Genomic DNA, 72,089 nt, shown 5'->3' with positions numbered 1-72,089 from the left:
GTTAGGGTGTGACAAAGTGGTATCAGAGCAGGTTTGTCCTAGGGGTTGTCTGCAAAGTCGTATCCGGTAGAGTCATGTTTATGGTGTGAAGCGCGCCACATTTATAAACAGGAGGCTACGGGGCATCTAGGGATTGTTGACCTTCTTTCTGTCATAGATCGTGCCATAGAGCCAAGTCATAGGAAAATGAAATTCCTTATATAAGCATTACATACGATGGAAGGAGGTAAGTAATGATATGGGAAGTTATGAAAGTGAGCCTTGATATATTTGATCTGTTACCTGAAATTGGCAGTTCTGGATGGCTAGAATGTGATATATAGCAGTATGTTCTGTGAGGCATTGTTGATATTTGTTGTGTACAGATTTTGAAAGGAAAGAATGGTATAAGAGGAACTAGGTCTATTGAAGGATTCAAAGAAAGTTGACAAGCAGTTTTGCTGTAGATTATTATGTAAGGACTGTGAGTGGAAATCCGAACAGACTAATACCTGAGTACTTGTAAGTAATGGCGATGAAGGTATGTTCCCCACCATCGGGAATCTAGAAATCTGGGATAAAAGGTAACCATACTCATAGGCGAAAGATGAACATGGAAGATCGAAAAGGGTAAAATAGTAATTATAAAAAGGAAGGACGTGTTACGAGAATTTCTCGGAATCTGTAAGACCTTGACTCGCTCCAAATCATGTAATAAAGGTCATGCGAGGAAGTGGACGCCATTATATTAGTATTAAGGCACCGGATTCCATCAAAGTTTCGAGGTTAAGCGTGCTAAGGTGGGAGAAATTTCAGGATGGGTGACCCCCTGGGATGTGTGCAAGAAATTCTATATATTCTGACATAAGTGGCAAATGAGAAGTTTAAATAGCCTAAGAGAAACTAGAGTATAAGGGATGGTTGCAGACCATAAGGGGTCGCGTAGGACGAGGCAGACTAGACGGGTGAAGAGACAGAAAGTGCGTCACAGCTCTGGAATTAGGATAGGCTTGAATAGCGTTGGGAAGTATTTTGTGGACTAGTTGATAACAATTATATATATAAATGCATACGACACCCCACATGCGAATGTATTGGCGGGCACGTGATGTGTGCCCCAACGACTGGTGCTGCGGTATGGAAGGTATTAACAATGTGAGGGTACCGAAGTTTGAGTGACAGCAAAAATAAATGGTGCAAGTGTTATAAAATAAGCTGATGCTATTTTCTCTACGGGTTAAGAATGAAAAAATCTAATACAACGATATTTGAAAAAGAAAGAAAGTGAGTAAATGGAAGGCAAAGAGACCAAAATGTCGTAAAAAGGTGAGAGGTAAGAAACCTCAGTGAGTGAAGCTCCCGAGAGAAACTACCGATAAAGCACGAGACGATTTGGATAAAAATATTCCAGGATAGGTACGTGAAAAGAATAAAGTGTGGTAATATAGAACAAAAGAGGAATGTGTAGGGTTCGAGAACCAATTCCAATAAGTAGGGCTAAAGAAATAGTTACCACGACGAGGAATGTGAAGTAAGAGAAAGAATGATAAAGCCTTGTGACGATGTTAGGAGATTTAGGCCCTTGAGAGATATGTAAAGAGATAAGCGTAGGATAAGATTAATGCGGCTGCCTCGAACATGGAAGAGCTTTCCAAAAGGAGAAAATTGTTCAAAGAAGAAGGAACCCAAGGAAGAATAAGGATGAAAGTAGGAAAAGTATACTAACGGGTTAGTCGAAGGAAGAAGAGAACGTTCGGGAGTAAAACAATAGGAACCCGATTACGTATGGAGAAAAGAATAAGGATGATGGGGTGACATTGTTGACTAGGAAATCAATGGTATGGAATGGAAATTCATGTGAGGTCTGAAAGATTTGATCTTAGAGAAAATGGAATGAAATATAAAGAATGTGCATGGAAGACCGCTCGGATCATAGTGCCATAAGTATAGACAAAGGATTCGATTAGCGACGATAGGGAGAGTATAAACTGCAAGGACTCGATGCTAAGAGCAAAATTATTGGGACGCTCGAAAATACGGACGCACAGCTGCAACGCGAACGCGTAGTAAGAAGAATCACGAGTATGTGAATTATATGGGTGAAAGGATTAGTAGCGGACGAAAGAGTATGGAAATGTGGACAAAATGATGATATAGACAGAAAGTAAAAGAAAAACTTATGATAAGAATGTTATATCCCGCATTTTGTACATTTGGATAATTCAAGATAATCGCAGGAAGTTAAGGACAAGGTTATATTTGATTCTTGTTTAGCACACAAGTTGCTTAAGAAAATATTGATGTGGAAATATTGAGGAAGGCTAAGGGCAAAATTGGAAATTAGGAAAATAGTTTTCATGAATTACAAAAATTTGTCATGAAATAAAAAGGGTAACTCATTATTATTTTATCACCTCCATTCAAGAACATTCAAGAAAAAAAAACTTGAGAGCAAAGAGATGGGCCTTTCGGCCAAGAAAGAAAAAGAAGAGAAATTTTTGAATCCTTCAATCTTGATCCAAAAAAATAAATTCTTCTAGTATTCCTACTAATTCAAAGGTCCTCTTTAACATGGTATAATCATTGGAGCAAGAAAAACATCTATTCTTGCAAGGAGAAACTTTAGCCAAGAAGGAAGATAAGTGGAAAAAGGTAAGATTCAATCTTCTTTTATATGTTATGGATGGTTGTGCATGTTGTAGTATGTAGAAATGAATGAAATTCATGAAAATATGGAAGTTGTGTGGTGGCCGTGTATATGTAGTATGTGGCCGTGTATGTGTGTGTGTGTAAGAATAATGACTCAATTATTTTATTTAGTGTTTTGGTTGTTGTTGTAATGGAATCTATGATGGAAATGAAAGTTTGATGATTCTAGTTGAAGTTGTAAGTGTTGGAGAGTTGTTCTAGAAGCTAATGTGATTTTAATGTCACTTTTTGTAGTTATGGAAGGTAATGTTGTTAATGTGTGAATTGTTTGTATAATTCATGAATTTGAAAGGAGAAAATGTGTTGTTGTTGTTATTGCATTTGGGAAGTTTCGGGTGGACTGGCATATTGGTTTGATTATTTTGAATATAGTACGGATTGTTTGAAGTATGCTTGAATATTGTTTGAATGGTTTCGGATTAATACTTGAATGTGTGAGCAAATATGAATTGAATATAAATGAGACGTCGTTGAAGTTTGTAGGAAGAAGTTGCTAATGTTAGTATGCGTTTTGAATCGATTGTGGATATTGCTAGAATAATCGTTGGTATTGTTGTTGATAATTTGGCCGAGTTAAATTCTCGGATTTGTTGTTGATGATATAGTCGAGTTGGATTCTCGGGGATGGTAGTGTTTACAGGGGAAATGCTGCCGAAATTTCTGTAGATAAAGCGTTAGTTAAAGATGAGATTCTTGGATATCTATAGCTAATGTTCGTTATTCACTAACATTGTTATAGATTTTGGAAAGGCCATGACCTAAGTTAGATTAGCTAAGGAAGCGGGCAAGGTATGTAAGGCTTACCTTTCTTTCTTTTGGCATGATCTTTATGAAAAGAACAAATGACGTATATGTATGATTGCAAAGAAATTCCTATTCTTAGAGCCACTAGGATGGTTGATATCCTTGATTTCCATAAGCTGTTTCATATGATTTTGATGCGTATCTATGTTGTCCGAAGATCTACTTGATATGTTTCCGATTGGCATTCAAGAGATAAGTGATACGGCTAATGTCTTGGTTTTCAAATGATAGCACGTCTGACTATTTCGTTAAGTCTTTGATACATTTTAATAACTACATATGATTCCAAAAGCTATATTTGATTTGATCCATACGATATCCGAAAGGTACTTGATATGATTATTGCTTCGATTCTCCAAAAATGGCTTCTGAAATGTTCGTAGAAGGTTCTGTACTTCAAACGCTCATAACTTTCTCATACTAAGTCGGATTGACCCGAAACTTGTTTTTGAGCCTTCATATGTCGGTAAGTATACTTATCTATCGAGTCTTGATTTATGTGCATATAGTTTCTCACGACTCTGTTCGTGCAAGCCTCAATATGTCTATTCACCGAGTCCCGGGCCGGGTATGTTATCGTACGCACTCCACTGCATTTTTCACCGAGTCCCTCAATAGAGGGTCGGGCACGGTACATGCATATGATGATTAGATGAGATGATGACATGTTATGGTGGCCAGGAGGGCGTATGATGATTTGATTCACCGACTCCCTCACTAGAGGGCCGGGTACGGTATGTATATATGTATATGCATGATGATATGATGGCATACTGATATGATGATTTGACTTCACTTACCGAGTCCCTCACTAGAGGGCTTGGTACGGTATATATATGATATAAAATGTTGACATGCATGACTTTGTTCACCGAGTCGTTCACTAGAGGGCCGGGTACGGTATATGTATACATGTATTCATGATGACATAATGATATGATTTCATTCATCGAGTCCCATAATGGGCCGGGTACCGTATGCAATATGAAAATGTTTGATTCTGATCCGTACTACACAGGTACAGTGGTTTCCTTATTATGATACTTGACTGTTATGTCCCGTGTTTTCGTATAATTGGAAATCGAGAAATAATTACGACTTGGGTGTTAGAAGGACATAATTTGATTTTAGTAAATGTGACTATGTTGGTTATGGAATCATTAATGTCAAAACCTCGGGGAAGGCCGAGGATAAATTTGGGATTTCGGAAATTAGTTTCGGGAATTACAAAACGGGACTTTTCAAGAATTGGGCCAAAGAAATTATAACTCAAATGTAGCCCAACAATTGAAGGGGGCCGGCCATAGCAAGTGGCCCAAGCCCACTTTTAAAGGGTCATGTGCTATGCACATGACCCCTAAATGGATATATATGTGATATACTTAAGAATTATCAAGAAAACTAGAACAAAATCAAGAACACCAACAAGAAAGGGCTTTCGGCCGTAGCTAGGAAAAAAAAGAGAAAGAAAATTCCCAAGTTCTATTGTTGATCCAAAAATCCTAATTTTTGCATATTTGTGAAGTACTCAAGGCCCTCTTCAACGGGGTATAATTAGTTTGGCGCAAGAATGACGTTTACGACAAGTCGGCTTTTCAAAGAAAAGGTAAGAATTTTGCCCCTTTAATGTTATAGAATTGATGTGAATATGTTAAGGATTGAGACTAGACGAGAATCCCGTAACTTGGATGTAAATAGAAAGCCGTGGGTGTGTGTGTATAGTGTGTATTGGCCGTGAGCCATAGGGAGGAAAAATGATGTGAATTGATCTTGTTTAAGTTGGTATAATGCGTTGTTGTGACCCTTACGTCGTAAATGATTGATTGATGAAGGAAATTGGCTTTGGAAAATGATTTTGGATATTATCGGAAAGTGTATACCTTTGGTATAATTGTGTATATCATTGTATATTTAGGGTGCTAAATACTTTAAATATGAGTTATAGTTGATGTTAATGAATTCGGAATGAAACGACGCAAGTTAGAACCTTCGTTATAAGTTTTGATGTACTTGAAGGAATTAGGGAAAGTAATGAATTTTGGACGATTTTGTATATAGTTTGGAATATGTTTGGGATGTGTTTGAATAATCGCGAATGAGTAAATGAATATAATGATGTGGATATAGATTTGGAGTTTTGGAAGTTTGAATGAAAAGTTGCCAACTTAGGTAATAAGGTAGGACTTTGAAGGTAGAGTGGTTTGATTGTGATTTGTGTTGTTTGTTGATGTGTGGGCTGCTGTTGTTGTTGTATTTTGAGCCGAGCTAAGTCTCGGGGATGTTAGATTTATAGGGGAAGTGCTGCCGAAATTTCGGTAGGCAAAAATTAAGTTAATGGCATTTTTCAGCCTAAGAATCTCAATTGGTAACTTTGACCATTTGCAGATTTTAGACAGAACGGGACTTGACTTTTGGGAGAGCATACGACGTCTGTAAGGTATGTAAAGCTTCCCACTCCTTCGTTTGGCATATCTTAGTGTGTTAGACGAATATGAGAACTTCCGGAGCATTTCTGCTCCTCGAAACCCGATCCACAGAAAAGTTACTATTCATTCAATTCGATTGAAGCCTAAGGGCTCTATTTTGGCTAGAATGCCACCACTCGTCCGAAACCTATCGAAGTGTGGTCGGGTAACCTAGAAACGACCATGTATGACCTTTGGCATATAAATGTTCGTAAAGTTAAGTTCGCCACCTCACTTTGACTCGAGGTGGGCCCGCTACCCTGAAACGCCCTATTTGTCTTATTGGGCTATCTTTGTGAATAAAGTTGGATACGATACTTTCGATTTTGAAACTCCCTCCTATGAGATGTATTTTGAATATTATGATACGCTAAGTTACGTTTTGAGCTATACGTACTATTTGGAAATGTTTTGTGAAATGAAACCTTATATCGACTAAGTATTCGACTATTTTGTATTATGAAATGACTTATGGGATTACTCTGCTTTGAAAGACTATTTTGAAGTATGATTTGCATTTGTTTGCTCACGACTCCGCTCGTGCCTTATTATGACTTCGTTCACCGGTTCCCGGGCCGGTTTTGATTCGTGCGCCTTATGATAATTCGGCCGTATGCTGTGTTACGGTTCCCGAGGCTTCGCCATAGGGCCGGGTTCCGTTTGGAGTTATGCTGTGATATGGCTCGTGATGCGATACGCTCACCTATGATTATGTTTGTGTTCGGGGATGTACGGAGATTTGAAACCTTCTGGTGTTATGCTTTGTGTGGCGCCAGCGTCGGAGTGGCGACCACGTTCCTAAGCGTTTGTATGATTTCAATTGCATTATGTATACGTATATGATTTCGCTACAGATTTTGACATACCCAATTGTACTCCACTTTGACATTTGATTTGCTTTCGGTTTTGATCCATATTTCTGTACTCCGTGCTTTACATACTCAGTACATATTTCGTACTGACCCCCTCTCTTCGAGGGCTGCGTTTTATGCCTGCAGGTGCAGATATCGGTGATCCTCCGCAGTAGGCTTCACTTCTTGCTATTCCGGAGTACTCCTATTTGATCCGGAGTCCCCTTTTGGTACAGACTCTTTTTGCTTTGTATATATTCGGTATATTTGACTATTTGGGTACGGCGGGGCCCTGTCTCGCCATATGTCTTTGTTTTGAGTTCGTAGAGGCCTGTAGTCATATATGTGGGGCGAGGGTCTTGTATATGTTGGTCTGATTTTGTTTTCTGGTCTTAAAGCGGTCCGTTTGTCATGATGGCCCCAAATGGCCCCTATGCTTATATTTGCACTTTTGACCGGCGATGTCTATTCCGCCGCTTAGTTTGTATTTGATATGATATTTTGATTTGGCACGACCGCTTAAGACATATTTGATATAAATTATTTTCGATATGATTTCGAAAAATTATGAAATAAGTTTGGATTTGAAAATGAATGTGTGATTCGGTCTGGGTACCCAAGTAGGGTGCTAGTCGCGGGCCACGGGGCTGGGTCGTGACATTGACTCCCGGAATCTCTATTTCAGTTATGATCTTTCCAGTTGTATTTCATGTCTTACATATTTCGTACTGACCCCCACTTCTTCGGGAGCTGCGTTTCATGCCCGCAGGTACATACGTTTGTGTGAGTGACCCGACAACTTAGGCTATCTGTTCTACTGCCTTGGAGTGCTCCCTCGTTCTGGAGCCCACATATGCCCTTAATATCTGTAATAATTAATATATGTTGGATATGGATAAGTCGTTGATATGCTGATTTTGTAAGTAAGTGTGTATGGGTGTCCAGCTCGGGCACTAGTCACGGCCCACGGGGTTGGGTCGTGACAAAAGTGGTATCAGAGCGGTTTTTCCTCGAAATGTCTACAGGCCGTGTCTAGTAGAGTCTTGTTTATCGGTGTGTCGTGCACCACATCTATAAACAGGAGGCTACAGGACATTTAAGATGTTACTTTTTATTCGCTCTTAGATCGTGCGATAGAGATGTATTTATTAGGATGGTTCCCTTCCAACGAATTGTTGTGTTTACAGCGAGGCTCCAAAAAGAGCGATAGCGTCAGTATTTTGGGAAATTGTTTCTGATCCTCTTCCTGCAGGTGATTGTAGATTGACGAAAGATGAAGAGGACAGCTTCAGATAGTGGGGGTGCTAAGAAAGCCCCTAGGATATCTCCAGGACCGAGTAAGAGGAGCCTCAGTTATTCGATTGAGACTGATCCTTCGGAGGACCCAGCAACAATTCGTCCAGAGTTTTTGACCCCCAGGGAAGAGGACCCTGCAGAGGGCAGTTACGATACAGATCCCTCGGAGGATCCGGCGATGATTCCTCCAGAGTTTCATACCCGTAGGGAGGAGGATAGTTATGATACAGATCCATCAGAGTATTCTTCTAGGACACCGGAGGAGGATATTTCTGGGGCCATGCCGGTTGCTCCTGTGGTGGGGCACTACGTTATACAGGCCTCCCAGGTGAGTGTTACGGACTACTCCAGTCCCTTATCCTGGCCGTCAGTAAACCATGAATTGCCTGGTTATTTATACTCCTTCGATTCAGATGCGAGCAATGATGGAAGTCAGACGAGCGGATGGCAGACTGACGATGATGAGGTGCATACTTCACATGGTAGCTCCCCAGATCAGACCCGAGACCGATTGGCTACAGGTATATGAGTTCTCTTTGTAATTTTCTATGTATGTGTAACTTCTGTAGAGTATCATTTGATGACGGCGAATGGAAATTAAAAGGGCCGATGACCTAGTGGTTATAAGCAACGATGACTGAGATGTCTCCGTCACCTGTGGGAATCTAGAAACCCCGGATGAAAAGTTAATCATAAGTACAGATGGAAGTGAATGTTGAGGATTTAAAAGGGCAACACGGTAATTGTATAGTCAGAAAAGTAAAAGAATTCTCTCTAGATCGGGGTGGGACCCGCTATGAGAACCTTTGAAAGTTGTTAAGACCCCGACTTGCCTTAGATTACGTGATAAAGGTCGTGCGGGGTGGTGGATGCAATTATACCAGCATTAACGCATCGAAATGCATTAAAGTTTCGAGGTTAAGCGTGCTAGGGCAAGAGAAATTTTGGATGGGTGACCCCCTGGGAAGTGTACCAAAATTTCCACAAATGTAGATATAAGAGACAAATGTGAAATTTGGGTAACCTAAAGGAAATTAGAATATGCGGAGCGATTAGAAACCTTAAAGAGGTCACGTAGGCTAAAGCAGACCAGATTGGTGAAGAGAAGAACGCACAACGCAGCTCTGGAATCAGAGTAAGTTTGAATAGCGTCTGGGAATATTTTGTAAGCGACATGGTAGTAAACATATATGTATGTCTATGACATCTCATTTATGACTGTCTCGATCGATAGGTGAAACCTAGCAACCAGTGTTGCGACGTATGGAAGACATTAACTGAACGGAATCCAAGAGACAAGTGAAGGGTATGGTACAGAGGTTCTGAAATAGACTGATACTGATGTCACTACAAGTAGGATTGGAAAACTCTAATACAACGATAGTTGGAAAAGAAAGAGAGTGAGTAAATGGAAGGTAAGAAGATTAAAATGTCGGGAAAAGTGAAAGGTAAGAAATATGATTGAGCAAAACCTCCAGAAGAGCCGACGAGCAAAGCATGGAACTATTCACGCAGAAATTTAGGGGACAGGTCTGTAAAAGGACTAGAATGTGATAGTGTAGGACAAAAAGGGAAACAAAATCGTGGAAGATTAACGGTGGAAATAGGACAAGTATATGGGAGTACGGAGGATATTTTAATAAATTGGTGATAGTCGACTGACCACTTATCAAAGGAAGGATAATTCCACAGCCATGTTGGTATAGTTGATTTGAACATAGAGAAGCCTTTCTGGAGGGTGACTTAAGAATGGAACAGATTCGCGCGAATAAAAGTAATATCTTACGAACCTCAGAGCAGATGCTACAAACGATAAGAGAAAGGAGCTACTCCCTACGAAGGATTACAGATACCGATAGCTTGATTGAAGGAAAAGGAGAGTGGTTAGGAAGAAAGTGATTGGAAACGGATATGCATCAAGAGGTTAATGACATTGTTAGACATAAAGGACTGAGGTATGTAAGAATGGAAAGAAAAGCAAGTGTTGGGAATGGAAGCCCTTATAAGTATTCTGATTAAATACGAGAACGTAGTTAGCAAGGGGATAGACAGGACAGACTCCGCATTGAAAGAACTACAATTGAAAGAAAGTCGCGGAAAGCAATGGTTATCTCAAGAGCATAGGCGTATATGGACCCTCTAATAAAAGGGGGGGGGGGGGGGGGTGGGGGGAGAACATACTAGATTTGAGACGAATTATGATGATCTGAGTTCCAGAAGAGGGTAATAAAGAGAGTAAAAGAGGCCAAACGATGCCTCGGATAACAACTGATATAATAAAGTAACAACGGTTGGTAGTTGATAACTTCTTGAAGAAAGGAAGCACGTTGCTCACATGAATAGGAGATAAAAGAGGCCACCAGATATTAGAAAATAGTTCATGGACCATTAGTCATACTAAACATGAAGGTATGCACAATGGGATCGTAAGAATACTTAACATGAAGTTATGCCTAATTATAAGGAGTGCACGTTGGAGAGCCAATAAGGAATGACGACTGATGGAACGATCACCAATCCAAGGAAGTTATAGACAGCTATATTTGATTTGATCCATACGATATCTTAAAGGTACTTGATTTGATTATTGCTTCGATTCTCCAAAAATGGCTTCTGAAATGTTCGTAGAAGGTTCTGTACTTCAAATGCTCATAACTTTCTCATACTAAGTCGGATTTACCCGAAACTTGTTTCTGAGCCTTCAGATGTCAGTAAGTATACTTATCTATCGAGTCTTGATTTATGTGCATATTGTTTCTCACGACTCGGTTCGTGACAGCCTCAATATGTCTCTTCACCGAGTCCCGGGCCGGGTATGTTATCGTGCGCACTCCACTACATTGTTCACCGAGTCCCTCAATAGAGGGCCGGGTACGGTACATGCATATGATGATGTGATGAGATTATGACATGTTATGGTGGCCAGGAGGGCATATTATGATTTGATTCACCGAGTCCCTCACTAGAGGGCCGGGTACGGTATGTATATATGTATATGCATGATGATATGATGGCATACTGATATGATGATATGACTTCACTTACCGAGTCCCTCACTAGAGGGTCGGGTACGGTATATATATGATATACAATGTTGACATGCATGACTTTGTTCACCGAGTCCCTTACTAGAGGGCCTGGTACGGTATATGTATACATGTATTCATGATGACATAATGATATGATTTAATTCACCGAGTCCCATAATGGGCCGGGTATGGTATGCAATATGAAAATGTTTGATTCTGATCCGTACTACTCAGGTAGAGTGGTTTCCTTATTATGATACTTGACTCCCGGAATCTCTATTTCAGTTATGATCTTTCCAGTTTTATTTCATGCCTTACATACTCAGTACATATTTCGTACTGACCCCCTCTTCTTCGGGGGCTGCGTTTCATGCCCGCAGGTACATACGTTTGTGTGAGTGACCCGACAGCTTAGGCTATCTGTTCTGCTGCCTTGGAGTGCTCCCTCGTTCTGGAGCCCATATTTTGGTACAAACTCTTCCATTATATATATGTATGTGTATATTCGGGGATACGGCGGGGCCCTGTCCCGTCATATGATGTTGTTGTGTTTGTTAGAGGCTTGTAGACATATATGTGGGTCATGGGTCGTTATTGTTCGGTTATATCAGGAAAATACATGGAAGGAGAACACCAAAGGCATACGAATATTTATAGCATGATAAGCGAGACTGCAATACTGTAGATCAAATGAGAGCAAGGAACAGTCTGTGGCCATATTGGATCGCCAGATAAAAGGTTACGTACCAACACGTGATTCCTATTAAGGTATTATAACGAAACAGTGACAGAGAAGAGATGACCTGGAAAGGACAAGGATAATGAATTGGCGCAATGGATTGGAAAACCCATGACACGAAATAAGGACTCATGTAAAGACCGAGGAGTTCGACTATAAAAAAAAATAAGGTGAAAGATAAGTAATGGGCAGGAAGAAAAAGGACAACTATGAAAAGGACCCTCCCGAGGTATTATGACACCCCATGAGGACAGTTGAACATTCGAGGATGAATGTTCTAAAGGGGGGAGGATGTTATAGCCCGTATTTTGTACGTTAGGATATTTCGAGATAGTCGTGGGAAGTTAAGGGTAAGACCATTTTCAAAAATTATTTTGATGTACAAGTTGTTATGAATATTATTTATGAATATTATTAGTATGGAAATATTTAGAAAGGCTAAGGGCAAAAAGGGAAATTCGCAAAGTGGCTCATGGAATAAAAAAGTTGTGGAAGGCTAGGGGCAATATGGGAATTTCACCAACAATTCAAGAAAATTCTTGAATAGTCCAACTTGGCCATGTGGCCGTCCAAGTCAAGGTGGGCTTGGCCCACATGGATAAATTATATGTATGTATATATATGACATATTAGTCATATTTCCCCACAAAAACTCTAGAACTTTGGAGAGAAGGAAAAAAATAAGAAGAAGAAGAAAGAAAGAGCAATGCATTCGGCGATGGCTCCTAAAATTGAGCCATGGAAAATTGATGAAGAAAAATTATTTTCTTCTAGTATTCCAACTAATTTGAAGGTCCTTATTAACATGAAGGAGATGTTGGAGCAATTAAATCATTCATTTGTGCAATACATGCCCCTAGCCGAGTGAAGGGACAAAGGGAAAAATGTATGTGTTCAACCATCTCTTACATGTTTTATGGATGATTTGTGAATATTGTAGAAGGTAGAAATGGATGAAATTCATGAAACATGAGTATGGTGGTTGTGGCCGAATAGATACTAGGGTTGTGTAGATATGATGAGTTGATTTTATTTAGTATTTTGATTGTTATAGTTGTGGATTCCATGATGTAAAATGAGAATTTAATGGTTTGAAATGAAGTTGTAATCGTTTGTGGATTATGGAAGAAGTTAATGTGATATTAGTATGGTTTCTTATGATTATAAGATGAATGATATTGCTAAAGTATAGATTGTTGATGTAGTTTATGAATTTGGAAGAAAGGAAATGTGTTGTTAGTGTTCTTGTGGAATTTGGAAGGTTTCGGGTGGAGTAGTATGTTAATTGGGTTGTTTGAATATTGTGTGAATTGTTTAAAGTGTTTTTGAATCATGTTAGAATGATTTCGGATAAATACTTGAATGTGGGATCGTTGGTGTTAGCTTAAGTATATGTGATTGAGTTGAATAAAAATGGAATGCCGTCGGATTGTGTAGAAAGAATTGTTAATGTTAGAATGTATTTTGAAACAATTGTTGAAGTTGGAGATATGATTGTTGGTATTATTGTTGATAATTTGGCCGAGTTGAATTCTCGGGTTTGTTGTGTTAAATTGGCCGAGCTAGATTCTCGGGGATGTCGTATTTACAAGGGAGATGCTACCGAAATTTCGGTAGAATATAAGTGAATTCATTTGAAAGACTAAGACAAGTATATGTCGTTGAATCTAATGATTATGTCAATTCTCTTGAATGTAGATTAGCAAGTTTGGACAAATAAGCGTAGCTAATAGGACGTGGAGCAGGTATGTAAGGCTTACCCCTTCTTTCTTTTGGCATGTCCTAGAGCTAAGTAAGGTATGACATGACACGCCCCTCGGGGTAACTCTACTCTTTGATTCCGAGTTTGGTTATGATGCCTATTCTCTTTTGTCATGAGCATGTTTCGTAGGGTTGAGTCTATTGTATGATTACTAAATGAATAAGCTACTTCACATGGTTTTGATATGTATCTGTGATTCCGAGACTCTGTTCGATATGTTTCCGAGGTTGTCTATGATTCTGATTCACTTCAGATATAAGTATGTCTGATATGATCGAGCTTAATATATGATTGGATAACGAGATAAGCATAAAGAATTATGTTTTTAAAAGAGTTCTGTAAGTTTTAATGTCCCTAACTTTCGTAAAAGATCTCGAATTTGCTTTGAAATGTCGTAAAAGTTCTGTGGTAAAAATGTTTGTAACTTTCACGTACATATGGTTCTAAAAGCTCTATCTGGTTTGATCTATAACGACATCCGAAAGGTACTTGATATGATTGTTGCCTCGATTTTCCAAAAATAGCTTCTGAAATGCTCGTAGAAGGTTCTGTACTTCAAACGCTTATAACTTTCTTATACAAAGTCGGATTGACTCGAAACTGGTTTCTGAGCCTTCATGTGTCGGTAAGTGTACTGTTGCACCTCGGGAAATATCCCGTTGGTATGCAAGAAAACACACTAGTGATGTGTGCGAGGAGTGCGAGTGTATAATGTTTCATGAGCAATGTGCGTATATGGACGAGAATGATTAGAATGAAAAGTCGAGAAATGTGAAAAGTTGAAAGTTGGCAAAACTGCCCAGTGGTCGTAAAGTGCAAAATACGGACCGTAAAATGGAATACGGTCCGTAAACTGGCAGTCGTAAATTTCCATGCAAGGTTTCAACTTTCTGCCCAGTTGAGAAGTGGTAAAATACGACCTGGTGGACGGTCGGACCGTAAAGTGATTTACGGCCCGTAAATCATGGTCGTAAATCACCATGCATGCAGCCAAAGTTTCTGGTTCTGTTTAAGATTAAAGACGACCACAAGAGACGGTCCGTAAACTGGAATATGGACGGTAAGCCTCCATGGACGACCACTGTACACCTCAGCACAGAATTTCAATTCATTAAATATGAGGACCAAGACTTGTTTTATTTCATTTCTACGTTACACCACTTCTCTCTAGAATCATCTCTCTACATTTATTTCATAAGTTTTCAAGGATTATAAGTCACCAACAACATAAACAAGTGAAGCAAGTGTAAGCAAGCCATTAAATACCATTCAAGTCAAGAAATGCAAATGAAGAAAAACTAGGGTTTTGCTCAAAGTGGAGTATTATTAACCAAAGCTTGTTCCTACAACTTCTAAGGTAAGATTCATGATTTTTGCATGATGTTTAAGGTATTGAAGAGTTGAAATACATGGATTGTAGAAAATATGGTCAAGTAGGTCATGAATGATGAATAGTGGCATTTTGAGGAATAGTTTGAATTGAATCATGAATGTTGTTGTGTTGTGATATGAATGCATTATAAATGGTACTAAGATCATGAACTAGACACTTTAGACGAATGGACGAAGTTGGATGTTATGACCATGAATATGGGTGAATTAGAGGCAAATTAAGGAATCTAAATAATGTGGATAACGTGAACGACTAATGGCCATTGTTATGATATTAATGAAGGTATAAACGCTAGCATTGGAAGGAAGCGTGCAAGTGTAGAATAGTCCGACGAAAAGGTATGTAAGGCTAACCCTTTTTTTCTTAAGGCATGGTTCGTCGGCCAAACTCTTGAACCCTCTATATGAGTATGTTGTATTCTAACGATTAACACTCCGAGCTCATAAGCTCACGATCCTCGATACGTGCTACGAATGTACTACGCACCCCATTTGACGAGTAAGCATAAGATAGAGATGTAGCGAAAACGATGATGTTAGTGATGACGATGATAATAATAATGATGCTAAAGGTGCCTACGGGCTATTATATTCACATGTGCCTATGAAGGGCTATAATGACACCCCGAGCTTATAATGCCGGATATAATATATGTATATGGATGTATAAATATATGTATGTATATGATTACGTAACATGCGCACACATCTGCAGATTGTACGAATAACCCTGAAGCCATGGTAGGGCCAGGTAGAAATAACATTGAGCCTTGGTTGGCCAAGTATGTAAGAAACACCGAAACTTATGGTCGGGTACGCTACGTATGTATATAAGTGTATGGCTATGTATATAATATGAATATGAATGTGAAAAGACTATGTATATGAATGTGAATAGGGGCATGTATACGAATACGAGTACTATTATGAAATACGCATGAGAAATGGAAAGTTCCTATGAAAGGCAGGTAAGTGCCATGATGATGATATTATTGTCTTCCCTCATGCCACTTCATATATTGTCTATGATGCTTCTATATTGATGTTGATCATGCTTTACATACTCAGTACATTCTTCGTACTGACGTCCTTTTGTTTGTGGACGCTGCGTCATGCCCGCAGGTGCACAGGGAGACAGACTTGATCCATAGCTGCTTATTCAGAGATTACATAGCGGAGCTCAATTTCCTTCGAAGCCATAGCCTTTGGGTACTTATTCTTTTGTGTATATAATTATGGTCATAGCGGGGTCCTGTCCCGCTCATGTGATATGTTATACTCTTCCTAGAGGCTCGTAGTCATGTGTATATGGTTAGACATGTCCGGCCTTGTCGGCCTATGTTTTGTGTATCATTTTGTCGGACACGTTGGCCCATGTATATTAATGTGGCATAGATGCCTATGGTGATATAAATGTACTGTTGTCCAATTGGGACTCGTTGACAAATGAATGGAAATGTATGTATAATTATGTGGCTCACGTAGATGTAAGTATAAGAGTAAGCTAAGAGGGTGCTCGGGTAGGCTAGCACTGGGTGCTCGTCACGGCCCCGAGTCGGGTCGTGACAAAAGTGGTATCAGAGCAGTTCAGTCCTAGGGTGTGTCTACGAGTCGTGTCTAGTAGAGTCTTGGTTATGGGTGTGTTGCGCGCCACAGTTATAAACAAGAAGCTGCTGACAGTTTAGGAATAAATGACCTTCTTTCTTCATAAGAATCTTGCGATAGAGCTATGATGTAGGAAATTATTGCTCCTAAATCGTGTGTTGTGTATTTCAGAGATGCCTAAAAAGGGAAAGGCTACGGCAGCCCAAAAGGGCAAGACGGTGGCAGAGAAGCAGGCTAAGAAAGCACCGCCACCGGTAGTAGAGGAAAGTGAGTCCCAGAGTGCGGCTCAATCTCAGTCCTCCCAGACAGTGCCTATTACTGAGGAGCGTGAGAGAGCCTTAGCCTCAGCTCCAGCACTTCCAGCTCCTCCACCAGATGCTTCGGGCCAAGATGTGAAAGAGGCCATTAATTTGTTGACCCAGTTGGTTGCGGCCTAGGCTCAGAGGCAAAGTTCAGGGTATGGTGATAAGGCTGTTAGTGCAAGGGCCCGTGATTTCATTACTTTGAACCCCCCAGAATTCTTTGGGTCAAAGCCGGAGGAGGATCCCCAGGACTTTATTGATGGTATGCTAAGGACGCTCCGGTTGATACATGCTTCAGACACCGAGTCGGTAGAGCTAGCGTCATATAGATTGAGAGATGTCTCAATCCAGTGGTATACGGTGTGGATGGCTTCACGGGGGGCCAATGCACCTCCCCAGGTATGGCAAGAGTTTGTTGATGCTTTTCTCCGTCACTATATGCCTCCAGAAGTTCGGCGAGCAAGGGCCGATAAATTCTTAAATTTGAGGCAAGGTAGTATGAGTGCCCTAAAGTATAGCCTCCGCTTTAACTCCTTGGCTAGGTATGCTTCAGCCATGGTGGCAGATATGGGCGACAGGGTACACCGATTCGTAAAGGACGGTATGGATATTGCACGCATTCAGGCACATGCTCAGAACTTAGAAGAAATCCTACAACAGCGGAGGAGTGAGCGTGAGCAAAATCGGGGACATAGCAAGAGAGCTAGATCTTCGGGTCCGACAAGCGAGTTTAGAGGCGGACACAGGCAGCAGTTCCCTAGACATTCAGGCTATTCTATGACCAGTGCATCTCCTCGGTTTCCAGGCCAGAGCCTCGATAGATCTGCTCGTTCAGGGCCGAGTCCCAGTTATTCAGGACCTCAGTTCAGAGATAATTCAGGCCAGTCAAGGCCATCTGTACCACGATGTTCCCAGTGTGGGAAGTTGCATTGGGGTCGATGCCGATTGGGCTCAGATGGTTGCTATTCATGTGGTCAACCAGGCCATATCATGCGTGATTGCCCCTCAGTACAGGGTAGAGGTAGAACCCAGCCATCAGGGTCGGCAGCCGGATCATCAGCATCTGTACGACCTATAGGGCCAGGGTCATATGCGCCAGTCGGCCATGGTAGAGGTAGAGGCAGAGCTCCCAGTACTAGCGGTCCTCAGCACCGTATTTATGCTTTGGCTGGACGCCAAGATCTTAAGTCTTCTCCTGACGTGGTCACAGGTATACTATCGGTATTCTCTCATGATGTATATTCTTTGATTGATCTGGGCTCCACATTATCATATGTTACTCCATATGTTGCGGGTCGATTTATAATTGAGCCGGAGTCTATCAAACCTTTTGAGGTGTCTACACCCGTGGGTGAATCGGTAATAGCTAGCCGAGTATATAGGAATTGTGTGATTGTGATTTGTGATCGTCGTACTATGATTGATTAGCATGAGCTAGAAATGGTAGATTTTGATGTCATTATGGGCATGGATTGGTTGGCTTCTTGTTATGCCAACGTTGATTGCCGGATGATGGTGGTTCGTTTCCAGTTTCCGGGAGAACCAGTGTTAGAATGGAAAGGAAATACGGCATCACCAAAAGGTAGGTTTATTTCCAATCTAAAGGCAAGGAAAATGATCACAAAAGGGTGCATTTATCATCTAGTGCGAGTTCAAGATGTAGAAGCTGAATCGCCGACTCTTCAATAAGTTCCCGTAGTGAACGAATTTCCGGATGTGTTCCCGGAAGAGCTTCCAGGACTTCCTCCCGAACGGGAGATTGATATTTCCATTGATGTGTTGCCAGGAACCACACCTATATCTATTCCCCCATATAGAATGGCACCCGCAGAATTGAAGGAGTTGAAAGAGCAATTGAAGGAATTGCTTGATAAAGGCTTCATTAGGCCTAGTTCATCCCCGTGGGGAGCACCCGTATTGTTCGTCCGAAAGAAGGATGGCTCCTTGAGAATGTGCATTGATTATCGGCAATTGAATAAAGTGATGATTGAAAACAAGTATCCTCTTCCAAGGATGGATGATTTATTTGATCAATTGCAAGGTGCCAAATGGTTTTCAAAGATTGATTTGAGGTCCAGGTACCACCAAGTAAGAGTTAGGGAGAAAGATATCCCTAAGACAGCTTTCAGAACAAGATATGTCCATTTCGAGTTCCGAGTAATGTCGTTAGGGTTAACTAATGCACCGGCAGCGTTTATGGGCTTAATGAATAATGTATTCAGACCTTTTCTGGATCTATTCATGATTGTATTCATCGACGATATCCTGGTGTATTCTAGATCCGAGACAGATCTTGCGGAGCATCTGCGTATAGTCCTTGGAGTTCTGCGAGCTCGAGAGTTGTTTGCAAAATTCTCCAAGTGTGAGTTTTGGTTGAACTCAGTATCATTTCTGGGCCATATTGTTGCAGCTGATGGTATTCGGGTGGATAGCCAAAAGATTGAGGTCGTGAAGACTTGGCCAAGGCCCACGACTCCTACGGAGGTTCCTAGCTTTTTGGGCTTAGCAGGTTATTACAGAAGATTTGTTGAGGGTTTCTCTTCTATTTCTGCACCGCTCACAAAGTTGACTCAGAAGTCAGCTAAGTTTCAATGGACAGATGCCTGCGAGCGTAGCTTCCAAGAGTTGAAAGATAGATTGACTTCTGCCCCAGTCTTGACACTTCCAGAGGGATTGGAAGGGTATGTTGTTTATTGCGATGCTTCAGGCGTCGGGCTAGGTTGTGTGCTGATGCAACACGGTAAGGTGATTGCATACGCTTCTAGGCAATTGCGGAAACATGAACAGAATTACCCGACCCATGATTTAGAATTAGCCGCAGTGGTCCATGCATTAAAGATATGGCGACATTATTTATATGGTGTCCATGTGGATGTTTATACAGATCATAAGAGCCTTCAGTATATCTTCATGCAGAAAGAGTTGAATTTGCGGCAACGACGATGGTTGGAGTTGCTAAAGGATTACGATGTAGATATCTTGTATCACCCCAGAAAGGCTAACGTTGTGGCTGACGCTCTTAGCCGCAGATTCATGGGAAGACTAAGTGATGTACGACCAGAAAAGAAAGAGATGGCCCGTGAGCTTCAACAGTTAGCGAGCCTAGGAGTCCGAGTAGTGGACTCAGGTAGCAGCGGAGCTACTATTCAGAATTCAGCAGTTTCATCGCTAGTAGCGGAAGTAAAAGAGCGACAGTATGAGGATCCCATGCTAATGCAGTATAGAGATTCACTCCCTCAGAAGTAGGGGTCATCATTTGATATTTTGGGAGACGGAGTTCTCCGATGTCAAGGCAGGTTATGTGTTCCCGATGTGGTAGGTCTACGTCAACAAATATTTAGGGAAGCTCATTGTTCCCGTTACTCCGTACACCCCGGAGCGACGAAAATGTATCATGATCTTAAGTCTATATACTGGTGGAATGGAATGAAGAAAGATATAGCGGAATTCGTAGCTTAGTGTCCTAATTGCCAACAAGTGAAGATTGAACACCAAAAGCCGGGTGGATTATTGCAAGCTATAGAAATCCCAACTTGGAAGTGGGAAGTGATTAATATGGATTTCATTACAGGGTTACCCCGTTCTCAACGTAAGTATGATTCCATATGGGTGATTGTGGATAGACTCACAAAGTCAGCTCATTTCTTACCGGTCAGGACGACCTATGTGGCAGAAGATTATGCGAAGCTTTATCTTAAAGAGATAGTGAGACTCCATGGTGTTCCAGTATCTATTATCTCCGATAGAGGGACCCAGTTTACAACTAAGTTTTGGAGATCGTTCCAAGAGGGTCTAGGGACCCAAGTGCGCCTAAGCACGGCATTTCACCCACAGACCGATGGGCAAGCTCAACGTACTATTCAGACTCTCGAGGATATGTTACGAGCATGTATGATAGACCTTAGAGGAAATTTGGATGACCATTTGCCACTCATTGAGTTTGCTTACAATAACAGTTATCATTCTAGCATTCAAATGGCACTGTATGAGGCTTTATATGGGCGAAAGTGCAGATCCCCGATTGGGTGGTTTGAAACTGGAGAGGCCAAGGTAATAGGGCCAGATTTGGTCCAGCAAGCTATAGATAAAGTCAAGCTCATACAAGATCGGTTGTTAGCGGCTCAAAGTCGCCAGAAGTCCTATGCGGATAATCGTCGAAGGGACTTAGAGTTCCAAGTTAAGGATTGGGTATTCTTGAAAGTGTCGCCAATGAAAGGCGTTATGAGATTTGGCAAAAAGGGGAAGCTCAGTCCCCGGTATATTGGACCATATGAGATTGTGCGCAAAATAGGCAAAGTGGCCTATGAGTTAGATCTACCTCCGGAATTGGAGTCAGTCCATCCAGTATTTCATGTCTCGATGCTTCGAAAATGTGTTGGAGATCCTACTAGGATCGTCCCAGTCAATGATGTGCAAGTGACATAGAAATTGACTTATGAAGAGGTACCCATTGCAATATTAGATAGGCAAGTACGGAGGCTTAGGAACAAGGTGGTGGCCTCAATTAAAGTTCTGTGGAGGAATAACAATCGAGAGGAGATGACATGGGAATCAGAAGAAAGTATGCGATCTAAATACCCACATTTATTTCAGCCCGTGGAAGAAGCCCAAGATGAGACGTCAAGATCATAAGCTATGTATATTCCTTTTATGCTTTTGGGTCATGTGTGGCCAAAAATTTTTATGTTGGTACGTTGTGGCCCTGTGTGGCATCGCTATTATGGGTTGTTGTGGCAGGATGGTAGCGCCATATTATAAGGGGACCTCTCGCGAAATTTTTGTAGAATTCCCCCGAGACTTGAACATTCGAGGACGAATGTTCCTAAGGGGGGAAGAATGTTGCACCTCGGGAAATTTCCCGTTGGTACGCAAGAAAACGAACTAGTGATGTGTACGAGGAGTGCGAGTGTATAATGTTTCATGAGCAATGTGCGTATATGGATGAGAATGATTAGAATGAAAAGTCGAGAAATGTGAAAAGTTGAAAGTTGGCAAAACGGCCCGTAAACCATGGTCGTAAATCACCATGCATGCAGCCAAAGTTTCTGGTTCTGCTTAAGGTTGAAGATGACCACGAGAGATGGTCCGTAAACTGGAATACGAACCGTAAACCTCCATGGACGACCACTGTACACCTCAGCACAGAATTTCGATTCATTAAATATGAGGACCACGACTTGTTTTATTTCATTTCTACGTTACACCACTTCTCTCTAGAATCATCTCTCTACATTTATTTCATAAGTTTTCAAGGATTATAAGTCTCCAACAACATAAACAAGTGAAGCAAGTGTAAGCAAGCCATTAAATACCATTCAAGTCAAGAAATGCAAATGAAGAAAAACTAGGGTTTTGCTCAAAGGGGAGTATTATTAACCAAAGCTTGTTCCTACAACTTCTAAGGTAAGATTCATGATTTTTGCAAGATGTTTAAGGTATTGAAGAGTTGAAATACATGGATTGTAGAAAATATGGTCAAGTAGGTCATGAATGATGAATAGTGGCATTTTGAGGAATAGTTTGAATTGAATCATGAATGTTGTTGTGTTGTGATATGAATGCATTATATATGGTACTAAGATCATGAACTAGACACTTTAGACGAATGGACGAAGTTGGATGTTATCACCATGAATATGGGTGAATTAGAGGCAAATTAAGGAATCTAAATAATGTGGATAACGTGAACGACTAATGGCCATTGTTATGATATTAATGAAGGTATAGACGCTAGCATTGGAAGGAAGCGTGCAAGTGTAGAATAGTCCGACGAAAAGGTATGTAAGGCTAACCCTTTTTTTCATAAGGCATGGTTCCTCGGCCAAACTCTTGAACCCTCTATATGAGTATGTTGTATTCAAACGATTAACACTCCGAGCTCATAAGCTCACGATCCTCGATACGTGCTACGAATGTACTACACACCCCATTTGACGAGTAAGCATAAGATAGAGATGTAGCGAAAACGATGATGTTAGTGATGACGATGATAATAATAATGATGCTAAAGGTGCCTACGGGCTATTATATTCACATGTGCCTATGAAGGGCTATAATGACACCCCGAGCTTATAATGCCGGGTAGAATATATGTATATGGATGTATATATATATATGTATGTATATGATTACATAACGCGCGCACACATCTGCAGATGGTACGGATAACCCTGAAGCCTTGGTAGGGCCAGGTAGAAATAACATTGAGCCTTGGTTGGCCAAGTATGTATGAAACACCGAACCTTATGGTCGGGTACGCTATGTATGTATATAAGTGTATGGCTATGTATATAATATGAATATGAATGTGAAAAGACTATGTATATGAATGCGAATAGGGGCATGTATACGAATACGAGTACTATTATGAAATATGCATGAGAAATGGAAAGTTCCTATGAAAGGCCGGTAAGTGCCATGATGATGATATTATTGTCTTCCCTCCTATGCCACTTCATATATTGTCTATGATGCTTCTATAGTGATGTTGATCATGCTTTACATACTCAGTACATTCTTCGTACTGATGTCCTTTTGTTTGTGGACGCTGCGTCATGCCCGCAGGTGCACAGGGAGACAGACTTGATCCATAGCTGCTTATTCAGAGATTACATAGCGGAGCTCCATTTCCTTCGGAGCCATAGACTTTGGGTACTTATTCTTTTGTGTATATAATTATGGGCATAGCGGGGTCCTGTCCCGCTCATGTGATGTGTTATACTCTTCCTAGAGGCTCGTAGTCATGTGTATATGGTTAGACATGTCCGGCCTTGTCGGCCTATGTTTTGTGTATCATTTTGTCGGCCACGTTGGCCCATGTACATTGATGTGGCATAAATGCCTATGGTGATATAAATGTACTGTTGTCCAATTGGGACTCGTTGACGAATGAATGGAAATGTATGTATAATTATGTGGCTCACCTAGATGTAAGTATAAGAGTAAGCTAAGAGGGTGCTCGGGTGGGCTAGCACCGGGTGCTCCTCGCGGCCCCGAGTCGGGTCGTGACATGTACGTATCTATCGAGTCTTGATTTATGTGCATATGGTTTCGCACTACTCTGATCGTGCAAGTCTTAGTATGTCCTTCACTGCGTCCCGGGCCAAGGTATGTTCTCGTGCATACTTCTCTGCATTGTTCACCCTGTCCCTCTCACTTGTGGGCCGGGGCATGTTATATATGATATGATGATATTATGATATGATGACGGGGTGGTGGCCAGGATGGCACATGATTTCATTCACCGCGTCCCGCAAAAGAGGGTCGGGGCACGTTACATGCATATATGATACATGACATTGGCATACATGACTTCATTTACCGCGTCCCTCAATGGAGGGATGGGGCATGTTATATGTAAATGTGATACATGATGATGACATACATGATTTCATTCACCGCGTCCCTCAATGGAGGGTCGGTGCACGTTATATGTGTACATGATATATGGTGATGACATGCATGAACTTACTCACCGCGTCCCTCACTATAGGGCCGGGGCACGTTATATGACATATGATATACGATGATGGCATACATGATTTTCATTTATGATTTATGATGACATATCTGATTTTCTTTTGAGAAGGCAAGTACTGTGATGTTTTACAAGTTTATACTTGATTCTGGTAAATCTCTGTTGCAGCTATGATTCTCTTTTACTGTGATCCTTGCCTTACATGCTCAGTACATATTCCGTACTGACCCCCTTTCTTCGGGGGCTGCGTTTCATACCGCGCAGGTACACCCAGATGAGCTGAAGCTATTATAGAAGATGTTCCAGCGGAGTTGGCAAGCTCCACTTGTTCCTGGAGTGCTGCCGAGTCAGAGTATGTGTGCTATGATGTCTGATTAATGTTAGAGACTTTGCAAACAGCGTCGTGGGTATTGGTTGTCAGTTCTGTAAGCGGCTCCATCAGCCGATGTGTCATTTTGGGTTATGATATAAGTTCTACATGATTACAGATTTTGTTTGATTTGAGAACAAAGAAAAAGGATATTTCCGAAGGTTTTACTATGTATTTTATTGTAATTGATTTAAGAGTTCAAATATATTATGTGCGTAATAAGAGTTGGAGGGTTCGCTCGGCCCTAGGTAAGGGTCGGGTGCCCATCACACCCTAGTAAGGTTAGGGTGTGACAACACGCAGCTGATCATGCAAACAAGTGAAGACACAAGTTGGAGTTACACAAACAGAAGGCTCATGATAACAAATTCATAGGATTGTTGTAATCCTGGTTGGATGACTAAGGTTATCCTTGTTAGTGTGTGGTATTAACAGGAATGTTCATCCTACAAACAGGATTTATTTAGTTACCTAGTCCAGTTACACACATTCCACATGACTGATTGTGTAAACTTGATTATTAGGACAGCATAAGGTCAACATAAAGACAGCATAAGGACTGCATAAGGACAGTAACTAGGAGGAACTTCATACTACACTGCTTCTTGAAGGATCTTCAGTGAGATTTGATACCATAGCACCTGGTGAGAGCTTGAGGTGACTGATAATGGCATCAATCCACAGAAGGAGTATTCTTGTTTGCAGTTTTTCGTTGTTACACTTGGCTGCTCAAACAAGGACTAGGTTTTTCTTTCATTTCCTAGGATAGAGTAGTATAGATTTTCTTTTTTCCTTCATTTCTTTCCATTATATTTCTCTTTTTTCTGTAAATACTATTATTCATTTTAATAAATTCCATCAGCATCAGGCTGATTGGCTTTGATTAAAAAAAAAACACAATAGTGCTACGGAACGTGTAGCTTGATCCATACATATTTTATATTGCTGCGGAACGTGCAGCCCGATCCATACCTATATATCCCGCGTCCGTGGGACGATATCATAGTATACCAACTTGTAAGGTGGTTGTACGTATATAATGCCTCACCTTTCCCCATATCCCCTATATATATATATATATATATATATATATATATAATATAAGTAGCATGCATGAGAGCCCAAATAAAAGTTGTCACTTTATCGGAGTGACATAAGGTCTGTAACATTCGATTCTTATTATGGAATAATCATCATCGCTTTATCTCACCTATAAGAAACAATTATTATAATGTGAGATCAACAACAATGAATGAAATCAAAGAAATCATGAAATAAGCTCCATAGTCGCATAATGGCATCAATGCATAAGCTTTGGAATTTCGAGAAATAGAATTATCTTCATCATCATCATCATAAAGATACCTCATCTTTAGCATCATAAAATCCTTGAGAATTATGAACTTCTAGCATTTTGCACATAGGGATGTTATGGAAAACATATATGATCATAAGAAAAGAATCATGCCTTCGGAAAGAAGGGGATTAGCCTTAACATACCTTTCAGTCTCCTTAGCGATTCAACGTTTATCCTCCCGAGTTGTAAATCTACATTCGAGAGAATTCATACTATCGTTAGACTTATTATCGTATACTTGTACTAGACTTTCAAATAAAACCACTCCATATCCTGCTGAAAATCAGGCAGCATCTCCCATGTTTATAAGCCTAGCCTGAAATCACAATCCAACAACCAGCAACAACAATAACAATACCGACATCAACAACAACATTATCAATACCAATATGCTCTATAAAACATCTCTCACAATGTTTTCCAAATTTCTCAACTAACCAACTCATTGTACGACTATTTAATAACTTCATCTCCGTAAATAAACCTAAATCAATATCAATAAAGGAATATTCATACCTTAATTCCACTAGAACCACACTATCTTCACTTTCCACGTTGAGTTCAAGCAAAGACTCGCCGCAGTACGATTTTATAACCGCAACTATACGCTGTCCGAACCTAAATCCGGGGATTATACTTGATGTTGTGTGGAAGTTGGAGAAAATTTCTAGAAGTTTTTTGATGATTTTCAGGGGTGGTTTGAAGGAAATAAGAGGGTAAACCCCTTTTTATAACATTCCACGGTCGGGTTGCACTGATCTAAAAATTGCTCAGCGCGTTCGCGCCTGGCGCGTTTGTGCTGAGTTTGCTGCCCTCCTTCTGCGCGTTCGCGTCTGCAGACCAAATTTCTGTCCTTTCAGCACGACTTGTAACGTCCATATCTCGTTACTCCGATGCCGTATCGATGAGCGGTTTGTTGCGTTGGAAACTTAACTTTGTGAAATTCACTTCAGGCTTTTACTTTGTTTCAAAACTCCTCATATACTAAAATATATTTTTCCTCCAAATTGGACCAAAGTTGCTCTTCATATTTTCTCTAACATTCCAACAAACTCAATTTTTGTAATTCACCTGCTCTCCAATCCTCCCCAGCTTATTGTATGAGATAGACCTTCATAGTCGTAAGATAAACGCATACAAATATATATCCTTGAAGGCAACTCCAGAGCCCATACTTAAAACAACCAACACTTGTAAATTTAAACATACAAACTACGGGATGTATCAATTAGTCAGAATAGATTCTTGTTAGACTAAGAAAGACGGATGACTCAATTTAATCTAGCAGACTTGAATCAAGAAGTTTCAACGAGATTAAAAGACAAAAGAATGAAGTAATTGGTACGAAAAGAATTGCGGACTCACGAACTAGTTAACAACCAAGTAAGGAAAAATTACTAGTTGTTAAGTAGTTAAAAGAATCAAAGAAATCAAGTTAGGAAGTAGAAAAACCATGTTGAAGACTTAGAAAAATTTGGTGTTGTGCATTGAGCTCTCGTCACGGTTCAAACGCGGACCAAACACCACTCTAGATTTGGTCTGCACACTGTTGATGTGGCACGCATATGATGTGGCGTGCCGGTGTGGCTTTTTTCTCCATTTGTTTTCCAATTTTTTTATCCTTGAATTTGGGCTTGATTTTTCTGATTTGGTGACTTATCTTGGGCCCACACAACCTAGTATTTTCCATTTTTTGCCCACCTAACATTTTTCTTCAACTTTGACCTACAAATTTTTTATCACACAAGCTTTTGGGTCATCTTACTCACATGAAGATATGAATGTCTTCATGAACTCCAAGAACATTAAAAAATCTAACCACCCTTAATTCACCTCGAAATCACACCAAAATCTAGATCTGGGGTCTCTTTGTTGTAGAGAACAAAACCCAATACCTTTTAACCTTCAATTTCCACCTAATCAACAAGACCCATCAACTTGTTCTTCAATTTTTCAAAGCTTCTAATTTCAAAAATGATAGATCCTTCAAATCATTGCCAAATACCTCCAAATTTTTTATTTCTACCCTCCTTTACTAGGAGAACACAACCCAATAGCATTCAATCTCCAATTTACCCCTCTTCTACAAGACCCACTTTGAGTTCTTAGACCTTCAAACCCTTTTAATAGTGAATGTCTCAAAAGCTACTCAAATGACTCGAAATTGAAGATTTAGACTCAGGAAACACTAGCAAACTCTAATCTAATAATAGAATCAGCCAAACAACAAGAAATTTTTGGGGTTCGTGAATTTTTTTTCATTTTTTTGTGGAATCCAAATCCAAGACTAGATTTGTGGAAAAAAAACAAATCTATTCCAAGCTCTGATACAAATTGATATTAGAACAGAATAGAAAAGACAAGAAACTAACAAAGGAAATGGAAGATAACTAGATTGACACAAGAGAAAACACAAACTGGCAACCAAAGTCCTATATTAACTAAGTCCTCTAAAATGTATAATCTAAAGCACCAAACTCTTTGGATGACCAAGAGGGATTCGAACAACCTAATAACCAACCCTCTCAACAAAATAATCAATCCAAGGATTAGCAAGCACTCTACTCTCAAAAGAGTTTAACAATGTCAGTACTCAAAATAGTCTAAATCTTCCAACTGAAATATACTCCTATTTGATACTAGAAATATAAAGAAGACAACTAAGTTGTTACACTTCTACTCTTAATGATGTAAGGGCCTTGTTTGGATGTCTTCTTTGGCAATGGAACTTGAAACTGCAAATTTTCAAGTAATAGCCACATTCCATGCATGGCCATCTTCAACACTCTTCTCCAAATCGTCCTTCCATGCTATGATGAATACTTGGAATCCCCGGGAAGGCTCTAGAGTGTATTCAAGTATGTCCCTCCTCATGAACAATGCTTTCATAGCTTGAAGTTCCCTTGCTTGGCTCTTTGTAAAAGGCCTTGATGCCACTCGGATTGTATCAACTAAAACCATCATGCTGACGTGACCTCTTCTCACTAGATCCTCCCAAGGAACGAGCCTTGGCAGACACAACACTTACGGTATGATCAACGAGTGCCTGGAAAGAAGAACCTACGGCTACAAGTTGGAAACAAGCAATATGGAGTGGAAGCACAAGTCAAAAAATAAATCTACGAACCCTCTCTACCTCTGTGGGAATCAACTGGGTCACATACCTAGCAAAAAAGAGAAATTTGGCCACATACTCTGATACGAACATTCCTATCTACTGTAAATGGGAAAACTCCTCTCTGTACTCGTCCCTAAAAGTACGCGGTACGTACTGCTCTAAGAAGGCCTGATGGAACTGGGTGCAAGTGAGTGGAGGTGTATCAATGGGTCTGCCCACAATATAATACCTCCACCAAGTTTTCGTATCACCGTAAAACTGAATAAGGACACGTAATCCACGTCGTGAGACTCCACAATGCCCATCTGGTAAAGTCTCTCATGTATCTCCACTTTGAACTCGTATGCATTCTAACTGCGCATGCCGAAGAATCTAGGTGGCTCAATCTTCAGAAACTTGCTGACGAGGTCCTGCTCCCCAAATGCCAGAGTCTGAGCTACTATTGGTCTGGGAGCACTCTGAAGGGCTGGGATACCATCTATACATGGGGTCATGGCAGCAACAGGCTGCATCCCCATAGTCTAGCCCTAACCAGGAGTCCGTACCCCCGCTCTAGTCTGCGAAGCACCACCAGGTGTAGTGGTATAACCTACGACATGCTGCTCATTGAGATAAAGAAGTATCCTGGCCATGGTATCCTCGAATGCTGCGTCTGACATACCTTCAGGGCAAGTCTGGGCTGGCCCTATACCTCCCTTGACTGCCTTTGCTCTCTCAGGCTGGTGCTCCGCTTTTGTGCTGGCAAAGGCTTCAGAGAAATTGACGTGCTCTTCTCTGTCTAACTGCAAGGGCCCTGCCACTGGCTGGCGCAGCTCCATGACCTCTTACCTGTCCTTGTTCCCTAGTGTCTACCTAGTAGAGGGGCACCTCGTCCCTCGTTATGGTGGAGCATGTCCTCATCATCTGTGTGAGAATAAAAATAAATAAGATACCAATTTGAAAATTCCAGATACCAATTTGAATAAAGTGGCATGAAAGAATAAAAGAAGGTGAAGTTTCCTAAATGTCCTATAGCCATTCGTAGATAAGTACGGAGCTCATCGAACCGATCTGCAAGACTCTACTAGACATGCTCTTGTACTTATTGATTGAGTAACCTAGGAATCTGATACCAACTTGTCACGTCCCAAGTCAGGGAACGTGCGGGCAGCTGCCCTTTTCCCACCTGGTAGGCGAACTTGTCCATTAATCAATAATCAAACAATAATAAAATAACCCAACCAACATAAATATCTAAGAAGTTTGAAATAGATAAGTAAATAAGTGTGGAAATATTGCATCAATCCCAAAATATGGTCTAGGCAATACAAGAGCCGCTACATAACTAAAAGTCGGAATACATAGTCTCAAAATGAAACACTGTATGAAATGTAGCGAATAAGACAAGTAAAATGGGAGAAGTCATTCAAGCTGCGGATCTGGCCATATGCTTACCCTAGATACTCGTCAGTAATGCCTTGGAAGTCAGTCTCGAGGGGAAGAAGTTGATCTAGCCACGTACTCTTCACTCACAAAAGAATGCAGCAAGGTAGAATCGATACAACAACACGTACTGAGTAGGCATCATAGGCCGACAACAGTTAGCTAACATATATATATGTAAGAGACTGAAAGATAGACATGCTCACAACAAGTAAAACGAACACTGTCCAAGAATTAAATCACAATCACTAAATACTAACTCCGAATGTTATATCCCGTATTTTCATACGTCGAGTTGTTCGCAAGAGAATCGACTCAAGTTAAAGACGGGATCATTTCGGACACGAAATAGAAATCTTTAATTTTCAATTTTAATTAAAAAGTAAATTGTTTATTAATTTTAATTAGTGTAAAAATATTATTGGAGATTAGGGATTAATTATTTGTGATTAGATTATTAAGCAAGAATTAGTGATTAATTAAATTAATCAAGATTAATTACAAAAGTGGGCCCCACCCGATTTTTAATTAAAAAAAAGGAAAATAGATGAAACATAAGGGGGGGGGGGGCACGTGTAGGGCCTAGGAGTCTCATATATGTATATCACCAAATGAGGTAATGAGTCATCTCTTCACATTGCAATTGAACACAAAACAAGAACAACAATTAAATTGAAGAAAGAAAAAAAAAAGCTCTCGGCCATGGTTGCTTTGGCCGAGCATTGAGAGGATGATGGAGAAAAATTAAAGTGTTGTGGTGTTGTGAACATTCAAGGGATTAACAATATTAAGGAACCAAGCTTATCAAGGTAAGAGCTAATCTTTTTTTTACACGTTTTGGAGACAATTTAAACTTGTATAAATTGGTAAATATGTGATGGATGTAAGAAGTTGTATATGTTGATGTTGAAATGTCAATTGAGCTGTGTAGGGGGATGCTTTAATTAGGCATGGTGAATTGATTTTTAAGTGACAACATGGTTGATGTTATCATGAATTATATGGTAAAGGAATGAAGGGATTAAATATAAGGTTAAAGTTGTGTTGATATGAACATGTTGTTATTCTTATTGAATTGAAAGAATTGAAGATATGATTATATCCATATGTTGTTGGTGGTGTTTCTGTGTTAACAGGAGGGTAATTGGAAATTCGGGTTAGTCGAATATATAGGGGAAATGCTGCCCGATTTTCGTTAAGTCCTTGAATAATGAAAAACCCTAAACGAGAAATATAAGTTAAAGAATAAGTTCTATAAGCGACGGCCTACGGATTTACAAACTAGAAAATATAGTTACTAATGATAAAGTTACTCTTATATTAATTAGGCTAAAAGAGCGACGAGGCGAACGGATTTAAGAATAGTCGCTAACAGATATGTAAAGTTAACCCTTCTTTCTTTTTGGCTTGATCTTTATGAAAAAAATAGACGATGTGAATATTATTCCAAAGAAGTTCCTATTCTTAGAGCTACTAGGATAGCTACTGTTCTTGATTTCCAGAAGCTATTTTATTATGTCTTGATACGTGTATATGATTCCAGAAGTTCTATTTTGATATAATCCACAGTGACATTCGAAAGGTATTTGATATGACTATTGTCTTGATTTTCAAATGATAGTTCGTTTTGATTATTCCATTGAGTCTTTGATAATGTTTTAATTTGCATATGGTTGCTCACTACTCCACTCGTGCATGTCTCAATATGTCTTTCACTGAGTCCCGGGCCAGGATATGTTATCGTGCACATTCTCACTGCTTTATTCACCGAGTCTCTCACTAGAGGGACGGAACATGATATATATATATATATGATGGAGTTATGCTGTGTTATGGGGTTATGCTGTGTTTATAGATTATGCTGTGTTATGGGGTTATGCTGTGTTTATGGAGTTATGCTGTGTTGTGGGGTTATGCTGTGTTTATGGAGTTATGTTGTGCTATGGTGTTATGCTGTGTTATGGCGCCAAAGACGGGGTGGCGACCATGTTTATCGGGTCCCATAAGGGGCCTGATATGATATATGATACTGAAATGCATGATTTATGTTTCAAAGGGCAAGTGTTGGTATTCTGGACATTGTACTTGTTTTCTGCACACCTTATTTCAGTTATGGTCCTTTTTACTGTATTTCATGCTTTATATACTCAGTACATATTCTGTACTGACCCCCTTTCTTCGGGGGGCTGCGTTTCATGCCCGCAGGTGCAGATACTCGCTTTGGTGATCCGCCAGCTTAGGATTCCCTATCTGCTATCTTGGAGAGCTCCGTTGTTCCGGAGCCTAGATTTTGGTATAGATCTTCTGTTGTATATATGTATATGTTTGTCTAGGGGTACGACGGGGCCCTGTCCCCTCATATTTCACTGCTGACACTCTTAGAGGTCTGTAGACATGTATGTGGGTCGTATTCAGACTTGATCAGTTGTGTCTATATGGTTATTATGGATGTTCTATCGTTGTAGCAGCCTTGCCGGCTTACATATATTATCGTTTCGTCGTGGCAGCCTTGCCGGCCTGCGTAATATTCTGGTTTGTAGTGGCAGCGTCGTCGGCTCGTGTATGTTATTACGATGTGATTGATTGAGGACCAATGGTATCAGTCCGATAATGTTTGACAGGTACATATGGGTGTCCAGCTCGGGCACTAGTTATGGCCCATGGGGCTGGGTCGTGACAAAAGTGGTATCAGAGCAGTTCATCCTCGGAGTGTCCACAGACCGTGTCTAGTAGAGTCTTTTTTATCGGTGTCTTGTGCACCACATCTATAAACAGAAGGCTACATGACATTTAGGATGTCATCTTTCCTTCTTATCCTAGATCGTGCGATAGAGCTTTATTATCAGGATAACCCCTTTCTAACAGACTATTATGTTTACAGCTATGCCTCCAAAGAAAGCGACAGCTGCCCAGAAGGGCAAATCGGTAGCAGGGGATACTAGCAAGACTCGGAGAGTTACTAGGGCCCGTGCCCAGATTATGCCTGAGGTTGTGTTCCAGTCTGCGAGTTCTGCTACACCGCCACTTCCAGAGGAATCTAGGGTAGCGACAGCTCCGGGTCAGGGGGCGGCTCCACCGCCAGCTCCCGAGGTTCCAGCACCTGAGCCTCCAGCTCCTCAGCCAGGGGAGGAGGATAGAGCCATGAGGGATGCAGTTCAGTTGTTGACCAGATTAGTGGCAGGGCAGGCTCGCAGGCATGAGCTAGGGGTTGACCGTGCGGATAGACATGATAGTTTGAGGGCTCATGACTTCTTAAGTTGTAAGCGTCCATAGTTTTTCGGGTCAAAGACTGAGGATGACCCGCAGGAGTTTATTCGGCAGATGCAGCGTACGTTGAGGATAATTAGGGCTTCTGAGACTGAGTCTGTTGAGTTGGCTTCGTATAGGTTGCGGGATGTAGTTGTTAATTGGTATGAGTCGTGGGAGTTATCTAGGGGGGAGGACGCTCCTCCAGCAGTATGGGATGAGTTCGTGGAGGCCTTCCTTGGCCACTTTCTACCCCCAGAGATGAGGCGAGATAGAGTTGATAGATTCTTATATCTGAGGCAGAATGGCAGGAGCGTTCGAGAGTACAGTCTTGAGTTTGATTCGTTGGCCAGATATGCGCCTACTATTGTAGCTGATATGGCTTATAGGGTGCATCGTTATGTGATGGGGCTGGATCGTTACTTGAATGATAGCTGTATGGTAATGTCTTCTCAGCCAGGTATGGATATTGCTCGGGTACAGGCATATGCACAGGGGGTAGAGGATCGAGACAGAGGGCATCAGCCCGATAGATATCATGACAGGGACCAGCATAAGAGAGCTAGATCGGCCAGTTATTCTGGTGAGTTCCGAGGCGGGCAGCCTCAGCAGTATAGTAGATATTCTTCCCAGCCAGCACGGAGTGTACCCCCACAGGTTACAGGCAGGAGATTTGATAATACAGGGTATTCAGGAGCCGGTCAGAGCTCCAAGGCTTCGGGTTCGCAGATGAACAGAGGTTTCAGTCAGTCGAGGCCACCTTTGCCTCGGTGTTCTCGGTGCGGTAGGTATCATTCTAGAGAATGTTATCGTGCTACAAGTGCTTGTTTTTCTTGTGGCCTTCAAGGCCATATTATGAGGGAGTGTCCATATAGTGGTAGTCCGGGCGGTGCGGTTCAGCCCACTGGGTCGGTTGCTGGTTTATGTTCTTTCGTAGCTATGCGTCCTATGGGGCAGAGAGTTCAGGTACCAGCAGGCCATGGTAGAGGTCGCGGCGGAGCTTCTAGTTCTAGCGGTCCTTCGAACCGCATATATGCCTTGGCTAGTAGACAGTATCAGGAGGCGTCACCAAATTTGGTTACAGGTATACTATCGATCTTCTCCCGAGACGTATATGCATTGATAGACCCAGGCTCCACCTTATCGTATAATTCGCCCTTTGTTGCTAGTAAAATTGGGATAAAACCTGAATTGATAGAACCATTTGAGGTAGCTACACCGGTAGGAGATTCTGTTATAGCAAGGCAAGTATATAGAGATTGTTCGGTAATTATATATAGTCGTTGCACCAAGGCAGATCTGATAGAGTTAGATATGACTGAGTTTGATGTTATTATGGGTATGGACTGGTTAGCTTCTTGTTATGCTAACGTTGATTGTAGAGAAAAGATAATTCAGTTTCGGTTTCCAGGAGAGCCAGCTATAGAGTGGTTAGGGAATACGGCATCGCCGAGGGGTAAGTTTATTTCATATCTCAAGGCAAGGAAGATGGCTAGAAAGGGGTATATTTATCATCTGGTTCGTGTGCATGACCTGAAAGCAAAGGCGCCGACTCTTCAGTCAGTGCCGATAGTTAACAAATTTCCAGATGTATTCCCAGATGAACTTCCAGGCCTTCCTCCTGAGCGTGAGATAGAGTTCACTATAGACGTATTGCCAGACACTCAACCCATATCTATTCCTCCTTACAGGATGGCACCTGCAGAACTAAAAGAGTTGAAGGAGCAACTGAGAGATTTATTAGAAAAGGGCTTCATCAAGCCCAGTACATCACCTTGGGGAGCACCGGTATTATTTGTGAGAAAGAAATATGGGTCGCTGCGGATGTGTATTGATTATAGGTAGCTGAATAAAGTAACAATAAAGAACAGGTATCCCCTCCCCAGGATTGATGATTTGTTTGACCAGCTACAGGGTGCTAAATGCTTTTCGAAGATAGACTTGCGGTCAGGCTATCATCAGGTGCGGGTAAAGGAGGCAGATATTCCCAAGACTGCGTTCAGGACTCGATATGGGCATTATGAGTTTAGAGTGATGTCCTTTGGGTTGACCAATGCTCCAGCAGTATTTATGGATTTTATGAACCGAGTGTTCAAGCCATTCCTTGACCTGTTCGTGATTGTATTTATTGACGATATTATGGTCTATTCACGATCAGAACAGGAGCATGCAGATCATTTGGGGACGGTACTTAGGGTGCTCCAGCACCAGAAATTGTATGCTAAGTTCTCTAAATGTGAATTTTGGTTGACTTCAGTAGCTTTCTTGGGGCATATCATTGGAGCTGATGGTATTCGGGTAGACACACAGAAGATTGAAGCTGTCAAGACTTGGCCTAGACCTACGACACCTACTGAGGTACTATCACACCCTAACCTTACTAGGGTGTGATGGGCACCTGGCCCCACATCCGGAGCCGAGCGAACCCACTGACTCTGATTACAGAAGCAGTCCCCTGGTCTTTTAATCAAACAAAATGACAAATATAATGAAATACATACTTTCAGAAATGTTTCCTTTTGTAGTATTCAAACCAAACAAAATCTGTAAACATATGGAATTTATCATACAATACAGAAGGACACATCGGCTGATGGAGCCGCTTACAGACTGACTTCCAACACCCACGACTCTGTCTGCAAAGTCTCTAACACCGATCAGAAACCATAACACATCTACGCTGACTCGGCAACGCTCCTAGAGGAACTGGAGCTTGCCAATCCCGCTGGCTCATCTTCTGACAAAAGCTTCTACTAATATGGGTGTACCTGCGCAGCATGAAACGCAGCCCCCGAAGAAAGGGGGTCAGTACGGAATATGTACTGAGCAAATAAGGCAAGAAATACAGTAAACAGAACCATAGTTGGAGTCAGAGTACAGAAGTATAACAGACAGAACCATAATCAGAATCAGAAGAACAGAAGGTAAGTACCTTATCCAAGACATCAAAATGCTTACTTCAAAACACAAATCATGTATGCAAAAGATCATATGTCATCATATGCATATACATATAACAGATAACAGATCCCGGCCCTCTAGCGAGGGACACGGTAACAGAACCCGACCCTCTAGGGAGAGACGCGGTGAACAGAGTCATATGCAATCCTGGCCGCCATCCCCATATCATCATATACAGATAACAGAACCCGGCTCTCCCACCGAGGAGCGCGGTGAACAATGCAGAGGAAGTGCACGATAACAGAACCTGGCCCGGGACGCAGTGAAAAGACATACTCAGACGTGCACGAGCAGAGTCGTGAGAAACCATATGCACACAAATCATGACCCGACAGAGACACACACGCTTACCGACATCTGAAGGCTCGGAAACAAGTTTCGGGTAGATCGGACTCAGTAGCAGAAAGTTACGAGCGTTTTAGTACAGAAACCTCTACGGGCATTTTCAAGCTATCTGAGATCGTGTACAGAAGTTGGGGACATTAGGGCTTACAGAGGATACTCATATCAGAATACTCATATCAGAATACTTATATCAAAATACTCATATCAGAATACTTATATCAGAAGGTGCATACGAATCATAAACAGACTCGGAATCAAGAGTAGAGTTACCTCAATGTGCATATTATAACTTACTTGGCTCTAGGACATGCCAAAAGAAAAAAAGGGTAAGCCTTACATACCTGTTCCACGTCCTGTTAGCTATGCTTATTTTTCCAAGCTTGCTAGTCTACATACAAAGGAATTCACATAATCATTAAATTCATTATCATTCACTAGTCTTAACTTCTCAAATAAATTCACTTATATCCTGCCGAAATTTCGGCAGCATCTCCCCTGTAAATATACCACCCCAGAGAATCTAACTCGGCCAATTTATAAATACAATCCGAGAATTCAACTCGGCCAAACCAACAACAATGCCAACAATTATTCTAGCAACACTACAATATTCAAAATGACCCAATCAACATACAATGCCGCCCGAACCTCTCCAACTTCAATAAAAACATTGGCAACATATTTTCTCTTGTTCTAGATTCATAAACCATATCAACAACCATACATTAACAACATTATTCATACAATGTAAGAATCTAAGCTAGTAGCGCATTAACTTCTTCAACAACCCTATAACGACTACAACTTCATTTCAAGCCATGCAACCTTCATCTTTCATCATGATATTCACAATGCAACAACTAAAATATTAAATAGAATCAATTCACTACGATCTTGCCAAATCACCCATCATTCGGCCACAACAACAACATGCATATTTTCATGAATTTTCATATATTTCTATACATTACAACAACAATTTAAATACTAAGTAAAATTAATCCATTCTTTCTACACAACACATCACACACACGGCCACAACTACAAATTCATGGCCAACTCCAACCATGCACGGCTACAACATAACACTCACATTTTCATGACTGTTATTCATCTCTACACACTACAACATGTACCAAATATTCTTAACACATAAAAGAAGATTGGTTCTTACCTTTTTCCCTTCAAGTTCCCACTTGGCTAGGGTTATGAATTTGTACAATTAAATGATTTTCTTGTTCCCACAACTCTTCCATGTGTTAGAGGGCCTTCCAATTGCTTGGAAAACTAGGAGAAAATATTTTTTTTGCTAAGTCTTCCATCGAGCCAAATTTGGCTAGCCATGGCCGAATGCCTTGGCTCCTTTTTCTCTCTTTTTTTTTCTCTCCAAGGTTCTTGGTTTAAAATGATGAATTAGTCATCTTTATCCATATATATATATTCCCCCTTTAAATATGAAATGGCCACATGCCCCCTCTTCTTTCTTTTTCTAGAGTTTTCTCCCTCTTTTCTTGAAATTTCTTAAATTGGTCTAAGAAGACCAAGTTTCTTCTTATGTAAGCTTTAGTCCCCAAAGAAATGTGGGCATATACCACACATGTCACACAGCAAACATGGCCCTTCAAGAAGATTCTTGAACACTTTGGTCCTTCAAGAACATTCTTGAACACTTTGTGAAATTACCGTTTTGCCCCTAGCCTTTTGCAATATTACCATCAGCCATTTTGTGAATTTCCCTTTTTGCCCTTAGTCTTTCTCAATATTTCCATACTAGTAATAGTCATAAATAATATTCATAACCACTTGTACATTAAAATAATTTTTGAAAGTGGTCTTGCCCTTAACTTACCACGTTCACCTTGAAATATCCGAATGCATAAAATACGGGATATAACATCCTCGCCCCCTTTAGAACATTCGTCCTCGAATGTTCAACTGATCTTATGGGGTATCATAATACTTCAGGAGGGCCCCTTTTATAGTTATTCTTTCCTTCATGTCCATTCCTTATCCTTCGCCTTATTTCCTTATAGTGAAACTCCTCGGCCTTTTGATGAGTTCTTATTCTGTGTCATAGGTTTTCCAATCCATTGCGCCAACTTACTATCCTTGTCCTTCCCAGCTCATCTCTTCGTCGCTATGGTCTCGTCACCACACCTTAAAGAAGCCATGTCTTTAGTACACAACCTTAGCTTAACGATCCAATATGGCCACAGGTTATTCCTTGCTCTCATATTCCTCGACACAAGTGTACTTGTTATTGATTTCTTTGTATCGGCACTCTGGCGTGAATTCCTTACAAATATGGTCGAGCATCGCTTCACGTCGATGGTTCATATGATTTCATAGCGTATATTCTCATGCTCCGTATAATTAACGGTTCACTATTTTCCAGTATCCAATGAACTCTCTTATTTCATTCATAGACACTGCATTCCTTCTTTATTTCAAAAATTTCCAGACTACCAATTATTGGTACTTCCGTTATAATAGTCATTGTCACTCGAGATATCCTTTGAGTCTTTCATTTTCTCCATTATCCTTTGTGAACTTAACTTGTAGCCTTTTTCTTGCTCTCTTGTTACCTTTTAAACATATCACTTCGCACTCAGGTACGACGCCCGTTCGCCCGATAGGAGGGATTCAAATCATGGCATAGCCATGTCATAGTTCACATTGGCAAGAAGCATTTTCTTAAGGTGTCTCTCATCCTTTTCCTTCATATTGGCTTTACGGTACACTCTCTGTCAATTCGCTTCTATTTTATTCGGGTATTCTCTTTGGTATGCCAATATGTTTTTTTATATATTCTGGCCCCCAAGCTGATAGACTTCCCTCCTTTGGAGTCTGAGAGTATTGAGATTCCTTTAGAGCCTGACATAATATATATATTCTCCCCCCCCCCCCCCCATTAAGGGGCTCCTTATACACCAATCGTCCCCGAGTTTCCTTACCTACCATAATTACCTATCGCCCTTCACTCTCTTCCCTTTCAAATATCATCATGTTATAATCTTTCCAGTCTTCACGAGTAGAGAAAATGACATCAGCTTACCTTGTGACACTTGTACCATTTATCTTTACTTATTACCTGAACTTCGGTACCCTTACTCAATTGGTGCTTTCTTTACCATAGCGCCGGTTGCTGGGACGCACATGTTCACCGATACAAGCATATGTGGGATATCCTACGCATTCATATATATATATATATATATAGTTACTATCAACTAGTCCACGAAATACTTCCAAACACTATTCAAGCCTATCCTAATTCCAGAGCTGTAATGCACCTTCTGTCTTTTCACCGATCCAATCTGCCTCGTTCTACGCGACCTCTTATGATCTTCAACCGTCCTGTATACTCTAACTTCCTTTAGGTTACTCTAATATTTCATTTGTCTTTTGGATCTACATTTGTGAAATTTTTTATTATACTTCCCAGGGGGTCACCCATCCTCCCACCTTGGCACGCTTAACCTCGAGGCCTTGGTGGAATTCGGTGCCTTAGTACTGATATAATCGCATCCGCTTTCTCATATGACCTTTATTACATGATTTGGGGCTAGTCGAGGTCTTACAGATTCCGGGGCATTTTCGTAACCCGTCCTTCTGTGTACAATTACTATTTTACCCTTTTTTTATTCTTAATATTCACCTTTTACTTTCATGTATAGTTACCTTCAATCCTGGATTCCCAGAGCCCCGATGGTAACGAACGTACCTTCATCGCCATTACTTATGCATACTCGGTTACCAACCTATTTGGGTTTCCACTCAGTGTTTTTACATCATAGTCTACAGCAAAACTGATCGTCGACTTCCTCCGAATTTTTCAACAAACCTTGCTTCTACTGAACCTTGGATGTTATCCATTTGAATCCTCTAGGCTACTAATCGTCTTTCTCGCTATTATTCTTCGTGTCATACCAAATCCATAACCTTTTTGAAACGGCTCGCCCCACTTATCGTCCGTTTACGAGATTTCCTTTCCACACTTCTTCCTGTTAGGCGTACCCGACAATTCTAGCAGAATCTCCTTCACCATTCTTATTATTCAAAACCCCTGTGACTTTTCATGTCGCCACTTACCTTCTTCCGTCATATGTAAGGCTCACATAAAGAATTTCATTTTCCTATGACTTGGCTCTATCGCACGATCTTGGACAGAAAGAAGGTCAACAATCCCTAGATGCCCCGTAGCTTCCTGTTTATAAATGTGGCCGGCTTCACACCATAAACAGGACTCTACTGGACACGACTTTGCAGATAACCCCTAGGACAAACCAGCTCTGATACCACTTTGTCACACCCTAACCTTACTAGGGTGTGATGGGCACCCGACCCCACATCCGGAGCCGAGCGAACCCACTGACTCTGATTACAGAAGCAGTCCCCTGGTCTTTTAATCAAACAAAATGACAAATATAATGAAATACATACTTTCAGAAATGCTTCCTTTTGTAGTATTCAAACCAAACAAAATTTGTAAACATATGGAATTTATCATATAATACAGAAGGACACATCGGCTGATGGAGCCGCTTACAGACTGACTTCCAACACCCACGACTCTGTCTGCAAAGTCTCTAACACCGATCAGAAACCATAACACATCTACGCTGACTCGGCAACGCTCCTAGAGGAACTGGAGCTTGCCAATCCCGCTGGCTCATCTTCTGACAAAAGCTTCTACTAATATGGGTATACCTGCGCGGCATGAAACGCAGCCCCCGAAGAAAGGGGGTCAGTACGGAATATGTACTGAGCATATAAGGCAAGAAATACAGTAAACAGAACCATAGTCGGAGTCAGAGTACAGAAGTATAACAGACAGAACCATAATCAGAATCAGAAGAACAGAAGGTAAGTACCTTATCCAAGACATCAAAATGCTTACTTCAAAACAAAAATCATGTATGCAAAAGATCATATGTCATCATATGCATATACATATAACAGATAACAAATCCCGGCCCTCTAGCGAGGGACACGGTAACAGAACCCGACCCTCTAAGGAGAGACGCGGTGAACAGAGTCATATGCAATCCTGGCCGCCATCCCCATATCATCATATATAGATAACAGAACCCGGCTCTCCCACCGAGGGGCGCGGTGAACAATGCAGAGGAAGTGCACGATAACAGAACCTGGCCCGGGACGCAGTGAAAAGACATACTCAGACGTGCACGAGCAGAGTCGTGAGAAACCATATGCACACAAATCATGACCCGACAGATACACACACACTTACCGACATCTGAAGGCTCGGAAACAAGTTTCGGGTCGATCGGACTCAGTAGCAGAAAGTTACGAGCGTTTTAGTACAGAAACCTCTACGGGCATTTTCAAGCTATCCGAGATCGTGTACAGAAGTTGGGGACATTAGGGCTTACAGAGGATACTCATATCAGAATACTTATATCAAAATACTCATATCAGAATACTTATATCAGAAGGTGCATACGAATCATAAACAGACTCGGAATCAAGAGTAGAGTTACCTCAAGGTGCATATTATAACTTACTTTGCTCTAGGACATGCCAAAAGGAAAAAGGGTAAGCCTTACATACCTGTTCCACGTCCTGTTAGCTATGCTTATTTTTCCAAGCTTGCTAGTCTACATACAAAAGAATTCACATAATCATTAAATTCATTATCATTCACTAGTCTTAACTTCTCAAATAAATTAACTTATATCCTGCCGAAATTTCGGCAGCATCTCCCCTGTAAATATACCACCCCCGAGAATCTAACTCGGCCAATTTATCAATACAATTCGAGAATTCAACTCGGCCAAACCAACAACAATGCCAACAATTATTCTAGCAACACTACAATATTCAAAATGACCCAATCAACATACAATGCCGCCCGAACCTCTCCAACATCAATAAAAACATTGGCAACATATTTTCTCTTGTTCTAGATTCATAAACCATATCAACAACCATACATTAACAACATTATTCATACAATGTAAGAATCTAAGCTAGTAGCGCAGTAACTTCTTCAACAACCCTATAACGACTACAACTTCATTTCAAGCCATGCAACCTTCATCTTTCGTCATGAAATTCACAATACAACAACTAAAATATTAAATAGAATCAATTCACTACAATCTTGCCAAATCACCCATCATTCGGCCACAACAACAACATGCATATTTTCATGAATTTTCATCTATTTCTATACATTACAACAACAATTTAAATACTAAGTAAAATTAATCCGTTCTTTCTACACAACACATCACACACACGGCCACAACTACACATTCATGGCCAACTCCAACCATGCACGGCTACAATATAACACTCACATTTTCATGACTTTTATTCATCTCTACACACTACAACATGTACCAAATATTCTTAACACATAAAAGAAGATTGGTTCTTACCTTTTTCCCTTCAAGTTCCCACTTGGCTAGGGTTATGAATTTGTACAATTAAATGATTTTCTTGTTCCCACAACTCTTCCATGTTGTAGAGGGCCTTCCAATTGCTTGGAAAACTAGGAGAAAATATTTTTTTGCTAAGTCTTCCATGGAGCCAAATTTGGCTAGCCATGGCCGAATGCCTTGGCTCCTTTTTCTCTTTTTTTTTTCTCTCCAAGGTTCTTGGTTTCAAATGATGAATTAGTCATCTTTCTCCATATATATATTTGCCCCCTTTAAATATGAAATGGCCACATGCCCCCGCTTCTTTCTTTTTCTAGAGTTTTCTCCCTCTTTTCTTGAAATTTCTTAAATTGGTCAAAGAAGACCAAGTTTCTTCTTATGTAAGCTTTAGTCCCCAAAAAAAATGTGGGCATATACCACACATGTCACACGGCCAACATGGACCTTCAAGAATATTCTTGAACACTTTGGTCCTTCAAGAACATTCTTGAACACTTTGTGAAATTACCATTTTGCCCCTAGCCTTTTGCAATATTACCATAAGCCATTTTGTGAATTTTTCTTTTTTCCCTTAGTCTTTCTCAATATTTCCATAATAGTAATAGTCATAAATAATATTCATAACCACTTGTACATTAAAATAATTTTTGAAAGTGGTCTTGCCCTTAACTTACCACATTCACCTTGAAATATCCGAATGCATAAAATATGGGATATAACAGGTACGTAGTTTTCTGGGGCTAGTAGGATTTTACCGGAGATTCGTAGAGAAGTTTGCTTCGATTTCAGCGCCTCTAACAAGGCTAACACAGAAGGCAGCTAAGTTTCAGTGGACCGATGCTTGTGAGCAAAACTTCCAATTATTGAAGGATAAGTTGACTACGGCTCCCGTTCTAACACTTCCTGAGGGACCAGATGGCTATGTTATTTATTGTGATGCCTCAGGCGTTGGGTTAGGCTGTGTGTTGATGCAGCATGGCAGAGTTATAGCCTATGCCTCCCGGCAGCTCAGAAAGCACGAAAGAAATTACCCTACTCATGATCTGGAGTTAGCAGCAGTAATTCATGCGTTGAAGATATGGAGACATTATTTATATGGCGTACATGTTGATATTTATATGGATCATAAAAGTCTCCAGTACATCTTTAAGCAGAAGGAGCTGAATTTGTGGCAGAGGCGGTGGCTAGAATTGCTGAAGGATTATGATGTTGATATTCTATACCATCCTGGGAAGGCAAATATTGTAGCAGATGCACTAAGCCTTAAATATATGGGTAGTTTGGCAGACGTACAACCAGAATGAAAAGAGATGGTCCGTGAGATTTGCCAGTTAGCTAACCTTGGAGTCCGTTTGGCTGATTCTGATAACGATAGAGTTTCTATTTGGGGAGTTGCTGAGTCCTCTATCATAGAAGAGGTAAAGAGACGCCAGTATGAGGACCCTATTCTTGTACATTACAGAGATGCAGCTCTTCAGAAGGAGGAGACCCCATTCGAAGTTGCACCTGATGGAGTGCTACGATACAGAGGCAGGTTATGTATACCTGAGGTTGCAGGGTTGCGGCAACTGGTTATGGGAGAGGCACACTATGCTCATTATTCTGTTCATCCAGGGTCAACAAAGATGTATCATGACCTCAGATGCTTGTATTAGTGGGATGGCATGAAGAAAGATGTAGCAGAGTTTGTCGCTCAGTGCCCGAATTGTCAACAGGTTAAGTTCGAGCATCAGAAGCCCGGTGGATTATTGAAGGAGATAGAGATTCCAGCATGGAAATGGGAGGTAATTAACATGGACTTTGTCACAGTTTTACCTCGCACTCCACGAAAATATGATTCTATTTGGGTTTTCGTCGATAGGTTGACAAAATCAGCCCACTTTCTCCCAGTCAGGACTACTTATTCAGCTGAGTATTATGCTAGGTTATACCTTAAGGATATAGTGAGACTTCACGGGGTTCCCACAGCTACTATCTCTGATAGAGGAGCCCAGTTTACAGCTAACTTCTAGAGATCCTTCCAAGAGGGATTAGGGACACAAGTGAGTCTTAGCACCATATTCCACCCTCATACTGACGGACAGGCCGAGCGTACTATTAAAACACTACAATATATGTTACGGGCCTGTATTATTGATTTCAGAGGTAGCTGGGACGATCATTTTCCACTTATCGAGTTTGCTTATAATAATAGCTACCATTCGAGTATTCAGATGGCGTCGTATGAGGCCTTGTATGGAAGGAAGTGCAGGTCGCCTATTGGCTGGTTTGAAAGTGGTGAGACTAAATTAATAGGCCCAGATATGGTTAAGCAGGCTATCGATAAAGTGAATCTTATTCAGTAGAGATTACGGGTAGCTCAGAGTCGGCAGAAATCATATGCAGATAATCGACGTCGACACTTAGAATTTCAGGTTGGTGATTGGGTGTTCTTGAAGGTGTCACCCATGAAGGGTGTCATGAGATTCGGCAAGAAAGGGAAGCTAAGCCCGAGATACATTGGGCCGTATCATATTATCCATAGGGTAGGCCGGGTTGCCTACGAGTTGGACCTACCATCTGATTTGGAAGCAGTGCATCCAGTCTTTCATGTGTCAATTCTTCGCAAATGTATAGGCGATCCTTCCAGAGTATTTCCCGTAGATGATGTCCAGGTGACAGAGGAGTTATCCTACGAGGAGCAGCCTATAGCCATACTTGATCAGCAGATTAGGACGTTGCGAACTAAGGACGTGGCTTCCGTCAAAGTATTATGGCGAAACAACAATAGAGAAGAGATGACCTGGGAAGCTGAGGAAGAGATGAAGAACAAGTACCCTTACTTGTTCCCTACGTGTTATTTCCCGTATTTTGTATATTCGGATAATTTAAGATTGTCACGACCCAACCCCGTGGGCCGTGACTAGTACCCGATCTGGGCACCCAAACACATATATCCAATGTTATCTCAACTGTTATCAAACGCATTCAAGTATAAAGCAGAAGCCGTCAAGGCTATATTTCAAATTTAGATAATTTCCAGAAAAATTTTGGCAGAGTTTCCTTTGTTTTACAGACTATCCAAAACAACCCTGCGCACAGAAAATACCAACAAAGGCCACATCGGCCAACAAAGCAACATATAAACATATGCGGACCGGCCGCCGCGGCGAATGGGGTCGCCCCAAACACAACATATACACACATCCGTACAGAAAGACCCTAACCCACAAACATATCTACAGGCCTCTAACAGACTTACAGAGTCATATGACGGGACAGGGCCCCGCCGTACCCGGAGTTGCCATACATACAGAATATACAGAAGACAGAAGGTATATACCAAAAGTACACGCTCCGGACCAAAGGAGCTCTTCAAAATAGCAGTATCTGAGCCCTAGACTGGCGGCGTATCTTCAGGTGCGTCTGTACTTGCGGGCATGTAGCGCAGCCCCCGAAGAACCGGGGGTCAGTACGCAAAATGTACCGAGTATGTAAAGCAGAAACATAACAAACATAATCATAGCATGAACCGGAAGCACAGAAGTATAACGGACAGAACCATAAATCAAACGGACGGACAGAATTATGGTCCAGACGGACGGGCAGAATCACAATCCATACGGACAAGCGGAATCAGAATCCATATCAGACAGACAAAATCAGAATCCAATCAGACAGACAAAATCATAATAGGGCACAGGAACGTGGTCGCCACTCCTGCCTCTGGCGCCACAACATATCATATTTCAGAAGATTTCATATCTTCGAACATCTCCGTCACATAACACATCATATCATAACCACGGTAACCCCGGGGACAGATCACACGCCGGGAAGCCGGACACATCATACTTCGTAACATATACACGGTAACCGGGAACGACATATACCACAGTACCCCGGAACCGGACACATCATACTTCGGAATTCATACATGGGACCCGGCCCCCGACAAGGGACTCGGCGGCCCATCCGCACGATATAAATCGGCCCGGGATCCGGTGAAAGGAAGCATTGAGACATCCACGAATAGATTAATGAGAATCCACATACATACAGATCGTTATACCGACTCAATCAAACTGAAGTAGGCCAAATGGCGAGTCAAATCAGGGTATTCGGATAGCGTTCATAATATGCGCCTATATCCTGCTTGGGAAGGCACGACGGATTATTACCAGAATCAGATTTTCAGATGTCAAAGCCATTTTGTAAAATTTATATAAAAAGTAGTCATATCATGATCAGAATAATAGTCCAGATGTTGTCTGAGAAAGTCGGACAGAAACAAAGTAGTTAAAGTTATACAGAAAGTATCGGGCCTTGAGGGCCCACCTCGGGCCAACCCGAGGAGACGTACGTAAATTACAGATAGTAGACCTTATGAGGTCGTCCATAATCATTTGGAAGTATTCCGACTCCGTTTAGGAAGGTTGCATACTTAAAGCTCACTTTGAAGACAAGTTATAAGGAAAATGATTCAATCTCACTGAAGGAATTGGGGCAGATTTCCATCTCGAATTCCGAGGAACGGAGTCGTATCTAAGGCTCGCGGCCGAGCCTATTATGTTCAAAACATGCCTAAGAATGAAGGGTAAGCTTTACATACCTCGATTGCGCCTTATGCTCGCTTAGCTTCACTTCCAATTTCGTCCAAAATCTACAAATGGTCATGTTTACCAATTGTCAAATTCAAGCCTTTAAGAATCCAAATTTTATTACTTGCCTACCGAAATTTCGGCAGCATTTCCCCTATACATATAGCCTCCCCAAGATTCAACTCGGCTCAACACAACCAACAACAACCCAACAACAACATCAATAACATCAACAATTTTCATAATTCACAATATACGCAATTAGTCTACTTTACGACATAATGCAATAATCCTCATTTCGACTTCACACTTCCAAATCAATACCAACATATGCCATAAAACAACCCGCACATTATTTTCCAAATTTTCCCAACCAACCAATTCGCGATATAACTATTTAATAATTTTATTTCCGCAAAGAGGTCAAAATTAACACTAACAACATCAGTAACAACATCCTCCACATTCTACAAGTTAAATACATTTGTTTTCATCCAAAATTTTCTTCAAACCCCATTCTACAATTCAGCCATACCAACAAACGAATTTATCACGTTATTTATTCGTTCTAATCCGTTAAAACTCTAAATAAACTTGTTAACAATAAAAAAAAAGCCTTATTCATACCTTAACTGCACAGCCACCACGTCCACCCTCTTATTTTTAGTTGATTTTTAGCTCAAATCGAAGGCAACGCGACGTAGAACACTTTTCTCTTCATGGGCTTCGGGATTCGGGGCTCCGATTTTGGTCAAAAATTGATTTTGTTTCTCCCTAGGCTCTCCTATCTCTTTTTCTCTAGAGTTTTCCAGGTTTCTTGATCTGAAAATGAGGGAGAGAAACTGATTTTTTTCTATTAAAAGCGTGGGTAATGGGCCTGACCCGAATTGGAATCGGGTTGGGCCCATTTCACTGGCCAGCTTGACCTTTAGACCTTAAAACATCCATATCTCCTTGTACCGACGTCGCCTGGGATCCCACGACCTACCGTTGGAAATCTATTTCAATTATCTACAACTTTTATTTCTGGGCGTTTTCCCAAATTCCAAACTTATAATGCCGTTTTTTCCCCTCCAAGTCAGGTCATCCGAAAACGTTTTCTTAAAAATATTCGTTTGGAGGGCTTCCACTTTGATTTGGCCCCAGGGCCCTTCACGGGTTGTGTTTAACTTTACATATACGATTCATATAACTTTTCACATGTCCCAAAAAAATATTGATGTGTGGGCCCCACCTCAGCTTACAAATAATTCGACGTTCGAAAATGCAGGATATAACAAAGATAATTGCAAGAAGTTAAGTAGAAGGCCACTATTAGTATAATAAATGATAAATATCATGTAGGAAGAGTTTCGGAAGATTTAGAGATCGAGCAAATTGAAGAAAATAAGTTCGACGAAAATTTGAGAAATGTTGGACAGATTTTGGTCAACTTTGGAGGGGTATATCTCCATGTATATTTGTATTTTTAAGGCGTTTCAAAAGCCTAAAATGAAGTTTGTAGAGTCTAGTTTGTAATGCAATAAACCACTCATCGATAGGACGTCGGAGTAGAGAATTATGGACGTTACAAACTGAACTGTCGCGCAGAAACAACACTGCTACAGTACTGCTACAGTACTGTAGCAGTACGGTAGCTACAGTAAAACCGACCCAACTTATTATAAAAGGGGTCGAAACCCCGTTTTTCATCATCAAAAATGTCCAAAACCTTCCAGAAATTTCAGAAAAGGAAAAAGGGTTCTCATATCACCAAAAGTGAGGATTTTGAGTTAAATTAAAGCTACGGAGTATTAATCGAGGTCCAAGCAACGTGTGGTGGTGATTGTAGTATTGTCTTGCGGCGGAATTGGCTTGGATTCAAGGTGAAGGGGTGAAGATATAGTATTATTATCAAGATAAAGGTATGAATCTCTTGCCATTAACGTTAATATTGGTTTATTTATGGAAAAGGTGCTGTAAATTGCAAAAATTAAGTCCGTTGGTGGAACTATGGAACAAACACCATATGGGATATTTTATGGAATAATTTGATATGGGAAATGATTTTATTGATGTTGGTATTGTTATTGTCGTTCTTATGGAGTTGGGAAGATTTTGGGTGGAATGGTATATTAGTGGGCTATTTTGAACATTGTGTGGATTGTATGAAATGTTTTTAAGTCTTGTTTGAGTGGGTATGGATTAGTGCCTAAATGTGTGAGCATTGGTGCTAGCTTGATCGTATGTGGTTGATTTGAATGAAAAAGGGAATGTTGTCAAATTATGTAGAAAAGAGCTACTAATATTAGAATACATTTTGAATTAATTGTTGGAGTTGGAATCATGATTGTTGGTATTGTCGTTGATAATTTGGCCGAGTTGAATTCTCGGGGATGGTTATATTTACAGGGGAGATGCTGCCCAAATTTCTGTAGACAAGTATTGGTTAAGATTGAACTTTTAAACCTTATGATTAATATTTGGTAAATGTGACCAAATGTAGATTTTGGACGAAACGGGATTTGAATTTGGAGAGGCGTAAGGAGCGAATAAGGTATGTAAAGCTTTACTTTTTCTTCTCTTGGCATGTCCTAGATGCAATAGGATTGAATTCGGACCTCGGGGACAACTCTACTCTTTGGAATCTACGTCCAAATTTACCCCTTTTTCATTCAGTAGAATTGAATTTAATATTTTGTAAATAGTTGGAAAAATTGTTTGAACATCTAGATTCTGTGAAAATTGAATCTGACTACCTTAAAACTCTTATCAGTGACGTCATGAAGCATAATATACGTAATATGAGTACGCCACCTCATTTGGTCCGAGGTGGGCCCACTATTCCCGACTTTCTCCTTATTGTTCTGTTTGACTTATATTTGAATAGAATCCAAAGGGAAACTCTTAGCTACTCTTCTACCCACTATATGACAATCTCCCTAATTATTTTATTGACTCTCAAAATATGTTTTGAAATATGACAACGATTTCAGGAGGATTATGTTGACATAAACCATTGTGGCTTCCGAAAGACATACATTATGATCGTCGCTCAATCCCTTTTTATATGTATATATATATATATATATGAATTGCCATCTGAGTTATGCTATCGAGATTCTGTAAATGTTTATATTTTGATATGTTCAAACAATCCCAAAAGCTTTATTTTGATATAATCCCCCGCAATATCCGAAAGGTACGTGCTATTACTATCGTCTGATTTCTTTCTTAAATGACCTGTCATTCGGATTATTCTGTCGAGTCTTTGTAAATATTTTATGATGCATAAGTTTCTCACCACTCCAGTCGTGGATGCCTCAATGCTTCCTTCACTGAGCCCGGGCCAGGATATGTTATCACGCGTATTCCACTGCATTGTTCGTCGTGTCTCGATGTGAGGGGGCAGGTATATGTGTACATGGGTTGTGGAGTATGCTGTGCCATGTACGCTTATTTTGATATGCTATGATATGATATGATATGATATGGCCATCTGATATGCTATGATATGTGCACACTCTGATATGATATGATATGTTACGGAGCAATTTCCTAATCCGGAGTATGATGTGTTGTGGCGCCAGTGTCGGGGTGGCGACCACGTCTGTTCACCGAGTCCCATAATGGGGATCGGATATGGCATATGTTCTGACATGCATTATCTCTGCTTTATGAGTAAGCACTTTGATATCCCGGTTATTGTACTTACTTTCTGTACTTCTGACTCTGATTATGATTCCTTCTGTTGTACGTCTGTACTCCCGATCCCGATCATGATACTGTCTGTTATACTTCGGTACCTCCGATTTCGATATGTTCTCATCTGTTATATTTCTGGATTTCTGGACCTGATTATGATTCTGTTTATTGTACTTTATGTTTTACATACTCAGTACATTTTTCGTACTGACCCCTCTTCTTCGGGGGCTGCGTTTCATGCCGCGCAGGTACACCCAGATGATATGAAGTCATTATAGAGGATGTTCCAGCAGAGTTGGCAAGCTCCATTTGCTCCTGGAGTGCTGCCGAGTCAGAGTTTATACGTATGTTTTCCTGGATTGATGTTAGAGGCTTTGCAGACAGAGTCGTGGGTATAGTATGTCAGTTGTGTATGCGGCTCCATCAGCCGATATGTCATTCTGTATTACGTGTTAAGTTCTGTATGATCACAGATTCTGTTTGATTTGGAAAGCATCGAACAAGCATATCTTGAGAGTTTATTGTATGTTTTATTTTTATCTGATTTAAAAAGTCTACTAAGATTATGTATGTCCCAAAGGTCTGTGGGTTCGCTCGGCTTCGGATATGGGGCCGGGTGCCCATCACACCCTAGTAAGGTCGGGATGTGACAAAGTGGTATCAGAGCAGGTCTGTCCTAGGGGTTGTCTGCAAAGTCGTGTCCGGTAGAGTCCTGTTTATGGTGTGTAGCGCGCCACATTTATAAACAGGAGGCTACGGGGCATCTAGGGATTGTTGACCTTCTTTCTGTCATAGATCGTGCGATAGAGCCAAGTCATAAGAAAAAAAATGAAACTCTTTTGTAAGCCTTACATACGAGGGAAAAAGGTACGTGACGATATGGAAAGGTCACAAGGGCAAGTCTAGATATATTTGTTCTGTTACCTGAGACAGAAAGTTCTGGGTGGCTAGAATGTGATACATAGTCGTATGCTCTGTAAGGTATTGTTAGTATTTGTTGCGTACAGATTGCGGATGACAAGAATTTGAAAAGGTGACTATTGAAGATCAAGAAGGGTAAAATGGTAATTATAGAAGGAAGGACATGTTACGGAAAAGTTTCGGAATCTGTAAGATTTTGACTGGCCCCAGATTATGTAATGAGGGCCATATGAGAAAGTGAACGCGATTATATCAGTATTAAGACGTCAAATTCCGCCAACGTTTCGGGGTTAAGCGTGCTAAGGTGGGAGGATGGGTGACCCCCCTGGGAAATATGTAAGAAATCTCGAAGATTTAGCCATAAGAGACAAATGAAAAGCCAGAGTAACCAAAAAGGGAAATTAGAGTATGCGGGATGATTGGGGACCATGAAAGGCCACACAACACGCGACAGACTAGACTGGTGAGGAGAAAGAAAGTGCAGTACAAGTTCGGAATTTGGATAGGCTTGAATAGCGTTTGGGAGTATTTTGTGGGCTAGTTGATAATAATTACATGTATATATATATATATATATATATATATATATATATATATATATATATATATATATATATATATATATGAATATGTATGATATCTCATCTATGATTGTATCAATGGACACGTGTGTCCCAACGACCGGCGCTACGGTAAAGAAGGCCTCAATCGAGTAAAGGAAATCGAAACCTGAGTGGTAGTAAGAAAATAAATGGCGCAAGTGTTATGAGATAAGCCGTTGTTTTTACTACAGGTTAAGGATAGAAAAGTCTTAATACTATGATATTTGAAAAAGGAAGTGAGTGAGTAAATCGGAAATAAAGAGATTAAAGTGTCGGAAGAAGGTGAAAGGTAAGAAATCTCAGCGGGTGAATCTCCCGAGAGAGAGACTACAAGCAAAGCGTGAGACTATTTGGGTAAGATTTAATTTTGGAGAAAATGGAGTAAAATACAAAGAATGTGTATGGAAGACTGCCCGGCCATAGCACCATAAGTATAGTTAAAGACTCGATGAGTGCGGACAAAGGGTGTGTGAGTTATAAGGATTCTGTGTTAAGAGCAAAAGTTGCAGGACGCTCAAGACAACATGGATGCACAACTGTGGCACTAATGCATAGTTAAGAAGACTTACAAGTATGTGAATTAAATGGGTGAAAGAGTATGGAAATATGGACAGAATGATGATATAGACAGAAAGTGAAAGAAAAATTTAGGGTAAGAAGTTCTGATCTGTTATGCACAGAATCGGGTAATTATCGTGGACGAGGATACTCGAAGACTGTTGGCATATAAGGAACCCCTTATAAAGGGGGGGGGGGGGGGAGAGAACATATTATATTAGGCTTCAAGCTTCAGTGGAGGAATCAAAGAATAAAGATAAGGAATGAGTATGAAGAAAAGGACAACTATAAGAGGGACCCTCCCGAAGTATTATAACACCTCATGAGGCCAGTTGAACATTCGACGACGAATGTTCTAAAGGGGGGGAGGATGTTATATCCCGTATTTTGTATATTCAGATAATTTAAGATTATTGCAAGAAGTTAAGTAGAAGGCCACTATTAGTATAATAAATGATAAATATCATGTAGGAAGAGTTTCGGAAGATTTCGAGATCGAGCAAATTGAAGAAAATAAGTTCGACGAAAATTTGAGAAATGTTGGACAGATTTTGGTCAACTTTGGAGGGGTATATCTCCATGTATATTTGTATTTTTAAGGCGTTTCAAAAGCCTAAAATGAAGTTTGTAGAGTCTAGTTTGTAATGCAATAAACCACTCATCGATAGGACGTCGGAGTAGAGAATTATGGACGTTACAAACTGAACTGTCGCGCAGAAACAGCACTGCTACAGTAACGCTACAGTACTGTAGCAGTACGGTAGCTACAGTAAAACCGACCCAACTTATTATAAAAGGGGTCGAAACCCCATTTTTCATCATAAAAAATGTCCAAAACCTTCCAGAAATTTCAGCAAAGGAAAAAGGGTTCTCATATCACCAAAAGTGAGGATTTTGAGTTAAATTAAAGCTACGGAGTATTAATCGAGGTCCAAGCAACGTGTGGTGGTGATTGTAGTATTGTCTTGCGGCGGAATTGGCTTGGATTCAAGGTGAAGGGGTGAAGATATAGTATTATTATCAAGATAAAGGTATGAATCTCTTGCCATTAACGTTAATATTGGTTTATTTATGGAAAAGGTGCTGTAAATTGCAAAAATTAAGTCCGTTGGTGGAACTATGGAACAAACACCATATGGGATATTTTATGGAATAATTTGATATGGGAAATGATTTTATTGATGTTGGTATTGTTATTGTCGTTCTTATGGAGTTGGGAAGATTTTGGGTGGAATGGTATATTAGTGGGCTATTTTGAACATTGTGTGGATTGTATGAAATGTTTTTAAGTCTTGTTTGAGTGGGTATGGATTAGTACCTAAATGTGTGAGCATTGGTGCTAGCTTGATCGTATGTGGTTGATTTGAATGAAAAAGGGAATGTTGTCAAATTATGTAGAAAAGAGCTACTAATATTAGAATACATTTTGAATTAATTGTTGGAGTTGGAATCATGATTGTTGGTATTGTCGTTGATAATTTGGCCGAGTTGAATTCTCGGGGATGGTTATATTTACAGGGGAGATGCTGCCCAAATTTCTGTAGACAAGTATTGGTTAAGATTGAACTTTTAAACCTTATGATTAATATTTGGTAAATGTGACCAAATGTAGATTTTGGACGAAACGGGATTTGAATTTGGAGAGGCGTAAGGAGCGAATAAGGTATGTAAAGCTTTACTTATTCTTCTCTTGGCATGTCCTAGATGCAATAGGATTGAATTCGGACCTCGGGGACAACTCTACTCTTTGGAATCTACGTCCAAATTTACCCCTTTTTCATTCAGTAGAATTGAATTTAATATTTTGTAAATAGTTGGAAAAATTGTTTGAACATCTAGATTCTGTGCAAATTGAATCCGACTACCTTAAAACTCTTATCAGTGACGTCATGAAGCATAATATACGTAATATGAGTACGCCACCTCATTTGGTCCGAGGTGCGCCCACTATTCCCGACTTTCTCCTTATTGTTCTGTTTGACTTCTTTTTGAATAGAATCCAAAGGGAAACTCTTAGCTACTCTTCTACCGACTATATGACAATCGCCCTAATTATTTTATTGACTCTCAAAATATGTTTTGAAATATGACAACGATTTCAGGAGGATTATGTTGACATAAACCATTGTGGCCTCCGAAAGACATACATTATGATCGTCGCTCAATCCCTTTTTATATGTATATATATATATATGAATTGCCATCTGAGTTATGCTATCGAGATTCTGTAAATGTTTATATTTTGATATTTGTTATCACGCGTATTCCACTGCATTGTTCGCCGTGTCTCGATGTGAGGGGGCAGGTATATGTGTACATGGGTTGTGGAGTATGCTGTGCCATGTACGCTTATTCTGATATGCTATGATATGATATGATATGATATGGCCATCTGATATGCTATGATATGTGCACACTCTGATATGATATGATATGTTACGGAGCAATTTCCTAATCCGGAGTATGATGTGTTGTGGCGCCAGTGTCGGGGTGGCGACCACGTCTGTTCACCGAGTCCCATAATGGGGATCGGATATGGCATATGTTCTGACATGCATTATCTCTACTTTATGAGTAAGCACTTTGATATCCCGGTTATTGTATTTACTTTCTGTACTTCTGACTCTGAATATGATTCCTTCTGTTGTACGTCTGTACTCCCGATCCCGATCATGATACTGTCTGTTATACTTCGGTACCTCCGATTTCGATATGTTCTCATCTGTTATATTTCTGGATTTCTGGACCTGATTATGATTCTGTTTATTGTACTTTATGCTTTACATACTCTGTACATTTTTCGTACTGACCCCTCTTCTTCGGGGGCTGCGTTTCATGCCGCGCAGGTACACCCAGATGATATGAAGTCATTATAGAGGATGTTCCAGCAGAGTTGGCAAGCTCCATTTGCTCCTGGAGTTCTGCCGAGTCAGAGTTTATACGTATGTTTTCCTGGATTGATGTTAGAGGCTTTGCAGACAGAGTCGTGGGTATAGTATGTCAGTTGTGTATGCGGCTCCATCAGCCGATATGTCATTCTGTATTACGTGTTAAGTTCTGTATGATCACAGATTCTGTTTGATTTGGAAAGCATCGAACAAGCATATCTTGAGAGTTTATTGATGTTTTATTTTTATCTGATTTAAAAAGTCTACTAAGATTATGTATGTCCCAAAGGTCTGTGGGTTCGCTCGGCTTCGGATATGGGGCCGGGTGCCTATCACACCCTAGTAAGGTCGGGATGTGACACTACGCCTACATGTTACTTAAAATCCTCACTTAATTATATTGATTGCCTGATGAAACTATATGTTATAACGATAAGGGAGACTTCCCCAAAAAATTTATAGAACCTTATGGGACCAATTCAACATTCGAGGACGGATGTTCTAAAGGGGGGAAAGATGTTATATCCCGTATTTTCATACGTCGAGTTGTTCGCAAGAGAATCGACTCAAGTTAAAGACGGGATCATTTCGGACACGAAATAGAAATCTTTAATTTTCAATTTTAATTAAAACATAAATTGTTTATAAATTTTAATTAGTATAAAAATATTATTGGAGATTAGGGATTAATTATTTGTGATTAGATTATTAAGCAAGAATTAGTGATTAATTAAATTAATCAAGATTAATTACCAAAGTGGGCCCCACCCGATTTTTAATTAAAAAAAAGAGTAAAATAGATGACACATAAGGGGGGGCACGTGTAGGGCCTAGGAGGCTCATATATGTATATCACCAAATGAGGTAATGAGCCATCTCTTCACATTGCAATTGAACACAAAACAAGAACAACAATTAAATTGAAGAAAGAAAAAAAAAAGCTCTCGGCCATGGCTGCTTTGGCCGAGCATTGAGAGGATGATGGAGAAAAATTAAAGTGTTGTGGTGTTGTGAACATTCAAGTAATTAAAAAGATTAAGGAACCAAGCTTATCAAGGTAAGAGCTAATCGTTTTTTTACACGTTTTGGAGACAATTCAAACTTGTATAAATTGGTAAATGTGTGATGAATGTAAGAAGTTGTATATGTTGATGTTGAAATGTAAATTGAGCCATGTAGGGGGATGCTTTAATTAGGCATGGTGAATTGATTTATACGTGACAACATGGTTGATGTTATCATGAATTATATGGTAAATGAATGAAGGGATTAGATATAAGGTTAAAGTTGTGTTGATATGAACATGTTGTTATTCTTATTGAATTGAAAGAATTGAAGATATGACTATATCCATATGTTGTTGTTGGTGTTTCTGTGTTAACAGGAGGGTAATTAGAAGTTCGGGTTAGGCGAATATATAGGAGAAATGCTGCCCGATTTTCGTTAAGTCCTTGAATAATGAAAAACCCTAAACGAGAAATATAAGTTAAAGAATAAGTTCTATAAGCAACGGCCTATGGATTCACGAACTAGAAAATATAGTTACTAATGATAACGTTACTCTTATATTAATTAGGCTAAAAGAGCGACGAGGCAAACGAATTTACGAATAGTCGCTAACAGGTATGTAAAGTTAACCCTTCTTCCTTTTTGGCATGATCTTTATGAAACAAATAGACGATGTGAATATGATTCTGTCACGACCCAACCCCGTGGACCATGACTAGTGCCCGAGTTGGACACTCGTATACCTACCTGTTAAATATAGACAACTCTTAAGAACAATATGGAAACTTTGCAAAAGAACCTCAAAGGTTCACCACGTCATCATACAAATGTGTCCCGATAACCTTTCTCCTGAGAAGTCAAAACTAGTCAAAATATAAAATGATACGCAAGCCGACAAGGCTGCCACTACATGTCAATATGATATGATACGCAGGCCAACAAGGCTTCCACAACATGTCAACACCATACATAAGCCGACAAGGCTGTCACAACGCGTCAATATCATACATAAGCCAACAAGGCTGTCACGACATGTCAATATCATACGTAAGCCATATAGACACAGCTGAACAAAACTTATACACAACCCACACATATGTCTACAGACCTCTAAGAGTATCGATAGTGAAATATGACGGGAAAGGGCCCCGCCGTACCCCTGGATAAACATATACATATATATCATATCATCTGTACCAAAAGTCTAGGCTCCGGAACAACGGAGCTCTCCAAGACAGCTGAGTGGGAGTCCTATGCTAAAGAGTCACAAAACCGACTATCTGTACCTGCGGGCATGAAACGCAGCCCCCCAAAGAAAGGGGTCAGTACGGAATATGTACTGAGTATATAAAGCATGAAATACAGTAAAAAGGATCATAACTGAAATAGGGAGTACAGGAGACAGGTATGATAATCAAGAAATCACTGTACCTGTGTGTCACGACCCAGCCCTGTGGGCCATGACTAGTAACCGAGCTGGACATCCATACGCACCTGTCAACATTAACGGCCGAGACTATAGGCCTCAATTAATACTTCACATCATATTCACATAGGCAAGCCGACGAGGTTACCGCTATATATGTTGTTATACTATGCAAGCCGACAAGGCTGCCATTACACATCAAACATTACGCAAGCCGACAAGGCTGCCACTACGAAACGATAAGACAAGCAAGCCGACAAGGCTACTACAACAATATGACAATATATATGCAAGCCGGCAAGGCTGCTGTAGCGATAGAACACGCATAATGATCATATACACAACAGACCACATCGGAATACAACCCACATACATGTCTACAGACCTCTAAGAGTTTAACAGTGAAATATGACGGGACAGGGCCCCGTCGTACCCTTAAACAACATATGCATATATATATATTAAAAAGGGATTTGTACCAAAATCTAGGCTCCGGAACAACGGAGCTCTCCAAGATAGCAGAAAGGGAATCCTAAGTTGGCGGATCACCAAAGCGAGTATCTGCACCTGCGGGCATGAAACGCAGCCCCCAAAGAAAGGGTGTCAGTACGAAAAATGTATTAAGCATGTAAAGCATGAAATACAGTAAAAAGGATCATAACTGAAATAAGAAGTACAGAAAACGAGTACAATAATTAGAATACCAAAATACTTGCTTTTGAAACATAAATCAAGCATGTCAATATCATATATCATATCCAGCCCCATTATGGGACTCGGAGAACATGGTCGCCACCCCGTATTTGGCGCCATAACACATCATACTCCAGAATATAATATAACTCTGTAACACAGCATAACTCCGTAACACAGCATAATACCATAACACAGCATAACACCATAATATATATATATATATATATACCGTATCCGACCCTCCAATGAGGAACTCTGTGAACATGCAGTGGAAGTGTGCACGATAACAGATCCTGGCCCGGGACTCAATGAAAGACATATTGAGGCATGCACGAGCAGAGTAGTGAGAAACTATATGCAATTTAAAAACATTTTCGAAGACTCAATAGAATATTCAACATGAATTACCATTCGAAAATCAGGACAATAGTCGTATCAAATACCTTTCGAATGTCGCTCGGAACATATTCAACATCCCTTGAATGTTATCATATGTATCTCACAAAACCTTAAGGATCATAGTCATTTGTCACTACAGTATGAAACATCTCATAGAAGTCCCGTCACTAGTTATCATAGAGTTCCTAAGAATAGGAACGGATATATATATCGACTAATAACCAACGTACAGAAAACTGAAGAGCGAGGCACAATCACGAAGTAAATAAGAATTATAAATTACATCCAAAGTATATGAATAGAGTTAGCCCAAAGTTCATATAATTTATCACTTAGATCTAGGACATGCCAAAAGAAGAAGGGACAACTTTACATACCTCTCAGCGACTATTCGTGAATCCTTTTCGCCTGGTCGCTCTTTTAGCCTATTTATATAAAAGTAACGTTATCGTTAGTAACTACATTTTCTAGTTCACAAATCTATATCCGATTCTTTTATAGGATCTACATTTCAGTTCATATATTCTCGTTTAAGGTTTTCTATTATCTAAAAACTTAGCGAAAATTCGGCAGCACTTCCCCTATATATTCGCCTATCCCAAATTTCCAATTGCTCTCCTGTTGATACAGAAATACAAACAACAACATATGGGTACAATTATATTTTCAATTCCTCTAATTCAACACGAACAACAACATGTTCATATCAACACAATTTCAACTTTAACTTTGTAATCCTTTCGCCATATAATCCATGATAACAACAACTGTAACGCAACTTAAAATAATTTTTTCATGCCTAATTAGAGCAGCCCCCTCACGATTCAATTTGCATTTCCACACCAACATCTACGATTCCCTATATTCATCACATACCTACAATTTATACAAGCTTAAATTGCCTCCAAAATGGGTATGAGAAAAAGATTAAATCTTACCTCAATCAACTTGGCTCCTTAACCTTGCTAATCACTTGGATAAATCCAAAATTTTGAGGCATAAATTCTCCCCCTCAACCCTCCATTGCTCGGCAAAATTGCTCCTTGGCCGAGAGGTTTTTTTTTTTGTGTGTTCTTAATTGTTCTTGATTCAAGTTCATAAAATGTTATTTCATGACTTGTTATTAATATATATATGGTCCTTCCAAGCCTTACACGTGCACCCTAAGGTGTCACTTAATTGATGATTTGTTTTTTTTTTTCTTTTCCTTTTTGTTTTAAATAAAATCGGGTGGGGCCCACTTGCTTAATTAATTACTAATTTCTACTTAATAATCTAAGAACAATTAATTAATTCCTAATCTCCAATAATAATATTTCTACACTAAATAAAATTTATAACAATTAATTCTAATTTAGAAATTAAAATTTTAGGGTTCCTATTCCGTGTCCGGGGGGGTTCCGCCTTTAACTCGCGTCGATTCCTTTGCGAATAATTCGACGTATAAAAATACAGGGTATAAAATCCTTCCTCCCTTTAGAAAATTCGTCCTCAAATGTTGAATTGGTCCCGTAAGGTCCTATAAGAATTTTGGAAGGGTTTCCCTTATCGTCATAACATATAGTTTTATCAGGCAATCAATATAACCAAGTGAGGCGTTTAAGTTACTTGTAGGTGTTGGGAACAATTAAGGGTACTTGTTCTTCATCTCCTCCTTGGCTTCCCAGGTCATCTCTTCCTTGTTGTTGTTTCGCCATAACACTTTGACGGAAGCCACGTCCTTGGTTCGCAACCTCCTGATCTGTCGATCAAGTATGGCTATAGGCTGCTCCTCGTAGGATAACTCCTCTGTCACCTGGATATCATCTACGGGAAACACTCTGGAAGGATCGCCTATATATTTGCAAAGCATTGATACGTGGAAGTCCGGATGCACTGCTTCCAAATCAGCCGGTAGGTCTAACTCGTAGGCAACTCGCCCTACCTTACGGATAACCTGATAAGGACTAATGTATCTCGGGCTTAACTTCCCTTTCCTGCCGAATCTCATAACACCCTTCATGGGTGACACCTTCAAAAACACCCAGTCACCAACCTGAAATGCTAAGTGTCGACGTCGATTATCTGCATATGATTTCTACCGACTCTGGGCTGCCAGTAATCTCTCCTGAATAAGCTTCACTTTATCGACAGCTTGCTGAACCATATCTGGGCCTATCAACTTAGTTTCTCCAATATCAAACCAACCAATAGGCAATCTGCACTTCCTCCCATACAAGGCCTCATATGGTGCCATCTGAATACTTGAATGATAGTTGTTATTATAGGCGAATTTAATAAGTGGCAAATGATCATCCCAGCTACCCCTGAAATCAATAACGCAGGCCCGTAACATATCTTGTAGTGTCTGAATGGTACGCTCGGCCTGTCCGTCAGTCTGAGGGTGAAATGCTGTGCTGAGACTCACTTGCGTCCCCAATCCCACCTGAAAGGATCTCCAGAAGTTAGCTGTAAACTGGGCCCCTCTATCGGAGATAATAGCTGTGGGAACCCCATGAAGTCTCACTATCTCCTTGAGGTACAATCTGGCATAGTCCTCAGCTGAATATGTAGTCCTGACTGGAAGAAAGTGGGCTGATTTTGTCAACCTATCAACGATGACCCAAATAGAGTCATATTCCGCGGAGTACGAGGTAAACCTGTGACGAATTCCATATTGATCACCTCCCATTTCCAGGTCAGAATCTCAATCTTCTGTAATAACCCCCCAGGCTTCTGGTGCTCGATCTTAACCTATTGACAATTCGGACACTGAGCAATGAACTCTGCTATATCCTTCTTCATGACATCCCACCAATACAAGCATCGGAGGTTATGATACATCTTCGTTGACCCTGGATGAACAGAATAACGGGAATAGTGTGCCTCTCCCATAACCTGTTGTCGTAACCCTGCAACCTCAGGTACACACAATCTACCTTTGTATCGTAGCACTCCATCCGGTGCAATCTCGAATGGGGTCTCTTCCTTTTGAAGAGCTGCATCTCTATGATGTACAAGAATAGGGTCCTCGTACTGGTATCTTTTTATCTCTTCTATGATAGAGGACTCAGCAACTCCTCGAACAGAAACCCTGCCATTATCAAGATCAGCCAAACGGACTCCAAGGTTAGCTAACTGGAAAATCTCACGGACTATCTCTTTCTGCTCTGGTTGTACATCCGCCAAACTACCCATAGATTTACGGCTGAGTGCATCTGCTACAACATTGGCCTTTCCTGGGCGATATAGAATGTCAACATCATAGTCTTTTAGCAACTCTAGCCACCGCCTCAGCCCCAAATTCAGCTCCTTCTGTTTAAAGATGTACTGGAGACTCTTATGATCTGTATAAACATCAACATGCACACCATATAAATAATGTCTCTATATTTTCAGAGCATGAATCACCGCTGCTAACTCCAGATCATGGGTGGGATAATTTCTTTCGTGCTTTCTGAGATGTCGGGAGGCATAGGCTATAACTCTGCCATGCTGCATCAACACACAACCTAACCCAACACCCGACGCATCACAATAAATGACATAGCCATCTGGCCCCTCAGGAAGCGTCAGAACCGGAGACGTAGTCAACTTCTCCTTCAATAACTGAAAGCTTCGCTCACAAGCATCGGTCCACTGAAACTTGGCTGCCTTTTGTGTTAGCCTTGTTAAAGGCGTAAAAATTGAGGCAAACTTCTCCACAAACCTCCTGTAATACCCTTCTAGCCCCAGAAAACTACGTACCTCGGTAGGCGTCGTAGGCCTCGGCCAAGTCTTCACCGCCTCAATCTTCTGTGAGTCTACCTGAATGCCATCAGCTCTGACAATATTCCCCAAGAATGCTACTGCAGTTAACCAGAATTCACATTTAGAGAACTTGGCATACAATTTCTGGTGCTGGAGCACCCTAAGTACCGTCCTCAAATGATCTGCATGCTCCTCTTCTGATCGTGAATAGACCAGAATATCATCAATAAATAGAATCATGAACAGGTCAAGGAATGGCTTGAACACTCGGAAACAATACCGCTGGACCATTGGTCAGCCCAAAAGACATTACTCTAAACTCATAATGCCCGTATCGGGTCCGGAATGTAGTCTTCGGAATATCTGCTTCTCTTACTCGCACCTGATGGTAGCCTGACCGTAAGTCTATCTTTGAGAAGCACTTAGCACCCTGCAACTGGTCAAATAGATCATCAATCCTGGGGAGGAGATACCTGTTCTTTATTGTTACTTTATTCAGCTGCCTATAATCAATACACATCCGCAGCGACCCATCTTTCTTTCTCACAAATAATACCGGTGCTCCCCAAGGTGATGTACTGGGCCTGATAAAGCCCTTTTCTAATAAGTCTCTCAGTTGCTCCTTCAATTCCTTCAGTTCTGCAGGTTCCATTCTGTAAGGAGGAATAGATATGGGCTGAGTGTCAGGTAATACGTCTATAGTGAACTCTATCTCACGCTCAGGAGGAATACCTGGAAGCTCGTCTGGAAATACATCTGGAAACTCATTAACTACCAGGACTGACTGAAGAGTCGGTACCTCTGCTTTCAAATCATGCACACGAACCAGATGATAAATATAACCCTTTCTGACCATCTTTCTTGCCTTGAGGTATGAAATAAACTTACCCCTCGGCGATGCTGTATTTCCCATCCATTCTATAATTGGCTCTCCTGGAAATTGGAAATGAACTACCTTTTCCCGACAGTTAACGTTGGCATAACAAGAGGCTAGCCAATCCATACCTATAATAACATCGAATTCAGTCATATGCAACTCTATCAGATCTGCTTTGGTGCAACGACTACATATAATTACCGAACAATCTCTATGTACCTGCCTTGCTATAATAGAATCTCCTACCGGTGTAGCTACCTCGAACGGTTCTATCGGTTCAGGTTTTATCCCAATTCTACTAGCAACAAGGGGAGAAATATACGATAAAGTAGAGCTTGGGTCTATCAATGCATACACATCTCGGGAGAAAATCGATAGTATAACTGTAACCACATTTGGTGACGCCTCCTGATCCTGTCTACTAGCCAGGGCAGATATGCGGTTCGAAGGACCGCTAGAACTGGAAGCTCCGCCACGACCTCTACCACGGCCTGCTGGTGCCTGAAAACCTTGCCCCCCAGGGCGCATCGCTACAGAAGAAGATGAACCAGCAACCGACCCAGTAGGCTGAGCTGCACCGCATGGACTACCCCCGAGTGGACAATCCCTCATATTATGGCCCTGACGGTCGCAAGAATAGCAAGCACCCGTAGCACGATAACACTCGCCAAAATGATGCTTCCAACATCGAGAACACCGAGGCAAGGGTGGCCTCGACTGACTGGATCCTCTGTTCACCTGTGAACCCGAAGCCCTGGAGCCCTGACCGGCTCCTAAGTACCTTGTAATATCGAATCTCCTACCCGTGAACTGTGGGGGTGCACTTTGGGCTGGCTGAGAAGGATATCTAGTATACTGCTGAGGCTGCCCACCTCGAAACTCACCAGAATAACTAGCCGATCTAGCCCTCTTGGGCTGGCCCCTGTCATGATCTCTGTCGGGTTGACGCCCTCTGTGCCGATCCTCCATCCCCTGTGCATACGCCTGTACCCGAGCAATATCCATCCCTGGCTGGGAGGCCATTACCATACAACTATCAACCAAATAACGATCCAACCCCAACATATATCGATGCATCCTATCGGTCATATCAGCTACAATAGTGGGTGCATGTCTAGCCAATGAATCAACTTTAGACAATACTCTCGAACACTCCTACCCCTCTGTCCCAACTGTAGGAATCTATCAACTCTCGCTCGCCGCATCTCTGGAGGTAGAAAGTGGCCAAGGAAAGCCTCCACGAACTCATCCCATACTGCTGGAGGAGCATCCTCGCCGCTAGACAACTCCCACGACTCATACCAATTGACAGCTACATCCCGCAATCGATATGACGCTAACTCAACAGACTCAGTCTCAGAAGCCTTAATTAGTCGCAACGTACGCTGCATCTGCCGAACAAACTCCTGCGGGTCATCCTTGGGCTTCGTCCCGAAAAACTCTAGAGGATTACGACTTAGAAAGTCACGGGCTCTCAGACTATCATGTCTATCCGCCTGGTCAACCCCTAGTCCATGCCTGCGAGCCTGTCCTGCTACCAAGCTGGTCAACAACTAAACTACATATCTCATAGCTCTATCCTCCGCTCCTAGCTGAGGAGCTGGAGGCTCAGGTGCTGGAACCTCAGGAATTGGCGGTGGAGCCGCCCCCTGACCCGGAGCTGTCGCTGTCCTAGGTTCCTCTGGAAGTGGCGGTGTAGAAGAACTCGCGGACTGGAGCACAACCTCAGGCATAATCTGGGCACGAGCCCTAGTAACTCTCCGAGTCTGGCTAGTATCCCCTGCTATCGATTTACCCTTCTAGGCAGCTGTCGCTTTCTTTGGAGGCATTGCTGTAAACATAGTAATCGGTTAGAAAGGGATTATCCTGATAATACAGCTCTATCGCATGATCTAGGATAAGAAGAAAAGATGACACCCTAAATGTCCTGTAGCCTCCTGTTTGTAGATGTGGTGCACAACACACCGATAAATAAGACTCTACTAGACACGGTCTGTAGACACTCTAAGGACGAACTGCTCTGATACCACTTTTGTCACGACCCAGCCCTGTGGGCCATGACTAGTGCCCGAGCTGGACATCCATACACACCTGTCAACATTAACGGCCGAGACTATAGGCCTCAATTAATACATCGCACCATATTCACATACGCAAGCCGACGAGGCTGCCACTATACATGTTGTTATACTATGCAAGCCGACAAGGCTGCCATTACACATCAAACATTACGCAAGCCGACAAGGCAGCCACTACGAAACGATAACGCAAGCAAGCCGACAAGGCTGCTACAACAATATGACAATATATATGCAAGCCGGTAAGGCTGCTGTATCGATAGAACACGCATAATGATCACATACACAACTGACCACATCGGAATACAACCCACATACATGTCTACAGACCTCTAAGAGTTCAACAGTGAAATATGACGGGACAGGGCCCCGTTGTACCCTTAAACAACATATGCATATATATATTAAAAAGGGATCTGTACCAAAATCTAGGCTCCGGAACAACGGAGCTCTGCAAGATAACAGAAAGGGAATCCTAAGCTGGCGGATCACCAAAGCGAGTATCTGCACCTGCGGGCATGAAACGCAACCCCCGAAGAAAGGGGGTCAATACGAAAAATGTACTAAACATGTAAAGCATGAAATACAGTAAACAGGATCATAACTGAAATAAGAAGTACAGAAAACGAGTACAATAATCAGAATACCAAAATACTTGCTTTTGAAACATAAATCATGCATGTCAATATCATATATCATATCCGGCCCCATTATGGGACTCGGTGAACATGGTCGCCACCCCGTCTTTGGCGCCATAACACAACATACTCCAGAATATAATATAACTCCGTAACACAGCATAATACCATAACACAGCATAACACCATAATATATATATATATATATATATATATATATATATATATATATATATATATATATATATATATATATATATATATATATATATACCGTACCCGGCCCTCTAGAGAGGGACTCTGTGAACATGCAGTGGAAGTGTGCACGATAACAGATCCTGGCCCCAGACTCAGTGTAAGACATATTGACGCATGCACGAGCAGAGTAGTGAGAAACTATATGCAATTTAAAAACATTTTCGAAGACTCAATAGAATAGTCAACACGAATTACCATTCGAAAATCAGGACAATAGTCGTATCAAATACCTTTCGAATGTCGCTCGGAACATATTCAACATCCCTTGAATGTTATCATATGTATCTCACAAAGCCTTAAGGATCATAGTCATTTGTCACTACAGTATGAAACATCTCATAGAAGTCCCGTCACTAGTTATCATAGAGTTCCTAAGAATAGGAACGGATATATATATCGACTAATAACCAACGTACAGAAAACTGAAGAGCGAGGCACAATCACGAAGTAAATAAGAATTATAAATTACATCCAAAGTATATGAATAGAGTTATCCCAAAGTTCATATAATTTATCACTTAGATCTAGGACATGCCAAAAGAAGAAGGGACAACTTTACATACCTCTCAGCGACTATTCGTGAATCCTTTTCGCCTCGTCGCTCTTTTAGCCTATTTATATAAAAGTAACTACATTTTCTAGTTCACAAATCTATATCCGATTCTTTTATAGGATCTACATTTCAGTTCATATATTCTCGTTTAGGGTTTTCTATTATCTAAAAATTTAGCGAAAATCCGGCAGCACTTCCCCTATATATTCGCCTATCCCAAATTTCCAATTGCTCTCCTGTTGATACAGAAATACAAACAACAACATATGGGTACAATTATATTTTCAATTCCTCCAATTCAACACGAACAACAACATGTTCATATCAACACAATTTCAACTTTAACTTTCTAATCCTTTCGCCATATAATCCATGATAACAACAACTATAACGCAACTTAAAATAATTTTTTCATGCCTAATTAGAGCAGCCCCCTCACGATTCAATTTGCATTTCCACACCAACATCTACGATTCCCTATATTCATCACATACCTACAATTTATACAAGCTTAAATTGCCTCCAAAATGGGTATGAGAAAAAGATTAACCTCAATCAACTTGGCTCCTTAACCTTGCTAATCACTTGGATAAATCCAAAATTTTGAGGCATAAATTCTCCCCCTCAACCCTCCATTGGTCGGCAAAATTGCTCCTTGGCCGAGAGGGTTTTTTTTTTTTTGTGTTCTTAATTGTTCTTGATTCAAGTTCATGAAATGTTATTTCATGACTTGTTATTAATATATATATGGTCCTTCCAAGCCTTACACGTGCACCCTAAGGCGTCACTTAATTGATGATTTGTTTTTTTTTCTTTTCCTTTTTTTTTTAAAATTAAAATTGGGTGGGGCCCACTTGCTTAATTAATTTTAATTAATTACTAATTTCTACTTAATAATCTAAGCACAATTAATTAATTCCTAATCTCCAATAATAATATTTTTACACTAAATAAAATTTATAACAATTAATTCTAATTTAGAAATTAAATTTTAGGGTTCCTATTCCGTGTCCGGGGGGGTTCCGCCTTTAACTCGCGTCGATTCCTTTGCGAATAATTCGACGTATAAAAATACGGGGTATACAGGTTACCCGAGGCATGCGATACTCCAGGGGTATTAAAGTCCTATAAACCGACGAGGGACGTCTACGCGTTATAAAAAGCTTATTTAAAGATTGAGAGGTAAAATAAAAGAAACGATACCTTAAGGGGATAACTGTAGGAGAAGCACAAGAAGAAAGTAAGATTTCAGCGGAAGAGCAATACAACTGACAACGGACTGCGAAGTAAAGAGGAGAGTAAAGACAATGACGTGGAGTTATTACCTCGGTAAGCAACAGAAAGAGGAAATATTACCGGAAAGACTATGTAAAGACCTGGAAGGCATTATAATGAACTAAAGCGAGTTGACAAACGGAAGGGGTATGTGAAGGGCATAATTAACTAAGAGAACACTTGAGAAAGTTTTGGGAATTCATGATCAGTTTAACATTCGAGGACGAATGTTCTAAAGGGGGGAAGGATGTTATACCCCATATGTTCATACGTCAAATTATTCGCAAGAAAGTCGACTTAAGTTAAATGAAGAATCATTTCGGACACGAAATAGAAATCTTTTAATTTGCAATTTTAAGTAGAACATAAATTGTTTATAAATTTTATTTAGTGTAAAAATATTATTGGAGATTAGGGATTAATTAATTGTGATTAGATTACTAAGTAGGAATTAGTGATTAATTAAATTAATTTAATTAAGTCTAGTGGGCCCCACCCGAATTAAATAAATATAAGACCAAGTAAGTACTTGATAAAAAGGGTAGGAATTCAGTAACAACAGTGCGGTTGCAATATTTTGGATACGTCAAAGAAAGGTGTAAGGTGGTTTAAGGCAAAACTACAGAGACATCATTAGTACGGAGTGCAAAAGCCAAAATTGGGCCCCGATACTATTGAAAGGTAGGAAGGAAGAATGTAAGGTAAAGCATAAAGACTAGTGAGAGGATGCTAAGATATTTTCTGGGCTGATTTGAGTACCTACACATACTCGTGTAAAGCTTGCAATAAGATGCATGATAGGAGAAGTAAGAGCAAATCTGAGTAAAGGGGCGATAGAAAAGTTGAGTCAAAAATAGAGAAATGACACGAGATAATAGGCTTAAAGTGTTATAAGTGGGATTAAGGGAAATTGCGAAATGGTTTAAGTGAGATGGTCAGAACGAGCTAGTTACTAGAAGACAGTGAATTTAAAGAGAACGAGCAAGAAGAACTCGACTTAAGCTTCAAGTATAGATGGATATGGTAAGTTGCAGTCGATTACGGAGGTAGCTAAATCGTGTCTACTATAATTGGAAGATCAATATTAACAGATGTCAGGTGGAGAATGGAATTAGGCTAAGTAAAGAAAGGCACAGCATGATTGATGAGTTCAAGTTACAAGTGATTCGTTATAAGATCACCAGAAGCAGTATACTTATGTAGGACTAATTTGACATTCGGGGACGAATGTTCCTAACGGGGGAAGGATGTTACACCCCGTAAGATTCCGTGCTATTTTAATTAAGACAAGAAATAATGAGTTAAGAAAGTTCAAGGAAAGTTAATCGAGTTAGTAAGAATATCGTTATATATATATGGTTGCCTTAAGTATCCCGAGGTGACATGGTAACCTAAAGGATTTGAAATCGCGTTATGAGTATGTATATGAGGTAATGTGAGTGACCTTTTAAAGTATTTGAGATTATTAGTAATGATTTAGAAGATGGACAAAAGATAGGAATATACTTTTGCGATTGGAGTTTCGTCGAAGCTTTGTGAGTTCTCTAGTTATGTTTAAGGTTATTGTGATTCTCCGGACCCTTCTAGACGCATATATGGATTGTTATTGATGTATATGAGTGTGTATATGTATGTATAAGAGGTTACATGAGGTTGGAAGAGGATTAGAAGTTAAACGAAATGAATCGGAACAATTTCAGTAAAATCTCGGACCCGGTTTTAGCCTATATTGTAGGAGGCATATCTCCTTGTATATGAGGAGTTTTAAGGTGTTTCAAAATCCTAAAATTAAGTTCATCGAGTCTAGTTTGCAACGCAACAAACCGCTCGTCAAAATGATATCGGGATAAGGAGATATGGACGATGCAAGTTGGGCTGAGTGGGGATTAAGACTTAAATATCCACAAATTTATCACTAGTGGCCGTGTGGGCCCCACTACCACATGGAAAAATCTGATTTTTGCCATGCTTTAGTGGGGGAAACGTTCAAGACCATCTTGGGCAGCAAAATGGCCTGCTTTGTTGACCAAAGTTGCATGCCACAACTCATGTTCCCAATTCCACAAATTGAACAAGAGAGAGAAGCTCTCATCTTCACCAAATAGAGAAAAAGAGCCACGGCCATGGCAGCTCCACCACCAAAAACGGCCAGCCTTCTATGTTCTTTCTTGCCATTAAACCCCTAAAGTGTTCTACACCTTCACCATTATGTTTCAAGTGAAGAAGAAACCATAAACATGCCATTCATGCTCCTATAAGCTCACGGCCAGATTTGAGTTCTCC

Source organism: Lycium barbarum, chromosome 6, assembly GCF_019175385.1.
Source record: "Lycium barbarum isolate Lr01 chromosome 6, ASM1917538v2, whole genome shotgun sequence".
In the NCBI taxonomy this organism is placed as follows: Eukaryota; Viridiplantae; Streptophyta; class Magnoliopsida; order Solanales; family Solanaceae; genus Lycium; species Lycium barbarum.
The sequence above is the reverse complement of the archived record's forward strand: the minus strand, read 5'-3'. Positions refer to the sequence as shown.